Source organism: Salvelinus alpinus, chromosome 3 (assembly GCF_045679555.1).
Source record: "Salvelinus alpinus chromosome 3, SLU_Salpinus.1, whole genome shotgun sequence".
Taxonomy (NCBI): Eukaryota; Metazoa; Chordata; class Actinopteri; order Salmoniformes; family Salmonidae; genus Salvelinus; species Salvelinus alpinus.
In genome coordinates, this window is record NC_092088.1 from 37,136,508 (window position 1) to 37,197,455 (window position 60,948).

Genomic DNA, 60,948 nt, shown 5'->3' on the forward strand with positions numbered 1-60,948 from the left:
TGTCGGCTCGGCCCTCCCCTCCTGCTCCGTGGCTGAGTGACTCATTGCACGATTACAGGACAGGGCTGCGGGCAGCTGAGCAAAAACGGGGAAAACTAAACTTCCAGAGGACCTACTGTCCTTGCACTCCCTCCTCTCTACCTTCTTTTCCACTGTATCTGCTGCTAAAGCCACTTTCTCTTACTGTAAATTTCAAGCTTCTGCCTCAAACCGTAGGAGACTTTTTTCCGCCTTCTCCTCCCCCTCCCTCTCTGCTGACGACTTTGTCAACCACTTTGAAAAGAAGGTTGACAACATCCGCTCCTCATTCACTCAGCCTGTTGAATCCACTGGACCGACTCACACAGAAATACCCTACGCCTTGACCTCTTTCTCCTGCAACTAGTGAGGTCTGGCCTACCGAAAACCTGCCCGCTCGACCCCATCCCATCCAACCTTCTACATACCATCTCTGGAGACCTTCTTCCATTCCTCATGTAACAGTACTCTTCTTGCGTTGTGTACAATCAATCAATCCTCGACACGAACTCCAACTTGTAGCACCAGTCATGGAGCTTTATGCTGATAGAAACAGCACAAAATTGCAGGTCATGCAATGCACGGCTCACCATCCAACTCTGCACTCACGCACGCTGGTTTGGTGCTTGTTCACTGGGAAATGTAGTTACCAAAATAATACAACAATTACAATATACAATATAATATTTTGAACAATGTACCTGATAGAAACAGCACAAAATTGCACGTCATGCAATGCACGGCTCACCATCCAACTCTGCACTCACGCACTGTACAAAATATACGAACCCTCCCACCAGACACAGTAAGTTGCTAGCTAGTATTGGCGGGAATTCTCAACAACAAAATGCACAATAAATATTCACCAAAAAACGCTGCATCTTATGTGTGAGGTTCGAATAACATTTACAAACACATTGATATAAATTGTACATTTAAATCATCACTTAGGAGTATAAAAATCACTTTTGACGTACAGTGCTTTGCAACCAACAACTTACCGCTGGTTTGGTGCTTGTTCACTGGGATGATTCTGACTGAAACATCCTCCCTCGTAAGCAAGCTACGCAAACCAGCCAATAAGATGCCATGTTGAGTAGGTGAAGTCAAGACAAAACTAAAACCAAAAACCCATTGGCTTAACAATAAAGTGGCAAGGGGAATCACCAATATAACCCTGTTACACTCACTTCCCTCATCAACTCATCCCTGACCTCTGGCTGAATCCCCTCTGACTTCAAAATAGCCAGAGTCACTCCCCTCCTCAAGAAACCAACACTTGACTCATCTGATGTAAAAAACTATAGACCTGTATCAAATCAAATCAAATTTATTTATATAGCCCTTCTTACATCAGCTGATATATCAAAGTTCTGTACAGAAACCCAGCCTAAAATCCCAAACAGCAAGCAATGCAGGTGTAGAAGCACGGTGGCTAGGAAAAACTCCCTAGAAAGGCCAAAACCTAGGAAGAAACCCTTTCTTTTCTTTCCAAAACACTTGTGCATGCTGTCTCTGATAAACTCTTACACTATCTCTCTCAGAACGATCTTCTTGACCCTAACCAGTCAGGCTTCAAGTCAGGTCACTCAACCAAGACTGCTCTTCTCTGTGTCATGGAGGCTTTCCGCACTGCCAAACCTGACTCTCTCTCGCTCTCTTCTGTTCTCATCCTCCAAGATCTATCTGCTGCCTTTGACACCGCAAACCATCAGATCCTCCTCTCTACCCTCTCATGGCTGGGCGTCTCAGGCTCTGCATACTCTTGGATTGCGTCCTACCTGGCAGGCCGCCGCTCCATACCAGGTGACGTGGAGAGGATCTGTGTCTGTACCACTTACTCGCACTACTGGTGCCACCCAGGGCTCGGTTCTAGGCCCTCTCCTCTTCTCTCTATACACCAAGTCACTCGGCTCCATCATATCCTCACACGGTCTCTCCCAATGTTCCCTCAAATATGTTTCATTAGTGAGCAAATCTCAGGTCTGCTGAGAGCGCAAACTTGAATGTTTTGAAAATTCTGTGCAACTTCAGGCACGCATTTACTGTGAACACTGAGGCTGTACCCGCTTTAAGTTAGTTTTAACAGTGGTCAAGTAGACTACTGTGGTTATGTGATCATAATGTAGGCCTACCAGAGTGGACTACCATGAAAAACAATGGAGAAAAGGCATCCCATAACATTTTAACAAGGATATAGGCAGTCTAATCGTTCAGCATACAGTAGCAGCCAATGAATGTGCCTACATTCCATGAGACTTTGGAGAAAAAAAACATGCAGGGCTTGACATTAACCTATTTATACACTTGTCCTTCAGACAAGGAGATGACTGAAAATGTTGTTGTATTGTTTGATGCAAGAAACCACTTTACAAAATAAAATGCATCATTATTCCCATACCATTATTACAGAAAATCTGACAAATTATGCTACCTTCTGTCTATTGGCTACTTAGATTATTCAAGCCTGTCCCAAAATACAACACTGCCCCTTTAAGACAAAAAAAACTCTTTATCTGACTAGCTTTTCAAGATGTCAAGAAATGCACCGTTTGTGCTCTTGTAAGAAGCAAGCACTCCCCACCCATTTCTGACTACAAATGATATATATATATGGGCTAATAACTCACTAACTGGCAAAGGATATTTTATGATCCTTGGTTGCGGTCTGAGCAGATTATTTGTTGCGATTGCAAACATAATAAAATGGTGGTCCGATGGTCCAGGATTATGAGGAAAAACATTAAGATCCACAACATTTATTCCACGGGACAAAACTAGGTCCAGAGTATGACTGTGGCAGTGAGTAGGTCCGGAGACATGTTGGACAAAACCCACTGAGTCGATGATAGCTCCGAAAGCCTTTTGGAGTGGGTCTGTGGACTTTTCCATGTGAATATTAAAGTCACCAAAATTAGAATATTATCTGCCATGGCTACAAGGTCAGATAGGAATTCAGGGAAACTGTATATGGCCCAGGAGGCCTGTAAACAGTAGCTATAAAAAGTGATTGAATAGAAGCTCAAAAGACGAAAACAACGTTTTTTTTGTCAATTGAAATTTGCTATCATAAATCATAAATGAAGTGAAGCCAGACACATCGGGGATGCAGCTACGCACGTCCTGCTTATCGAATTCCGAGGCGCATATTGAAGATGTTGGAAGAACTGTCCACGTTTACTTTTCGTCAGCCAACAAGATGAGTAAGCCTAACGAACAGCAAAAGAACTAGCCTAGGTCAATCTACTATCCCCCATAGTACAACAGTTGACATTCTACTTGTCAACTTGTCCTTCTGTGCAAGAAATAAATATTCCAAACATAGTCTGGGACAGTTGAGTAATGCTATAAATCCCAAATTAATACAACAACTAGCATCAAAAAAACTTTTAAAAGCAATGTGGCCGATGCAACAGATTAGAACATTTAGCTTAAAATGTTGATAAACTGTTTGTTTATTTCTTCACATTATAAGCGCAGCAATGCGCACACGACAGTAGGCAATAAGCGTGAATGTTCCAAAATGCAATCAATTAGCGGGAAAACATTTTCATGCCAGTCAGGTAGGCTATGTTGTAAAATAAAATTGTGAAAGTTGAGAAATATAGTAGGCCTAGCCTACAGAAATAGCAGGCCAGCAGCATACCACCCTCCATCCCACTGCTGGCTTGCTTCTGAAGCGAAGCAGGGTTGGTCCTGGTTGGTCCCTGCATGGGGGAAAAAATCCCCTAGGCCAATGATTGGGGACATTTCCCTGTGTAGGGTGCCATCTTTCAGATGGGATTTTAAACAGGTGACTCTCTGTGGTCACTAAAGATCCCATGGCACTTATTGTAGGGCTGTTAACCCTGGCTACATTCCCAATATGACCCTCATATAATCATGGTCACCTAATTGTTTCCAATTGGCTCGTTTATCCCCTGTAACTATTCCTGTAAGTGAGAATGTGTTCTCAGTCAACTTACCTGGTAAAATAAGGGTTAAATAAAAAAAAGAAAACAAGTGGTGTCCTCTTTTTAAGAGGCCATTAAAACTCTGTTTTGTCACGCAATTGCCTATAGAAATGTTGTGCAACATCAGCTCACGAGCTCTCATGAAGTTTGATTTTTGAATAACATTTGCATTGATGTCAGAGTAATTAGAGTGACAATAGGGTGCTGAGAACTAGGCATTTGGCAAGTTTGGTAATGACCATCAGTAGCATCAGAGCTTGGAGAAGTCTAGTTACCGTGACTAAACGGTCACGTGGTATTTGACTGAGGTCATGACTCGTGACTCCCTGTGGCGGTAATATGATCACCGTAACAGCCCTAGCATGACCCTGGACAACACCCTGTCATTCTCTGCAAACATCAAAGCAGTGACTCGTTCCTGCAAGTTCTTGCTCTACAACATCCGTAGAGTATGACCCTACCTCACACAGAAAGCGGTGCAGGTCCTAATCCAGGCACTTGTCATCTCCCGTCTGGACTACTGCAACTCACTGTTGTCTGGGCTCCCCGCTTGTGCCATCAAACCTCTGCAACTTATCCAGAACGCTGCAGCCCGCTTGGTTTTCAACCTTCCCAAGTTCTCCCATCTCACCCTGCTCCGCACACTCCACTAGCTTTCAGTCTAAGCTCGCATCCACTACAAGACCACTGAACAGAAAGCGGAATTGCCCCTCCCTACCTTCAGGCTATGCTCAAACCCTACACCCCAACCTGAGCACACCGTTCTGCCACCTCTGGTCTCTTGGCCCTCCCACCCCTCCGGGAGGGCAGCTCCTGCTCAGCCCAGTCCAAGCGCTTCTCTGTCTTGGCACGAAAGCACTTGAAACCCTACTTCTTCAAATAGTATGTTAAATAATCCCCCTCCTTACCTCGACACCCCCAAAAATAAAAATAATAATCATAATCATAACTAATTCCTGAACCAACACTTGCACTTGACTCCCCCTCATTTCTAACTCTGACTTTTCTGATAGCTACTTTATTGAGGAAAAGTGTACTTAATATGCCTGTGATATGAGGTTAGCCCCCCTAGCTATCTTAATTAAACCAAGGCCTCATACCTTTCAAAGAGTTAATAAATTGTGTTATGATAAACTGTAAGGTCTCCTCTTCAGGAGACCTCTGTGTGTGTGTTAACACCTGTGTTGAGTGTTGTGCCCTTCAGACACTATCAGAAGGCGAAAACCGCCTACGTTCATACTCCTCCTGTCTGGGCCCCACCTGGCTATCTGAGGTTCTGAGAATACGACTGGTTTTCTGAGAACACAAGGCTGCCGCAGGCAAAGTTTGATGTCAAAATTTGCCCATAAAGGACCGCTGCGCCACCTTCCTGTTCAAGTGAGCACAGCACACAAATGTATTGCGTGGCACCGGAGGGGATAGCTGCCATTTTATTGGCTCTTGTACGTACATACCCAAACTAGAAGCCATTAATTACAGGCAACATTCTCACTGAGCTAAAGGGTAGAGCTGCCGCTTTCAAGGAGCGGGACTTTAACACGGAAGCTTATAATAAATCCCGCTATGCCCTCCGATGAACCATCAAACAGGCAACGCGTCAATACAGGACTAAGATCGAATCGTACTATACTGGCTCCGACGCTCGTCGGTTGTGGCAGGGCTTGCAAACTAATACAGACTACAAAGGGAAGCACAGCCAAGAGCTGCCAAGTGACACAAGCTAAATAACTTCTATGCTCGCTTCGAGGCTAATAACACTGAAACATGCATGAGAGCATCAGCTGTTCCGAACGACTGTGTGATCACGTTCTCTGCAGCCAATGTGAGTAAGACCTTTAAACAGGTCAACATTCACTAGGCCAGACGGATTACCAGGACGTGTACTCTGAGCATGCGCTGACCAACTGGCAACTGACATTTTCAACCTCTCCCTGTCGGAGTCTATCATACCAACATGTTTCAAGCAGACCACCATAGTGCCCAAGAACACTAACGTAACCTGCCTAAATAATTACTGACAAGTAGAACTCACGTCTGTAGTCATGAAATTCTTTGAAAGGCTGGTCATGGCTCACACCAACACCATTATCCCAGAAACCCACTCAATTTGCATACCGCACCAACAGATCCACAGATGATGCAATCTCTATTGCACTCCACACTGCCCTTTCACATCTAGACAAAAGGAACACCCATGTGAGAATGCTATTCATTGATTACAGCTCAGCGTTCAACACCATAGTACCCTCAAAGCTCATCACTAAGCTAAGGACCCTGGGACTAAGCACCTCCCTCTGCAACTGGATCCTGGACTTCTTAACGGGCCGTCCCCAGGTGGTAAGGGTAGGCAACAACACATCTGCCACGCTGATCCTCAACACGGGTTCCCCTCAGGGGTGCGTGCTCAATCCCCTCCTGTACTCCCTGTTCACCCACGACTGCATGGCCAGGCACGACTCCAACACCATCATTAAGTTTGGAGATGACACAACAGTTGTAGGCCGATCAATGACGACGATGAGACAGCCCATAGGGAGGAGGTCAGAGACCTGACCGTGTGGTGCAAAGACAACCTCTCCTTCAAAGTGATCAAGACAAAGGGGATGATTGTGGACTACAGGAAAAGGAGGACAGAGCACGCCCCCATTCTCATTGACGTGGTGGAGCAGGTTGAGAGCTTCAAGTTCCTTGGCGTCCACATCATCCACAAACTAACATGGTCCAAGCACACCAAGACCGTTGTGAAGAGGGCACGACAAAACCTATTCCCCCTCAGGAGACTGAAAAGATTTGGCATGGGTTCTCAGATCCTCAAATGGTTTTACAGCTGCACCATCAAGAGCATCCTGACGGGTTGCATCACTGCCTGGTACGGCAATTGGTCGGCCTCTGACCACAAGGCACTACAGAGAGTAGTGCGTTCGGCCCAGTCCATCACCGGGGCCAAGCTTCCTGCCATCCAGGACCTCTATACCAGGCAGTGTCAGAAGAAGGCCCTAAAAATTGTCAAAGTCTTCAGCCAACCTAGTCATAGACTATTCTCTCTGCTACCGCACGGCCAGCGGTACCGGAGCACAAGTCTAGGTCCAAGAAGCTTCTAAACAGCTTCTACCCCCAAGCCATAAGACTCCTGAACAGCTAATCAAATGGCTACCCAGACTATTTGCATGCCCCCTTCCCCCCTATTATATGCTGCTGCTACTCTCTGTTATTATGTATGCATAGTCACTTTATAACTCTACCTACATGTACATGTTACCTCAATTACCTCGACATCGGTGCCCCCGCACATTGACCCTGTACTGGTACCCCCTGTATTTTGCCCCGCTATTGTTATTTACTACTGCTCTTTTTAATGATTTGTTATTGTTATTTCTTACTTTTTTAGGCATTTTCTTAAAACTGCATTGTTGGTTAAGAGCTTGTAAGTAAGCATTTCACTGTAACGTCTACTCCTGTTGTATTCGGCGCATGTGACAAATAAAATCTGATTTGCAAAAATTATGTAATATGCCAGAGAGGTATGCATACTGTAGCTAAGAAAGTAATGTGTATGTTGTGTAGTAAGCTGTTAGTAGCCCATGTGCCTCACCCTAATAATTTGGTCTAATTTCACCTCTTAATTTCTCCCACTGTTCTGACTTGGTGGTGCACATGTAGTCTATAACCTGTTTTTGAGAAGGGTAATCATCAAATATTGTTAGAGCTTTGTTATATTGTTATATTGACTACGTACGTCCTAGCTCGCTCATTAATGTCTTAATCGAAATGACGGATTTCCTCTTATTCGCTTGTCGTCCCCTTATGCCATAGTGTGTACATCTCAATTGTCAGTAGAACCCACATTTGTTAAAGCAAGTCAGCCATATCAGCTATGCTTTTTTTAAAGGCAGTAAATGAGGCTGACTTGTTTTGCTGCCAGACAAGGCTCCGCTGATAGCCAGGTGTAGCAGCGGTAAGGTGTTGGGACTGCTGTTGGGACAGCTTTATGTAGTCCCTAACAGTTTGTGGGCACCATTTGTCACCATTATAGTGCAACTAATGTATTGTTTAGTGTTGTGTAGTGGATGTGCTTGCATGCATCCCACAAATTATATATATTTTTTGCCCCACCAAGATTTACGTGCTAAAATCATCACTGCCAAGGACACATCATTATCGTATAGATCAGTCTGTTACATAGTTACAATATTTCCCTGTCAGAGAAGATGTATTTTTGTAATATCGATCTTGTTAGAATACTTTGATTTTAAGTGGCTGCTTGATACGTTTACTGGAGTGGAGATATACTGCATAACTGGAGAGATAGAAATCATGTTTATATGCAAAATAGCATTGTTTTGTATGGTGAGTTACATGTTGAAGGGATGTCAGACAAACACACTAAGGCATTGGATCTATTCTGTAGAGTTAGAACCAACAGCTGTCTGTGCAGAGGATTTCTGTTTAGTGGTTTTCACACAGGCAGTTATCTGTTAGGCCCCCTAGTGTTCATATTTCTCATCTATTAGTAGATATGTATTGGTTGTTTTAATTTTATGAAGTCAATCATGTCTGATCTACCCTCCTACAGTTCTCAGCCATGTCCTGCTATTAGCCATAGTACTTCTGCAAGCCTTTAAAGTGAGGGAAAACAAATGTCTTCTATGTGTGAAACTATTCCTAAAGCTCTCAAAGTTCTCTTCCATAAATTACATTCAGCCAGATTCCCCTCAAAACCAATAAATATCTGGAAAGAGAAACACATCTATTAGCCTTTGAAACTGGGCTGCGTTTATCAAGTGCCTGCATTTAAGCCAAATGGAATGCCTTATACCAGGGTTTCCCAAACTCGGTCCTGGGGCCCCCACTAGGTGCACATTTAGTTTTTTGCCCTAGCACTAACCAGCTGATTCAAATAACCAACCCACCATCAAGCTTTGATTATTTGAATCCGCTGAGTAGCACTAGGGCAAAAACCAACACGTGCACCCAGGGGGGCCCAGGACCGAGTTTGTGAAACCCTGTCTTACACCTAGAGCAATGTGTAAGGGTACGTCTGCCTATTGTTTGTGTGTGAAGGGGCAGGGCATATCTTAAGAATAACACAATTCAATGAAATACCATAGCCTCTGATGGCCAATCAACACTGGGCATAACATGAGATGTCAGACTCAGAAATGTACAATTGATTTGATAAAAAGCCAATAAATGAGACTTAATAATACCAAAAGTGTTTTTATTTATAGAATCTGAAAATGTACAACAAAAATGTTCAAAGGTAATATCTCAAATGATCAATTAATTAGCCAGCTTTCATTTCCCTAAATAGTACAAAACTGACCATATTTTTTTTGTGCGGCTACTTTCAATAACCTATGTTCAATGTTAGCTTGAGAGTTTCTCAAAGCTACCTGGCTAACTTATTTATCCTGATTTGTTCAAATCCAACCCAGCCAGAAGAGCAAGAAAACCAATACATTAACACCCACCTTTCCAACCCCCTTCCCCACCAACCTGGAAACCCCATTTACAATTAGGTTTAATATGTTATCCAAATAAACGATAGCATGCAAACGTGAATGTATATCCACTTCACCAACAAAGAGTACATTTCAACTCTGAAAGTCAATAGTAAAAAAATTCAGTCAACTGATGGTGCTGTAACCATGTGAAGAAAGTATGTAGGAAACTATGGCAGGGATTCATTCAGATCAGCTTTAGATCATTGACAATTAAAAGGTATTTTCTGACTGAACCGACATATGTACCATTTACAGTGAATGCGGTTTCCGATCGGATTGGGCCCCAGCCTAAAAGCTTAGTTATCCATTTCCACTCAACCAAACACTTGTTACAATAATAAAACCATCTTAGGATCTTGATTGTATTTAATACATTGCAATTGATTCTTTATAATGAAACCAAACACTTCCGCAGCCGAAAACAAGAGCTCGCTCCAACAGGCCAAAGAGAGTAGACTAATCCCTAGGACATGGTTCAGTAACCACAACCCAAACATGGCCACAGTCAAAGATCAAAAATGAGGTCCATATTCGTGCACCTTTCATCCATAATTTCCCCCCGGTATTTTTCTTCCCACATTCCTAAACAACTTTGCAGTGGGATAGAGAATCTGAATTTCATGTTTCCTATTGGTACAAGAAAATCTTTATTCCCTAACAAAACATTTATTAATCAGATATCCAGTCCCGTTACAACTTCTGTTTCTTTTTGGCTGGTTTGATGGGGATTATCTCTTCGTCCAAGTCTTCTTCTTCACTAGACAAGTCAGAGTCAGCGTTGTCAGAGGCTGGTAGAGGGGGACACAAGTTATCAATCACTAGGAAAAAAGCAGTTCCTCGGTTAGGACTGTTAACTCTGTCTCACTGCCAACAGGTCAGAGAACTTAGACTATCCCTTTAAAAGAAAAGATTCATCTATTTTGAATGTTATATAGTTTTTTGTGCATCTCTAAGCACTGTACCCATTCCCAGGGTCATGTTTTCATGTGTATTTGAGCCATTGCCGCTCAAATAGGCAGAAATACAGCCGGTATGACGAGTTTTGCATCATATGATGGGTGAATCTTCTCCTTTAATGTATATGTGGTCATGATCATGTCCTTACAGGCCAATTATTAAAGCAATAATTTTACCAATGAGGTGCAGACCGCTAACGGTCACTGGTCCGGTACCCGACTTCAGTCTAATGGTGACAGGGGCCTTCAGCTCAAACTCCCCAAGACTCACCTGAGGAAGACAATTGAGATTCCCAACCACACACACACACCACAAGGCAGACCGGCAAGGCAGACATTTAATCCAAAATCAACCCCTAGCCCTTTCAGATCCACACAAATGCCTAACAACTAGACAAACATCTGAAACCTCAGTGTTACGGGTGGCCAGTGCATTATGAGATTGTTTCATTTCCCACATGTGGAAAGTCAGAAACTTTACAAATAAGCAGTGTGTAGGAGAATGTAGAAGTGTCTTCTTTTGAATCTCATGTTTCCTTCCCCTCCCAGTCTGAAGTAGGTGGTGGTGTATGTGTGCCACTCACCATTGGCAGGCAGTTGATATGGAGGTTGGCGACAGGTACAGAAATAGTTTTCCCCTGGTGGTTCATAGCAGTCACCTCCACCACATTACTCTCCTCCTTCGCTCCCTCTCCCAAGCAAACCTAGAGATGTATACAATATTTGTAAAGCAGGGACTTCACTCCCTCAAAATAGAATCATACAGTGGATTTGAAGAGGCATTACATAATTGATTCACTAACGTTTCTGTATCAGAGGCATGTAAGCTATGCTAGAGCAACATAACTCTGGATCCTGGCACACCTGATACCACTGGTTCCAATGTCATGAGTATCATGTCTTAGAAAAAAGTTAGTCTAATTGTAAAGAGAGTTAAGTGATATAGTTAGCTAGCTTAAAGTAAAACCCACCGTCCGTAGCTCGAGAAAGTGTTCCAAATCCTCCTCTTCGTCCCCTTGGAATGTGTAGAACGGTACTTTGGAGGATAATTCACAACCTACGAAGATACAATGTTGCAATTTTAGCTAACGTTACACGTGTGGTTCAGAGACGGATGTAACATTAGCGCGTACAGTTGTGGTGTATAATAATTATGACAAAATCTAAATATATTTTAGCAGTCTTTCTTACAATATATTTCTCTCTAAATCGGTTACTCTCATTGTAAAATAAAAAATGCAATCAAACAAGATCCAAAATACAACGTGATGGCATCCCCACGTGTGCTGCTACCAATAATTTTATACGACAGATTGTTTTGGAAAAGGTGATCCTTACTGAATACATAGCTCTCCAATCTCGATTGGCCAACACTCCCGTGGTCTTCCGAGCAGCAATCGTCTTCTCCGTGACTGTGCGACATTTTTGATTGTGTGAAAATAAAGTAAATGTATTAGCTAGCTCGATGGAAGATCAGACTCGCATTCAAGAGATGCAACATATGACGTCAAAACAAATCGCGTCGCAGCCGTAAATACGTTTCATCGTGTGTTTGGAGGGGAGGGGCCAACGGGCTTTGGTTTGGGTCTGGAGTTTACTTGTTACAGCATCAGTTATTGTTGGTCTATCAATATAAGAAGTTAGAACAACTAATTCCTTATCATAAACTAGGTTTCCATCCAATTGGCGACAGATTTTCATGCGAATATTCTAGAATCCACATAACGTAAGTATTTAAATACGTAAGTATTTACTCGCATTTTCCCATCAGTGGTGTTTCCACCAAATGGACTTGTGGCTAAAAATCAGGGTGTGATTGCATAGTGCACACAACATACATTTTTCACTTAAGTTTTCATGCACCAAATAAAAAGTTAATATGTTTCCATCGCATGTTCAACTCTACTGATAGTTTTGTCACAAACACTTTTGCGTTAAATAGCAAATATGCCTACTTTGGTCTTGGCAAGTGTGCCCTAGCCAACAACTGGCAGATACAGTGCGGGTAGACTGTGCGGAACTCTACATGATGCTATTATATACAGTACCAGTCAAAAGTTTGGACACACATACTCATTCAAGGGTTTTTCTTTATTTTTACTATTTTCTACATTGTAGAATAATAGTGAAGACATCAAAACTATGGAATAACACATGATATCATGTAGTAACCAAACAAGTGTTAAACAAATCAAAATATATTTGAGATTTGAGATTCTTCAAAGTAGCCACCCTTTGCCTTCATGACAGCCTTTGTACACTCTTGGCATTCTCTCAACCAGTTTCACCTGAAATGCTTTTCAAACAGTCTTGAAGAAGTTCCCATATATGCTGAGCACGTGTTGGCTGCTTTTTATTCACTCTGCGGTCCAACTCATCCCAACTAATGGGGATCCTAATAAATACTAAATACAGTAGTCTACATAATACCTGTTACATAGTTACAGCTATTTACTTGCTTGTTCTGCCCACTATGATTCACTTGCTCCCATTGGAAACGACAGGTACTGGTCTATTATGGGTTAGTTATAAACACCTTTGGTATGACTTTACGCGAATAAAAACTATGGATGGAAATGTGATCGAATCCTATGTATAGTCGTGGCCAAAAGCTTTGAGAATGACACAAATATTAATTTTCACAAAGTCTGCTGCCTCAGTTTGTATGATGGCAATTTGCATATACTCCAGAATGTTATGAAGAGTGATCAGATTAATTGCAAAGTCCCTCTTTGCCATGCAAATGAACTGAATCCCCCAAAAACATTTCCACTGCATTTCAGCCCTGCCACAAAAGTACCAGCTGACATGTCAGTGATTCTCTCGTTAACACAAGTGTGAGTGTTGACGACGACAAGGCTGGAGATCACTCTGTCATGCTGATTGAGTTCGAATAACAGACTGGAAGCTTCAAAAGGAGGGTGGTGCTTGGAATCATTGTTCTTCCTCTGTCAACCATGGTTACCTGCAAGGAAACACGTGCCGTCATCATTGCTTTGCACAAAAAGGGCTTCACAGGCAAGGATATTGCTGCCAGTAAGATTGCACCTAAATCAAACATTTATCGGATCATCAAGAACTTCAAGGAGAGCGGTTCAATTGTTGTGAAGAAGGCTTCAGGGTGCCCAAGAAAGTTCAGCAAGCGCCAGGACCGTCTCCTAAAGTTGATTCAGCTGCGGGATCGGGGCACCACCAGTACAGAGCTTGCTCATGAATGGCAGCAGGCAGGTGTGAGTGCATCTGCACACACAGTGAGGCAAAGACTTTTGGAGGATGGCCTGGTAGCAAGAAGGGCAGCAAAGAAGCCACTTCTCTCCAGGAAAAACATCAGGGACAGACTGATATTCTGCAAAAGGTACAGGGATTGTACTGCTGAGGACTGGGGTAAAGTCATTTTCTCTGATGAATCCCCTTTTCGATTGTTTGGGGCATCCGGAAAAAAGCTTGTACGGAGAAGACAAGGTGAGCGCTACCATCAGTCCTGTGTCATGCCAACAGTAAAGTATCCTGAGACCATTCATGTGTGGAGTTGCTTCTCAGCCAAGGGAGTGGGCTCACTCACAATTTTGCCTAAGAACACAGCCATGAATAAAGAATGGTACCAACACATTCTCCGAGAGCAACTGCTCCCAACCATCCAGGAACAGTTTGGTGACGAACAATGCCTTTTCCAGCATGATGGAGCACCTTGGTATAAGACAAAAGTGATAACTAAGTGGCTTGGGGAACAAAACATCGATATTCTGGGTCCATGGCCAGGAAACTCCCCAGACCTTAATCCCATTGAGAACTTGTGGTCAATCCTCAAGAGGCGGGTGGACAAACAAAAACCCACAAATTCTGACAAACTCCAAGCATTGATTATGTAAGAATGGGCTGCCATCAGTCAGGATGTGGCCCAGAAGTTAATTGACAGCATGCCAGGGCAGATTGCAGAGGTCTTGAAAAAGAAGGGTCAACACTGCAAATATTGACTCTTTGCATCAACTTCATGTAATTGTCAATAAAAGCCTTTGACACTTATGAAATGCTTGTAATTATACTTCAGGATTCCATAGTAACATCTGACAAAAATATCTAAAGACACTGAAGCAGCAAACTTTGTGGAAATTTATATTTGTATCATTCAAAACTTTTGGCCACGACTGTACACTTCAGGGCACAACGCGGGACTGTGAAGACATACACGCATACACATATTGTATTATTGTAGTACTGTACATTTTAGATTGTAATTTTGTAGTAAGAGTAATGTAACTATGTCATGTATGACGTATCATTTTATTTATGAAGTAGGCTGTTGTTTTGTGATGTAGCCTAATTGTTTAGTTCCTGTTTGGACCCCAGGAACAGTTGCTCAAGGCAGCAGCTAATGTAGCATTGACAGCAGATGCAAATCTAGCGCCCATGCATGGTCGTCTAGGCTTGATGTGAATTCCCGGTAATACCTACACTCGTGTCCCCCGTGGACCGGCTCATATATAAAGCATCCTTCATTCAGGCTGGAGAAGTCATAATCTTCCTCTTTTGACTAGATTTATTGGCGTCAGGGAGGAAAAAAACGAGGAAAATATGCGTACTTTCTTTATGAAACACCATTTTTGTATTTTTTAACAATTTAGGATGTAGCACACCGCATTCAGCCAAATGTGTGCAACATTCTGCATTGTCAGAACATTCAAAAATGGTGGTGCATAAAGAAAGTAGGCCTACCCATGTTTCCACCTTCTCGAAATTAAAACTAGTTGAGGGAAATTTGCAGCCTGAATGGAGGATGCTTTCTGTTTGAGCCGGTCCATGGGGTACACGAGTATATTACTGGGCACATCCAGCCTAGTGCAGATATAGTGCACATGCACTGTCGGCTGCTTAGGCTATAACGAATGGGGATAATAATAAATACTAAATACAGTAGTCTACACAATACCTGTTAAATAGTTACAGCTGTTTACATAACTCAACACCCAGTCATATCAGTAATCATAACACATTTTTCACGAGTTCATACAATAATACACTACTCAAAACACTTTTTACATTGTTTATTAATATTATAAACCATCATTTTCCTTTTACATACACATTTTACAGAAATGAGTTACATTATCAGTAAACGTCCCCCTCAAAAAAACCTATGTCCCTATGTATGTATCATCAAATGCAGGCCTACAATAATCCCTTTCAACTGCAGCTATACTTTCAAAATCAGGAGGCAGAAAAAAAAGCAGTCGTCACAATAGCACAAGCAATGACAAAATGTCTGACGTTATGGAAAAGTGAATCCTTCAATATCAGTGGAGAACTGGAAGGATACATGTTTTATTCTCTCTGGGAAATTTACTTGACCACCACAGAATAACATAGTACGGAGGGTGACGTGTTGAATAGAGAAGACAAATACTTCAATCTAACTACTGTTTAAAATGTTTCAACTGATTCAGGCTTGTGCTCATTGAGAAATGACAAAAATCAGAAAACAAAAATGAGCTAACCAAATACTTGTCTTATTTCCCCCCTATTCCTTTACAGGTTTTAATTGACTTGTCTATTGTCTGCGGTGACGTCATAGGTTGAGGAAGGGCATCAAGCTATCAACTCCCCCCGGTGAACTAGACTGTAATATGGATGTGATTTTTTTCTTCTGATGTTTGCTAAACCAAACAAATCTAATAAGCATCATGCACAGCACAGATGTACTGTATGTAGCAGTATCAAAACATCACATTGGCAGGCAGCTAGGACAAAGCAACATGAGCTACGGCTGATCCTCCTGTTACAAAGAGAAGGCTTCATGTTAGGATCAAAGTGCTTTTTACTCGCTTTACATAAACAAAAACAGCAAAATGAGAAACACTTTGAGTATAAAACATTTAACACATATGTAGATACAAAAGGCCTAGGTATAGTATATCACTCCCTCCATTTCTCTTGACACAGCCAGGGCCAGTGAAGGTAGTCAGTCAATGTCACTCTAGCTTAACAACCCTAAGAAGGGCAGCAATGGTATTCAAGTGAGTGCAATGTTGTAGGACGTTGCAGATAGAAATGTGGCGTACAGAGCCGACATGGTTCCTCATTCTGCTTTGCATGGAATCGCGTCTGTTCTACACAGTATATTTCTAACTGAACATGATGTCCTGGATAAGATTCTGGTTAGTGGTTAGCATTCCTCAGCACATCATGGGAAGTTGAGAAATAGAGCAGCTGTATTATAGTGGGAGTGCTAAAGCATCTGCAAACTGTTTCGTCCTATTTTCACATTTTCTAACATTAAGATTTGGCTCATCTCTCTTGGCTTAAGAGCCAGAGCACTGGATTTGTGACTGAATCTAGAGACCTTTCAGAGCAGATGACCCACCCTTGAGGCAAGGTGCGTTCATTTTTAGCTCGCCTGGGGTACCGGAAGGTAGATTATTCCATGGTAATTAAATGTCAAAACTCAGCCCACCCTGGGCACCAAGATAGCTAAAATGAACCCACCCATTCTCAAGTCCCCTTATGTATATGTCAGGTGGATTGACAGTAGATAAGAGTGCGTGATAATCACCTGTGAGCTACAGTACAGGGCAATAGGCCCCTTGGAGATATCCACAGGTAGAAAAATCATATAGAAAGGCAATGAACCAAAAGGCAATACAAAAGCAATATATAAACATACTGTAAAAAATAGGGATGTGCATCTTTCCTTTTTAAGACGATTCTATACGTATCTAGATACGATACAGGAACGATACGTTTTAGTTTGAAACAATTCTGTGCCATTAGGTTTGATTAGAGAACGAATCGATGCGATTCGGTCGAGGAGATGCACTAACATTTGTTGCATAAACACATTCATTTTCCATTCTAAATTAAAATCTGCTGTTGATGGAGCTAATGAGCTGGGCCTCTGTGTGTGTGTGTTTGTGTAAATTATGTATTTCTATGCGGTGTATGTACTATGCAGGCACCTGAGATGAGCCATAAAGGAGACTAGGCATCTACCACCCCACTACCATGTTTTTTGTCCCCCCACTGTTTCTGAAATCAAAATTGAGAAATTTAGCAGATTAAGTGTTAGAGCTAGCAATGTATCAATATTTATTGTTCACAAATTAGCTATGACATAGGCAATGAATATATAGCACAACTTTCTTTCAAAATCAAATGGTTTTGACCATTTGGAGTGATATCCTCTTGCATCGACCATGCCTCGCAAAAGTGATTGGTGTCCTTGTCATGAAATTATCAAATTTACCCTGTATATCTAAAAATGACCATCTACACTGATCGTTTAAAGTAAAACTATCAAAACTATTGCTGATGGTGAACCTGAATAATCAAAACAAAATCTAGTGTAAGCCCTGTTCAGCAGGTATAGCCAGATGAGTTGTCTCTGGTAGCTTACTTTTATTCCGGTAAAACACAATTTTCAACAGCACATAGATAGCAATAACGTAGCAAATTACATAGGTTGTCACTCAACTAATAAAGCCTAATATCATGCAAGCCATTTTAGCATTTGCATGCTGAAGGTGCCGCACAGATGTGCAAGAGCAGGAACAGGTCGCCTACCTTGTGCAAAACTGGGCACTGTGCGCAGTTTGACCAACAGTGTGTAAATCCATCTGCAATTTGGGGCATTCCTGAATGTGGGCATTCTTATCCTGAATATGCAGATGCAGGAATACCAACATACAGGAACGCCACGAATTGCGGGCCGCAATTGCACCCTTCTCATACACCTTCCAAACCAAGATGTTTTTCCTGCTTTTTCATTTAGCATCCCGATAACTTTTTGCCGACTTCTCTTTATATATGAAAGCTATTGCTGGCGACTTGGTTGCGGTACAGTTCTGCCTACGGCTTAGTATGAAATGTAGCCGTAATGCTGAGGCGGCATTGGCACGCTCTTAAGTTCTTGATGGTTGCTAGGCACCACCAGTTACTACTATCATCCTGGCAGTTCTAAACTTTGCGAGACATGTCACTTCACCCACCTTCGCATAGCCCACCATATACACAGTTTCCTTAACTATAACTGGATGGATCCATAAAGAATTATCGTTGGAATAGACATCACCGAATGACAAAAATATTGGAATAAAGTAGGCTAATCCAATTGAAGGCATCAAATTGTTGCTTACTGAAACTCCGTCATCCAACTGTTATAATACATTTCATTGACGCAGCAGCCTACATGCGTGTGGTCAACTATTTCAACACCGTTTCGCACTGCTTTGAGACAAGCATGGGGTCTTGATAAATCAATGTCAGATTTTTATTTTCACCGAACCTCTGGATATTGGTTAACTACAATTAGGCTGTGGTAATGTTAGCTAAGTTGAGGTGAGTGCTGCTCATGATCATCTTGTCTGGTTGGGTCATTTATTAGCACCGATCAGAAAATTTTGCCAGCATGTTATGTAGCTTAACAAGTGAATTATTTTGCTAGTAGCCTAGGCCTACTCCCGACCAAAAGCCTGTGACTTGTCTTAATCAATCAATGTGATTTTGTTTCACTGAATCTCGTCTGTATATTTGGTTAATTCTCTGGCTGGGAAAATAAGTGGAGGTGGTATAGCTCATCGATCGGTTTGCTCATCCATCACTGATCAGAAACATTTAGCATGCAATAATGTAGGCCAAGTATATTTCGTCTGTTTAATTAACAAAATAAATATTGATTTCACGTGCATGCCACAGCCATATAGGCCGCACAGACCAGTAACATAATTAAACTCAAAACATGGCATTCTATTATTTTTGGGGAAAAAATGGGTTTTGTTTCTTAGGTCCAGCCTAAAACTAATTAATAATGGATTTATTTGTGATGGCGTATATTCAATGGATTTATTAAAATAGGATGTCCACCCACATTGGCCCCACGTCTACTCCCACACTTGCCGGCATGTGCACGGGAGATATAAAAAAGGCTTATCCTGGCAAGAATGTGGTAAAAATGTGACTATGAATTGGGCCCTAAAAACATTGCCTGTTTTTTTTTATTTTAATTTTTTACAGGCAACATACCGTAAAGTCTGTCTGTAAAGGGTATCAGTTTGACTAGGCTACTGATATTGCCTGGGGTTGTTCGGCATGCAAAATGACTTGTAGATCAATGACTGTCAACACAGTTACATGCAGTTCGACACTGAAGGAAAGACGACGCATCAGTTGTCACAAAAGTTGAGAAGTATTTTCAGAAGGTAGAAAGAATGTAATATGAGCAAAACATTTTGGTGAACCGGCAATTTGTAACGTTTAAATCGTTTTCTGACCGATGCATGCTACATTTGGATCGGTTTGGGGTCCGTGGACCGGTACACTTATATCTTAAAACATTTTAAAATCGGGGACCGATGCGTATTGGTAAATCGTTACATCCCTAGTAAAAAACATGGCCAAAAGCAAAGGGTTAAGGGAATAAACAAAACATAACATAAGTGACAACTTCCACATATTCCTTTCTCTCTCTTCAAGGTTATCCATTTCTACTCAGGTGGGTTTCAAGAAAACAACTCGTTACTTAAGTTTTCAGAAGTTTCCTCGAACACTCAAACATATGATTTCATCTGCATGTCTTGGTTAGGTAAACTATTGAGGAATCTGTAACACACCAGAAAGATACAATTTTTCAAACTCAAGAGTGAAATGGATGCACTAGAAAACAGTATAGGTGGAATCATAAACCACTCTCCACTCTGTTAGCTAGGAGGACCACCTGTTTGAAGAGGTGGTGCAGGAGAAAACTGTAATATACTTTAAAGGCCCCTTTTCCCCAACCAGCACCCAGTCAGCTAGGCCTATACTAGGGTGTAGTGTCATGATCTACTACCAAGTCTCAAATAACTCCCTATTCTCTATACACTGCACTACCTTTAACCAGACAAAAGTAATGTGTTACACGGGGAGCAATTTCAGATGGAGTAATATCTCAATAGACCCCCTGACTGTGTCTGTGTGAGACACAGACAGACCCCCACTCGCGGCTACTGACAGTCAAGTCGAATGGTCTGAAAGGCTAATGGGAGTGGATGGCACCTGACCAGCTCCTACTTCCTGCAGCCGCACGGGGAACAGTCATCACCTCCATTCTGGAGACCAAAGACAGAGGGAAACCGTCCGCCATCTTGGCTCAAATCAACACACACAGGGCTTTACAGATAACCTCTGTGGCTCTTAACAGTTTTGGATTCTGTTTCAATCCGGCAGAGCTCTTGGCCTTTAGCGGCAGCACAGTGAATCTGTACAAGATGCGATATTTCTGAACACTGTCTAAAAACAGGCTGTCTCTAGCCTTGTCTAGTCCAGGTGGTTGAAGTATAAAATCATCAAGTATTGGTTGTTTTGTAAAGGTAACAGACAGTGATCCTTAGCCTGGCTGACTTAAGCTTTCTATACAGCTCCATGGTTGCTTGGTTAGCAAGGCTAAACTGTCTCAGAAGCTGCGTCCCGTGTTGATGATGTTGTAGTTGTTCTCAAAGGCTGCGGCCCATGATGATTATGTCTTTGGGGAAGCCCTCCATCTTGGCAACCTCGAAGCAGCCAAGCTTACTGTAGAAGTCCATCATCCTCTTGTCTGCCTGACGCACCTCACAGAACGCACCAATGGAACCTGGGGGGAAAGAGTAAACAGCTTAGCAACATAACAGTTATGGTAACACTACTTAAAACCTGCAGATATGTGTTAGAATTTGTTATAAGCATGTATGAGCCTTTATATACTATTATAAGGCTAATAATGTTACGTCTCTCTACGTAGGACATTTTCAACAGACTCAAAATGGCTGGTATTTAGCTAGGACCATTATGAGATGACGATACAACATAAGGGGGTCATACATGCTCATGACAAGCATCCTTATACATTATAATTGCGATGTGGACGACTGAAGTTTTCGATAATGGATCATAGACGTTTGCTAATGTGCTTGATTGATTAAGACAGGTTCTGTCAACTCCGCCTACCATTGGCCTTTAGGGAAGAGAGCAGGCATCCCATCATGCTCTTGGCCACGCTGGGGTCGGTGACCTTGGCATGGATGTCCACTTTGATGAGGGACGGGAAGTTGGAGAGGAACGATTCTGGGAGGCCCTCCTCCTCCTCATGGAAACTCAACATCATCTTCTACGGGAGATGGAGAGAGATTGTTTGCCATTTTAGTAATTTAACAGACACTCTCATCTAGAGCAATGTACAATAATACCCGTCACACTACCATGCCCACCTGAACTGTACTGAGCGGTCTCGGTTATTTTCCTTTGACATCGTCCTTACCAGAAACTATGGTGGATGCGTAACCAGGCCAGCCCAGTTCAGTAGTGTGAAAGGGGTATTTGTGCATTCGACCAAAGTAGGTAAGACAACCAGATATCATGTTCATGGCACAACTAAAATATATATATAAAAAAGTATCACAGAACTAGAATAAAAACAGTCAAGCGAAAGAGACTCCGTCAACCCAGTCTCCTACCTCAGCCTCAGAGAGGTCCTTCTGGCAGTCGGGCTTGTTGTATTTCTCCTGCATGGAGGGGATCCAGCTCATTTTACACTTCTTGACAAAGGGCTTGACGTCCACAGTGCCCAGAGCGTAACCACAGATCCCCTCCTCGTCCTCCAGGACAAACCCATAGTCTGGACTCAGGTTCAGGAACCCTCCTACTAACCTGGAGAAACAATTCACATTAGGGTGAATTGTCTCCACTTTCATCGTTTTCAAAATAAATGTTAGATGACAACGAAAAAAAAAAGTTCTTACCTGTCGCCTATGAGGTCTGGCTCCTCTCCAGAGAAGGGCACTTCCTCCACTCCTTCAGAGTACATCTCTCTGCAGATCTTATAAACCGCATGCTGGAACACACGAGCAGTTAGAAAGGACTCGCATGACGCGCACACACACAGGAATGGAGGAGACCCGCTGACAGTGCAGAATGGGTAAACAGGCCTACCGATGAACCTCAAAGCAGTGTTTAAGTGAGGACAGCTCAGATACCAATAGCATGTAGTTACACCCAGTCTGTTCAGCTAATCACTGACTGCATACAGGGAAATAACACCCACACACAGACACACAGATTTCACGTGCATGCCACAGCCATATAGGCCGCACAGACCAGTAACATAATTAAACTCAAAACATGGCATTCTATTATTTTTGGGGAAAAAATGGGTTTTGTTTCTTAGGTCCAGCCTAAAACTAATTACTACTGATGTAGGGCAAAGGTGCCATAAAAACTCTCCTTACCTCATCTTTAGCATAGTAGGGCCTGATGGAATAGATTTTGGATGTTGGCAGTGCGGGAGGAGGCTGGAAGAAAAGATCGTTTGCCCCGTCGATTGGCAACAATCTCTGTCGAGGGATCAAAACAGAAAGGTTCAGTATAACTGACATCAGGCACGGTCTCTGCATTCAATGTCTCAGAGCTCGTTTGCTACTGCTAAGACACTGTGGCACCAACAACAGCTGGGTGTCAAAGTAAGGTTAAACCAGCCAATGGTCCAAGACATGGAAGTAACATTACTAAAAATGACAGTGAACAGTGAACAGCAGTAGCAAAAGTAGCAAATCATCACATCTGTTTTTATGAGAGTATAGCACAAAGAATGTTTTCTTTTAAAAGACAGAGGAATATGAGTTACAGGTGTATATTGGAGGAGTAAAGGCTTGGTCTGAGAAAGGTGCTGCTGGCTAAAGGAGATACTGCTGCTCCATTCCCCGTGTCTGGTCTAAGGCATCACTTCGAGTCGCTGCGCTGGGCAGGGCCCTCCTGTAGAGAGAAGTCATGATGCTGGCGCTGACACAGTCACAAAACTCCAGGAGCAAAACTACACAAGTCTAACATACAGGACCAGTCAAAAGTTCATTCAAGGGTTTATCTTTATTTGTACTTTTTTCTACATTGTAGAATAATAGTGAAGACATCAAAACTATGAAATAACACACATGGAATCATGTAGTAACCCAAAAAAGTGTTCGGTGGCTACTTTGAAGAATCATGTAGTAACCTTTGCCTTGATGACAGCGTTGCACTCTTGGCATTCTCTCAACCAGCGTCACCTGGAATGCTTTTCCAACAGTCTTGAAGGAGTTCCCACATACAGTATTTGATACACTGCCGATTTGGCAGGTTTTCCTACTTACAAAGCATGTAGAGGTCTGTCATTTTTATCATAGGTACACTTCAACTGTGGGAGACGGAATCTAAAACAAAAATCCAGAAAATCACATTGTATGATTTTTAAGTAATTAATTTGCATTTTATTGCATGACATAAGTATTTGATACATCAGAAAAGCAGAACTTAATATTTGGTACAGAAACCTTTGTTTGCAATTACAGAGATCATACATTTCCTGTAGTTCTTGACCAGGTTTGCACACACTGCAGCAGGGATTTTGGCCCACTCCGCCATACAGACCTTCTCCAGATCCTTCAGGTTTCGGGGCTGTCGCTGGGCAATACGGACTTTCAGCTCCCTCCAAAGATTTTCTATTGGGTTCAGGTCTGGAGACTGGCTAGGCCACTCCAGGACCTTGAGATGCTTCTTACGGAGCCACTCCTTAGTTGCCATGGCTGTGTGCTTCAGTGTCGTTGTCATGCTGGAAGACCCAGCCACGACCCATCTTCAATGCTCTTACTGAGGGAAGGAGGTTGTTGGCCAAGATCTCGCGATACATGGCCCCATCCATCCTCCCCTCAATACGGTGCAGTCGTCCTGTCCCCTTTGCAGAAAAGCATCCCCAAAGAATGATGTTTCCACCTCCATGCTTCACGGTTGGTATGGTGTTCTTGGGGTTGTACTCATACTTCTTCTTCCTCCAAACACGGCGAGTGGAGTTTAGACCAAAAAGCTCTATTTTTGTCTCATCAGACCACATGACCTTCTCCCATTCCTCCTCTGGATCATCCAGATGGTCATTGGCAAACTTCAGACAGGCCTGGACATGCACTGGCTTAAGCAGGGGGACCTTGCGTGCGCTGCAGGATTTTAATCCATGACGGCGTAGTGTGTTACTAATGGTTTTCTTTGAGACTGTGGTCCCAGCTCTCTTCAGGTCATTGACCAGGTCCTGCCGTGTAGTTCTGGGCTGATCCCTCACCTTCCTCATGATCATTGATGCCCCACGAGGTGAAATCTTGCATGGAGCCCCAGACCGAGGGTGATTGACCGTCATCTTGAACTTCTTCCATTTTCTAATAATTGCGCCAACAGTTGTTTCCTTCTCACCAAGCTGCTTGCCTATTGTCCTGTAGCCCATCCCAGCCTTGTGCAGGTCTACAATTTTATCCCTGATGTCCTTACACAGCTCTCTGGTCTTGGCCATTGTGGAGAGGTTGGAATCTGTTTGATTGAGTGTGTGGACAGGTGTCTTTTATACAGGTAACGAGTTCAAACAGGTGCAGTTAATACAGGTAATGAGTGGAGAACAGGAGGGCTTCTTAAAGAAAAACTAACAGGTCTGTGAGAGCCGGAATTCTTACTGGTTGGTAGGTGATCAAATACTTATGTCATGCAATAAAATGCAAATTAATTATTTAAAAATCATACAATGTGATTTTCTGGATTTTTGTTTTAGATTCCGTCTCTCACAGTTGAAGTGTACCTATGATAAAAATTACAGACCTCTACATGCTTTGTAAGTAGGAAAACCTGCAAAATCGGCAGTGTATCAAATACTTGTTCTCCCCACTGTAAGTTAAAAATTACAGACCTCTACATGCTTTGTAAGTATGAAAACCTGCAAAATTGGCAGTGTATCAAATACTTGTTCTCCCCACTGTATGTTGAGCATTTTTTGGCTGCTTTTCCTTCACTCCAACTCATCCCAAACCATCTCAATTGGGTTGAGGTCAGGTGATTGTGGAGGCCAGGTCATCTGATGCAGCACTCCATCACTCTCTTTCTTGGTCAAATAGCCCTTACACAGCCTGGAGGTGTGTTGGGTCATTGTCCTGTTGAAAAATGATAGTCCCACTAAGCGCAAACCAGATGGGATGGCGTATCGCTGCAGAATGCTGTGGTTGCCATGCTGGTTAAGCGTGACTTCAATTCTAAATAAAATCACCAACAGCGTCACCAGCAAATCACTCCAACACCACCGCCTCCATGCTTCATGGTGGAAACCACACATGCGGAGATCATCTGTTCACTTACTCAGCGTCTCACAAAGACACGGTGGTTGGAACAAAAATAATTCTAATTTGGACTCATCAGACCAAAGGACAGATTTCCACCGCTCTAATGTCCATTGCTTGTGTATCTTGCCCCAAGCAAGTCTCTTCTTATTGGTGTCCTTTAGCAGTGGTTTCTTTGCAGCAATTCGACTATGAAGGCCTGATTCACGCAGTCCCCTCTGAATAGTTGATGTTGAGATGTGTCTCTTACTTGAACTCTGTGAAGCATTTACAGTTGAAGTCGAATTTAACATACACTTAGGTTGGAGTCATTAAAATTCATTTTTCAACCACTCTACAAATTTCTTGTTAACAAACTATAGCTTTGGCAAGTCGGTTAGGACATCTACTTTGTGCATGACACAATTCATTTTTAAAACAATTGTTTACAGACAGATTATTTCACTTATAGTTCACTGTATCGCAATTCCAGTGGGTAACACATTTACATACACTAAGTTGACTGTGCCTTTAAACAGCTTGGAAAATTCCATAAAATTATGTCAAGGCTTTAGAAGCTTCTGACAGGCTAATTGACATCATTTGAGTCAATTGGAGGTGTACCTGTGGATGCATTTCAAGGCCTACCTTCAAACTCAGTGCCTCAAAGACTTGACATCACGAGAAAATAAAAAGAAATCAGCCAAGAGCTCAGAAAAAAAATTGTAGACCTCCACAAGTCTGGTTCATCCTTGGGAGCAATTTCCAAATGCCTGAAGGTACCACGTTCATCTGTACAATCAGTAGTACGCAAGTATAAACACCATGGGACCACTCAGCCGTCATACCGCTCAGGAAGGAGACGTGTTCTGTCTCCTAGAGATGAACGTACTTTGGTGCGAAAAGTGCAAATCAATCCCAGAACAACAGCAAAGGACCTTGTGAAGATGCTGGAGGAAACAGGTACAAAAGTATCTATATTCACAGTAAAACAAGTCCTATATCGACATAACCTGAAAGGCCGCTCAGCAAGGAAGAAGCCACTGCTCCAAAACCGCCATAAAAAAGCCAGCCTACAGTTTGCAACTGCACATGGGGACAAAGATCATACTTTTTGGAGAAATGTCCTCTGGTCTGATGAAACAAAAATATAACCGTTTTGCCATATGACCATCGTTATGTTTGGAGGAAAAAGGGGGAGGCTTGCAAGCCGAAGAACACCATCCCAACCGTGAAGCATGGGGGAGGCAGCATCATGTTGTGGGGGTGCTTTGCTGCAGGAGGGACTGGTGCACTTCACAAAATTGATGGCAACATGAGGTAGGAAAATGATGTGGATATATTGAAGCAACATCTCAAGACATCAGTCAGGAAATTAAAGCTTGGCCGCAAATGGGTCTTCCAAATGGACAATGACCCCAAGCATACTTCCAAAGTTGTGGCAAAATGGCTTAAGGACAACGTCAAGGTAAAGTCAAGGTATTAGAGTGGCCATCACAAAGCCCTTACCTCAATCCTATAGAAAATTTGTGGGCAGAACTGAAAAAGCGTGTGCGAGCAAGGAGGCCTACAAACCTGACTCAGTTACACCATCTCTTTCAGGAGGAATGGGCCAAAATTCACCCAACTTATTGTGGGAAGCTTGTGGAAGGCTATCCGAAACGTTTGACCCAAGTTAAACAATTTAAAGGCAATGCTACCAAAATTGAATTGAGTGTATGTAAACTTCTGATCCACTAGGAATGTGATGAAATAAATAAAAGCTGAAATAAATCACTCTACTATTATTCTGAAATTTCACATTCTTAAAACAAAGTTGTGATCCTAACCGAGCTAAGACAGGGGATTTTACTAGGATTAGATGTCAGGAATTGTGAAAATTGAGTTTAAATGTATTTGGCTAAGGTGTATGTAAACTTCCAACTTCAACTGTATTTGAGCTGCAATCTGAGGTGCAGTTATTCTAATGAATTTATCCTCTGCAGCAGAGGTAACTCTGGGTCTTCCTTTCCTGTGGCGGTCCTCACGAGAGTCAGTTTCATCATAGTGCTTGATGTTTTTTGCGACTGTACTTGAAGAAACTTTAAAAGTTCTTGACATTTTCCAGATTGACTGACCTTCATGTCTTAAAGTAACGAGGGACTGTGGTTTCTTTTTGCTTATTAGATTTTTTCTTGCCATAATATGGACTTGGTCTCTTACCAAACAGGGCTATCTTCTGTATACCACTCCTACCTTGTCACAACACAACTTATTGGTTCAAACGCATTAAGAAAGAAATTCCACAAATTAACTTTTAACAAGCCACACCTGTTAATTGAAATGCATTCCAGGTGACTACCTCATGAAGCTGGTTGAGAGAATGCCAAGAGTGTGCAAAGCTGTCATCAAGGCAAAGGGTGGCTACTTTGAAGAATCTCAAATATATTTAGATTTCTATAACACTTTTTTTGGTTACTACATGATTCCATGTGTTATTTCATTGTGCTGATGTCTTCACTATTACTCTACAATGTCGAAAATAGAAAAGAAAAAAAATGGAATGAGTAGGTGTGTCCAAACTTTTGACTGGTATTGTATATTAAACATTAGATACAGCTAAAGACTAACCACCAAGTCTTTTAAAGATCATCTACTTCAGAGTTGGAAAAAAAACTGTTTCCAACAGTCTAGGCGTATCATCCAACAGTATATTCTAGTCTAGGAGTATCGTGTTTGCTCATGGAGTTCTTTGTGCGTGCGGACTCGCTTGCGTTCTCGCTGGCGCTGCGATGCATACGCTTCCGTGTGCAAAGGGGGGATTTTTGCACTGAGCTTTTCCTGCAAAGAAATGAGATGTCATGGAAATCCAACTCTAGCCATGCCACACGTTCAGGGGAGAGGTGGCAGAACGCGTACCCCAAGGAAAAGCAGCATCTCCTTTGGGCAGTCAGCTGAAAGAAATTCGAATTTGAGACACTTTGGAGATTAGAAAACCAGTGTGACTGCTTTAGATGTTTAAGATGTAAGTTCACCCTTTCCCTTTTTAGACTGATCAGACCATACCAGATGCTGGTTGGACCAATACCTTTAGAAATTCACAGGCACTCTCTGTCCAAGACATGGACTTATTTATATAATGATTCTGAGGTATACACCTTTTAAAGAGATTTAAACCTTGTAATAAGCCCACCTTAGACAGACCAAACCCTTTCGCGTCTGCTGTGCGCAACAACCACTTTCTCTTCAAAACAAAACAATTATTTTCTTTACTAGCATTACATCACATTTATGATCTGTGAAGTCAGTGCATTGGTATATACCTGAAACTCTCCTGCTAGACCGCCCCTAAAGGCCCAAGGCTCTTGGTCTCCACTAAGGAACTGTGCAGTGGCCTGACTACGGCACCCTGTTAGGAGCACACAGCGGCGGATGGACACAGCATTACCATGGGACCCAGAGATAGAACGGAACTTGCAGATAGGTGGTGGGCGGGGGTTCAAGGAGGGTCAGGTTATCATTATTTTCCAATAACTCTAAAGAAAATAAAAAGCTTTTTTAAATAATAAAATGTGTAAGAAATGGGTTTGGTTGGACTTGGGGCTCGAGCAACTAAAGCTTACTTTTGTGTGTCTCACTGGGAAGAATCATTGAGGTTATAAAGCCTGAATCAATTAGACTCAAACAGTCTGGTTCACTTGCAGTGAGAACTTCCAAGTCATCCATACTCTAACTAGCTTAACTGACCTTAGATCAGTGTTTAGGGGGAACTCGTCCTACTGTGTAAGCTTCAGCTGCCGTCGCCCCACTGATCCCAGCACCTCATCTGAAGTCACATTCTCATCTAACCTGCCTCAGCACATGACCAGGGAGCAGTACTCAAACCAGGAAGAGCGAGAGGCTTTGAATTTTTTGTTTGTTTTTAAACTCAACATAGAGAGGACAGTTCCGTGCAGACACATAACTAAAAGGGGTGCAGTTTCAGTGCACCTCAAGTGCTCGCTTAACTGGGGAGTACCTACTATGGTGTTGGCACTCTGCTCCATTCTTACGAGAGCAGCCTTGAAATTGTATTGTCAGTCACACCTTTCAAATATATGAGTGATTGCCATCATTGGTTGTTGTGCCTGTGAAGCACTTTGTTACAAAAAAAGTGCTATATAGAGTAAGATCAGATTGATAGACGATGCCACATCTGGTGATGAGGTCTCCTGTCATGTGTAGACACAGATGCAGCACGAGAACATTACAGTAGAGTTAACGCTTCTGCTATAGCATACAGTAACAACCTCACCCTGACTAGAACACTTCCTCTGACGAGGCTGGCTCCGTTCATCACACAGATGCACCCACAGAGAGGAACTCACAGCTAGCTTTTAGCTGCTTGGGAGTGAAGCACCACCACACGCCATTTGTTGACATCAAATAATCACTGGAGACACAGATCTCTATCTTAATAAAACTGTTATTTCACAGTTTTGTTCTGCTTGTCTCAGCGTGTCATGTTGCAATGTAAGTTGCTAGTCGCTTCGTGAAGGAACGACTAGTCACTTTCAAAGCATATTAAAGACTGAAAAATGTGGTGTATACTGTAGTTAGTACCCCCAAACTAGAGGATGGTAGAGAGACTAACAATCTGAAAGCCTGGTGTGAACCCCAGTGTGTAGGTGCACCCAGTGCCTGTCCAAGCCACATCTATGAAAAGGCCTACTGGTAAAAACATACATGTTAGAGAGAAACAAACACTGTCAGAGAAAAAAAGATTGAAATACGTTAACGCTTATCGCTCACTACTACAGCTCGCTGCGCAAAATGTGACTGTGACTTCATCCGGAGGGCAGCTTTCCTTCCATCACCCAAATCAAATCTGATATGAAAATCAATCAAAACAAAAACCAATTACAAAGGTGACAAGGCCTGCAGTGAGCATACGTCGGCCACTGCGATCCAATAGCAGTAGAAACTGGTACTGAGGATTTGTCCATCTGCACACGATGAAAGGAGAGAACAGTAGAAGATGGTCGTTAGTAAATGTGTCCAAGTAACAACACCAGGGAGGAGAAGGTAAGACTGACTGCCGGTTGCACAACTACAAACCAGTAAGGGGATGGATACATAGAATAGAGCTCTGATAGGGCCTTGAGGGTGGTTTAGTAATAAAAGAGAAGCTGTTGTCTACACAACAATAGATTGGCCTGATGAGGGAAAGCCTATATGTTGCTTAATGTTCTGTTTAGCTAGCCCACAGCCAGTGCTGTTTAGAAAGACAGACCTCCACTAAATTATTCACAAAGACCTACAAAATGGTTCTCTACAGTCTAAAATGTTATACTGGTTTATAATGCCATTATAGCTATGATATAGCAGTGGTTCTGCCAGTGTGGGTTTGCTGCCTGCTGTTTATTGTATAGGTTAGAGTCTTCTGCTCTGGACAGAAACCTGTGAATGAAACATGGTTACTGTGTAACCTACAGGCCATGCTAGTGCTTCAGGATTGATCAAAACAGCTTTCTATGGCTGCAGACGACCTCTCACAGAAAAGTTGTTATAACTGTATAATGGTGCATTTGGGATCCCTGACTGGTTGACTCATTATCAAGACATGTTGCATGTAGTTGAGGTGTGTGTAAGATGGAGTGTTGGCTCCGATACAGCTAGAAGAAACTATTCAGGAGAGGCCACGCACTCAGAGCCAGCAATAACACTGGTACACAGAGCATGTGTTGAGAATAGGCTCTGCACTGACCTTGCAGACCTCTGCAGTTACTGCATTAGTGAGGGCATTTAATGAAATTAATAGTTTCAATACGGTAACATTTTGTACCGGTAATACATTGGCTCAGAGCATTCATTGTTATCTTTGTCTTGCACCAGAATGGCCTTCCACAGTCAGTCACCTTGCTCTCCAAGCTCGTTGGCACGCTAAGTGGTGGGAGTGAAAGCAGAAGCCTGTTACTTGACACACAGCAAGCAGCAGTACCCCATATCTGGACCTATCACCACTGATACTGGCAATTCACTTAGTTGTGGTGGACCAATTTATTTCGGGGGGGCTAGCAGTGCAAGCGGCATTCAGTCAGTCGAAAAGTAAAATGAACATATCAAGAAGTTCAATAAAAACAGAATCAAAACCACGATTGAAAAGCAATGTAGCAGATGTCTGCCTGGCACTGGTGGATATATAAACTAAGCCTATATTATCCTAATACTAGCCGTAAGAGCTGACAACAAGAGTGCTCTAGACTCACCTTGAACACAGGTGAAAGCCAAGAGAGGTGAAATATTGCGTTGCCAAGTCAAATATGCTTTATCCATCTGTTAAGCAGACTGGGCAGTGGGCACTAGTTACAGTACCTGTGTAGATTATTAATATGTGCATGACTAAACTACCTAAGACTGGATGGCAGATGAAAAATCATACAGCCGCACTATCAATTTTTATCATGGAGAAACTGTAATATGGTCATAAACATATCGGTAATGCTCATAAAGATGCTTACCTCAATGATATTCACCTTTGTGTCAATTTTCAGCTCATCTAAAACTAGCCATGAGAATAGCTGCATTTTCACTGGATTAATAACTTCACCATGAAGCTTAAAGACGTGACATTTATTTTTTGATGCCTACAGTATATGCGTTTCATGTCCTACACTTACTAACTGTTCTGCTGCTCTGAGGAGTCGGAGTCATGCTGAATTGTTCCAGGTGTTCATACCATACGTACCTAGTTGGTCTGTGTGTATGAGTAGGGACGTCAAACATTCAGGCTGCTGCACGGACACTATGGAGACTCTAGTCTAGAGCATTTTTAAACTCTCTAAATGGTTAAATAAGTGAGAAACAGATGCCATTGTTGTAATAGTTCGTGAGTGGGCAACATATACTATCATCTTAAATTGAAATGTTGAATGACTTAGTATTTTACATAAAATTATTGTATATTGCGCTAATTTCCCTAACGTGGACAATTTGTGTTACTAACTTACACAAGCTTGCATTGTCACCCTATAAAATTAAGTGGAATTACACATCCTTTTTTTTTACCTCAGATTGGTGATGTTAGTATAAAAGTTTATAGTCATCACAATGACATAAGATTGATTGCTTAAAGCATATCAATATCTTAGGTTTTGTACCGTTGATTTTGTAACATGCTGGGATGCGCAGGACTTGGAATGCAGAGTTAATGAAACGGCACGGAACATTCAGGGCGGTCTCTATCAAAGTCGCTGGCCACACACCAATACATGGATTTGACATTCAAACTAATCACTTAAATAACAGCCAACCATTGTCACTGTTGATGTCCTATGCCACGTCGTGATTATTTTACATTAACAGAAAATTAAGTCTATCCCCTTTTCCATGATGGTAGCCTCCCGAAATCAACATCCAATATATAGATATAAGCAAGTTCTCATCTAACCAACCATGTATAGGTTATTCCAAGTTTCAGTGTGGCCGTTGAATAGTGTTAGTTTGAACAGCGCTACAGCTCAAACATTTGCCCCCTGCTTTATTGATTTCAGTGTGATATCGATGGAAGTGATTAACAAAAAAGTGTTACGTACACTGACCGCGTTGGCGACCCACTTGAATCAAAATGCAACACTTCAAAATGCTGTCTTCCACAAATTGTCCTATAACCAGTGATGTTCACATTATTCCCAGATTCAGTGTTTTTTTTTTTTAGCTGTGTTAGTTCTCCCCCCTCTCACGCAATTGATTTCAACATGACATCAATATGAATGGTTGACAAATAAGAGTTGTGTTTCTCTTTCTGTTTCGGTGACCCACAAATCAAAATGCATCACTCCAAAATGTAACGGACTGTCTTTTGCAGGTTGTTGTCTAACCAGTGATGTAAAAAATCTCAGTTTCCATGTGTTTTTTTGTTGTTGTGTTAGTTTCAAAAGCATGTACAACATGATTTCCTCGCTATATCAGTGATTTATTGACACTTGTCAAGACAACTGTATTTTTGGTGCATGTGCAGTTTATAAGGGGCTTATATGATTACTATTGTTGTACATGTATGTGTAGATTGAAAACAGAAACATAAAATGTTCTAAGTGTCACAAACTGTTTCTGCATATTAGTCATTGATTTGGACACATTAAAATAGTTTTGACATTGGGCTATTTATGAAAATGTATTGTCAACAGGAGGCAGCATCAGCATTAATTTCCAATGGCATTGTACTTAAATCAGGTAAAAACTGGTGAATGATTCCAAAAAAGTGCCGCGTTTGATTTAATTTGATGATATATCAGAAATCACCAAAACGGGTTTGCCCTGCCTAATATGAGTGTGGTTGTGTGAGCGTGTGTGTGTGTCTGTGCGTACCTAGCCACTGGACAAAGGACTTGACCATGGAGGTGATGCTCTTGATGTCCCAGATGTAGGGGTAGAGGTCGTAGAGGATGGTGCGGTTGGCTGAATTAGACAGCCTGGTGAACATCTGGATGACCGAGCAACACATCTCCTCAAACTTCTCCGCCCGGGACTTCCACTCCACAACCTGGGGGCAGACAACAGGGTGGTGTTCTTTAGGGCACCCTATGTCTTTAAACAGAATCTTAAATAACCCCCCCCTTTCTATGCCTGTGATATGTGGTTGTCCCACCTAGCTATCTTAAGATGAATGCACTAAGTTGCTCTGGATAAGAGCATCTGCTAAATGACTAAAATCCTGGTAGTCTCTCCCTGTTTCTGTCAATTTTCTTCTGTTTGGTGCTTAATGAACATGACCCAGTTGAGACTTGTTTAAAGAAAACATCTCCAATGGTACCATGGTCACTGATAGAACTCATCCACAGTCTTTAAAAAAATATATGTTTTATTAACAAACAAACAAGGAATAGTCACATGCAAACAAACGTTTTACATTGCCAGGAATCCTAAACAAACAAATCATATTCATTAATAATACAACAAGTTTTAATTGCCTTCTTGTTTTTCATTTTAGTTAGAGTAAAATAATTGCCATATTGTTTAATTCATTTATAAAGTGAAAACAGTTAGGTTTTGAATTAGACCATTTGCATTTGTGAATATGAAATGTGCCTAATATTAATTCAATATACAACATCTTTATTAATGTCAGAATTTCTCAAATAAACCATTATATCAAAACAATTAAATATTACAACTGGTCCTGTTTTCTTTGTAACAAAGTTCTATATGTCAATCCATAACATTTTACTATAAATACAGGTTAAAAAAAACTAATTTAAAAGGGTTTATTCCATTCCACAGAAATCACAATTAGTCAATATTCAGCTTGAATCTTTCCAAAACATGTTGTTTCACAGGATAAATTCTATGTATAATTTTAAATGAAACTTCCTTTACCGTGTTACTGATACAATATTTTCCATGCTTTCCCCCTTTGTATATACCATAGATATTCGACCAAAACAATCTTGCTGAGGTAAATGTAGTATCACAAACAATATCCCTAATCTGTTTATTACTATTATTTATCTTTTAGGATGTTAATATGGCCAATGAATATATTTTCATGTAAATCGATGTTACTTACATCAAACAGAGGAATACAAAAAATAAATAATAATATTGGAATCGCATCAAAAACAATTGCATATTCTTTCATGGTTATGGGAATTCTACAATTATCAAGAAATTCCCCATATAAGAGTAGATATCCATCCTCATTCAGTAACTGCCCAAAGAAAATATTTTTGTTCTTAAACCAGTTAAGAAAAAAAGAGAGACTTATTTTTAAATAGTATATCTTTGTTGTTCCATAGAAAGTATCTGTGAGGGGGAAAATTGTGTTTATATGCTAACATCCAAGCTAAAAGTGCCTGCTCGTGGAATTTGGCCAATTCTAGAAGGATTTCTATCAACATCAAATTTACACCGGAGCAGAAATTCTAAACCACCAAGAGTCAAATAAATACACACGGAAGACATTCCAAATACTATTTTGGTTCTTAATATACTTCAGAATCCAATTTATTTTCAAAGTATTATTTAGAGTATTGAAATCTAAAACCTCAAGGTATCCGTGTTCTTTGGATTACTGAGAATATCTTTCCATAGATAGTGAGGCTTGTTCCTCCAAATAAAATTATAAATGGGGATAAGTCAAGTGATAACAAGACATGGATAACCCGACCTGGATAACCATCAGCTTCAGACAATAAAACCTGACCATTTGAAATAATCTCTCAGTAACTAGAGGTTCAATTTCTTATTTATTTTCAAGAAAAACTCCACCATACAGGAAACTGCTTTAGAAACCCTATTCTTGTCTCTTAAAAATATGGTGGTATCATAGTTTAAATTTATTGCTGAAATACCTTGAAAATTCCCTTTCTTGATATGAAAAGCCATAATTTGAGTAACCAATACAAATATAAATGCTAATTGGTTACCTCTGCCTAATGCCATGTCCAACATCAAATCTTTGAGATGTCCCGTGCGCTAATTTCACAGAGCTAATACAACCACTGTATAAAGTTGACTGCTTAAAAAAGTCACCAAACCCCCAAAAACATACCGCTATGAACAAACTCATGTTTTACAGTGTCAAAAGCTTTATTAAATCTACAAACTTGAGAAAATGATCAAGGATGAGGTTATTATAGTCAATAATATCTAAGATCAACCTGATGTTATTACTAATGTGTTGACCATACATAAAACCAGACTGTTCTTCATCAATTATATGACATAAATCTTGTTTCCACCTCTTAGCAAATACAAGGGCAAATAACTTTTGTTCATTATTCAACAGGCTAATGGGCCTCTAGTTGTCTATATAAAAGACTAGCCTTATTAGGTTTGGAAATCAAAGTAATTACACCTTGCTTTAAGGAAGCCGGTAACTCCCCCTTTTCTATTGATTCTTGGAACATAGTAAGAATGAAAGGAATCAATCGATCATTGAATGTTTTATATAACTTGCTTGTTAAACCATCACTTCCAGGGAATCTATAGTCCTTAAGGCTTTTAATACAATCTGTTACCTCAATTTCAGACAACTCGTCACAAAAATCTCTGAAATCATTATAAATCTTCATAGCAGTGTTTGCTACATTGTCCCCCCCAAAAAAATCCATATTGGAAGTTGACTGGGCTGATGTATACAGATGCTGATAAAATTGGGAAACATGCTGAGAGATTTCTTTTGGATTTTTATTTGGAGTAATTGATCATTAATTTACATCAGAAGTCATTATATTATTTCTCTCTCTTGACACAAGCAATTTCTTTCCCCATCGTTTCTATTTGCTTATTTGAGCTGTTCTTGCCATAATATGGACCTGGTCTTTTACCAAATAGGTCCATCTTCTGTATAACACCCCTACCTTGTCACAACACAACTGATTGGCTCAAACGCATTAAGAAGGAAAGAAATTCCACAAATGAACTTTTAACAAGGCACACCTGTTAATTTAAATGTATTCCAGATGACTACCTCATGAAGCTGGTTGAGAGAATGCCAAGTGTGCAACGCTGTCATCAAGGCAAAGGGTGGCTACTTTGAAGAATCCCAAATATAAAATATATTTTGATTTGTTTAACACTTTTTTGGTTACTACATGATTCCATGTGTTATTTCATAGTTTTGTTGTAAAGAAAAAGCCTTGAATGTGTAGGTGTGTCCAAACTTCGTTTTTGTTGCAACTGCAGCCTAAAATGAACAACTTTGAGAGACACCTCTAAAATTGTTCCTCAGCTAGAGATTTTACAACCTCTCATGCCGCCATCTTGAGCGACCCCTCATCCACAGCCTTAGTTAGAACTAAATGTATCGACACAACAAAACGGTCATCTCTGTGAGGAGATTTTACATTGTGTGTGCCACTGCATAGATACAGTTTCAGTGTTTTAGACCCACCCCCAATGGCTGCATAAAGGTACTACACAACTACCATTTTGTATCGCAGTGGTGATCACCACCACACCTGAATATTTCATAGCTCTGAATATCAGAAAAACTTCTAATGACTAACAAGGCTAATTTAGGGATAATCTCCCTCCTCCCTACCCATCCCTCCATCCCCTACCTTCTCTGGTTCCTTGCCCTCGCAGTTGACGCTGACGGTGCTGCTATTGGCCCGTAGCCAGTTGAACTCCTTGAGCATGTGCAGGGCTTTGGGTCCGTATTCATAGGGCAGGTAGAAGAGCTCAGCTAGCAGGGTCAGGTCCTCCAGAGAGAGAGGCTCTGCCGTGTACAATGCCTTCTCATTGGGACCAGGCACAAAGACATCCTGAAAGACAAATAAAAGTAATTGTTTAAACATAAGTCACTTAATTGCAAATCACTTTGGAAAATCTGAGTCACGGACACACACACGTACGTCACACACACCAGAACTGGGTTCAAACACTCTTGAAGATATATTCCCGACACAAAGACATTTGAAAGTAAGTATTTGTATATTTCTTGTTTGAAAATAAAAGTAGTTGAATATTGGAATGCATTTGGAAATACACTTGGAGAGTATTGGCATGTATTTTAAAATACACTTGTCTGTGTATTTGAGTATTTTAAAATACAAATATTTAAATACTCCCATGCATTTGAACCCAGGTCTGGTATTTGAAATAATGTATTTGAAAATAGTTTCAAATACTAAGCTATTTGTAGGAATTGTTTTGAAAATACTTTCAAATACTTTCAATAGAAGTAGTTGATTAGGGCCGTATTATTTGAAAATACACAGAACATAAGTATTTAAATAACAAATAATAAAACATGTATTTGAACCCAGTTCCGACACACACACAAACGACTTACCTGTTTGAGCTGTTCGTCTGTCTGCATGGGGGCCATGTCAATGTCCTCCTCTGGAGACTTGGACTCAGGAACCAGGACTTCCCTGTCTGTGTCCATGGGCTTCAGATCCTCTGCCATCTGGTCTATAAGGACCAGGCTGCTCTTGGTCTCAGTTGCAGCCTCTGCTACAGGGTCTGACTCTGGGTCCGTCTCATCTGGTTTCTCCACAACCATCTCCATGGGCTCTTCGTCAGACTCCTTCTTCTCAACATCCACCTGAACAACATTAGAAACGCTTAGAAAACGTTTAGGAAACAAGTTATTGCCTCACCATCTTGGTGAGCCCATGTAGAATTGTGTGTTTATTCTTGATCAGTTGTAATGAAATATTTTGTTTTGTTGTACTGTATGTAGACTGTGAGACTTGACACAACAGAGACAAACCAGGGAAACCAACTTGAAACCATTGGATGTGCACTGCATACTGTATGTTCTACCCTATCTAATATAAAAATGATCTAAGTTAAATCAGTAACTACCTCCTCCACCTCTTGTTGTTGTTGCAGTCTCTTGGCCATGGGGTGGTTGTTGGGGTCGGGGGCGCCTGTGGGGGTCATGATGGGCTGTTGGAACACTGTAGTGACTGTAGTAGCAGAGCAGAGGGAGGAGGCACCTAGTGATGACACGTCAATAGCTGAACTCTTAGCTCCGCTGTGGGGTACCTGGCGACCTGGAGAGGAGACAACAGAGACATTGTCAACATGCTATACAAGAGGCTTTTATAACAAATATCAACATACTCAACAAAAATAGAATGGCTAGCTTTAATGCATGAGTGAAATAAGTGTTTGAAATCCAGTGCTGAATTTTTAGAGACATTTACCATTGTTCCAAATGATACAGTATGAAGTAAGGAAACACACACACATTATTTAAGTTATTTAAGTGACAATGCCCGAGAAGCAGGTGTTCGGAGGATATATTGGCACGGGTGTTTAGGCCCAAGACGAAGTCGAGGGCTGGCAAACCGTTCCAATATATAATCCAAACACTGGCTTCGAGGGCATTATCACTTTTATACAACGGGTTACCAAAATATTCTAAATAATGATTGACATTTTTTCATTAAAAACATTATTTTGATGCATTTATTCATACTATTTCATCCTTCCACAAGATATAGTCCCGACACAAATCTAGGGTTGCTACCCAATCCAGCTGGTCGTTTGTTCTATTGGCTCTGTTGACAGAGATGCGACCCAGTCTTTCAGTCTTTTTGTTCTGTATCTATGGACGCGACCCAATCGTTCGTTCTAAAATGTTCCATTGCCATACTGGCTGGCAATGTTCTTATCCCTTCCTTGCTAGCTAGCCAACTACAAAGCAACAATCTATCCGCAATATTAAAGCTGGTCCATCCCCTAAAAAAAAATATATATATATATATATATATATATATATATATACAGTGGGGAGAACAAGTATTTGATACACTGCCGATTTTGAAGGTTTTCCTACTTACAAAGCATGTAGAGGTCTGTAATTTTTATCATAGGTACACTTCAACTGTGAGAGACGGAATCTAAAACAAAAATCCAGAAAATCACATTGTATGATTTTTAAGTAATTAATTTGCATTTTATTGCGTGACATAAGTATTTGATCACCTACCAACCAGTAAGAATTCCGGCTCTCACAGACCTGTTAGTTTTTCTTTTAGAAGCCCTCCTGTTCTCCACTCATTACCTGTATTAACTGCACCTGTTTGAACTTGTTACCTGTATAAAAGACACCTGTACACACACTCAATCAAACAGACTCCAATCTCTCCACAATGGCCAAGACCAGAGAGCTGTGTAAGGACATCAGGGATAAAATTGTAGACCTGCACAAGGCTGGGATGGGCTACAGGACAATAGGCAAGCAGCTTGGTGAGAAGGCAACAACTGTTGGCGCAATTATTAGAAAATGGAAGATGTTCAAGATGACGGTCAATCACCCTCGGTCTGGGGCTCCATGCAAGATCTCACCTCGTGGGGCATCAATGATCATAAGGAAGGTGAGGGATCAGCCCAGAACTACACGGCAGGACCTGGTCAATGACATGAAGAGAGCTGGGACCACAGTCTCAAAGAAAACCATTAGTAACACACTACGCTGTCATGGATTGAAATCCTGCAGCGCACGCAAGGTCCCCCTGCTCAAGCCAGCGCATGTCCAGGCCCGTCTGAAGTTTGCCAATGACCATCTGGATGATCCAGAGGAGGAATGGGAGAAGGTCATGTGGTCTGATGAGACAAAAATAGAGCTTTTTGGTCTAAACTCCACTCGCCGTGTTTGGAGGAAGAAGAAGGTTGAGTACAACCCCAAGAACACCCTCCCAACCGTGAAGCATGGAGGTGGAAACATAATTCTTTGGGGATGCTTTTCTGCAAAGGGGACAGGACGACTGCACCGTATTGAGGGGAGGATGGATGGGGCCATGTATCGCGAGATCTTGGCCAAAAACCTCCTCCCCTCAGTAAGAGCATTGAAGATGGGTCGTGGCTGGGTCTTCCAGCATGACAACGACCCGAAACACCCAGCCAGGGCAACTAAGGAGTGGCTCCGTAAGAAGCATCTCAAGGTCCTGGAGTGGCCTAGCCAGTCTCCAGACCTGAACCCAATAGAAAATCTTTGGAGGGAGCCGAAAGTCCGTATTGCCCAGCGACAGCCCCGAAACCTGAAGGATCTGGAGAAGGTATGTATGGAGGAGTGGGCCAAAATCCCTGCTGCAGTGTGTGCAAACCTGGTCAATAACTACAGGAAACGTATGATCTTTGTAATTGCAAACAAAGGTTTCTGTACCAAATATTAAGTTCTGCTTTTCTGATGTATCAAATACTTATGTCACGCAATAAAATGCAAATTAATTACTTAAAAATCATACAATGTGATTTTCTGGATTTTTGTTTTAGATTCCGTCTCTCACAGTTGAAGTGTACCTATGATACAAATTACAGACCTCTACATGCTTTGTAAGTAGGAAAACCTTCAAAATCGGCAGTGTATCAAATACTTGTTCTCCCCACTGTATATATATATATAGAGAAAAAAGCTAGCCAACTACAGCTAACTTACAGTCATGTCAAACAGTGCAGACAGAATAACAAAAGTAGCTGCATTTGCATAAGCTGTTTTCTAGTGACATTTATTTGGATACATCCTGAACAATAAGATACTGAACAATAAGATAATGAGGCACGATTTCACCTGGCATAGAAAATGGACTCTCACGTCAGGACACTGTTACTCAGAGGAGCTAGTAAACAACACAGCTAACACAATATCTTTAAACTGAAGCAGGAAAGACTGCAAACTAGCAGTCTAAATTATGCCAGCTGATTCATGATTTCGACTGGCTGAGAAACGCTGCCTTCCTCTGTCTAGACACGTTCATTACTATGGGACAGTTGGAGATCGAATTTGAATATTGAAATAATGTTGCAAATGTCAGAGATAGACAGCAAGGTTTATACAAATCTCTGCTGTTAAAAATAAAATGTTAGTCTGAAAGAAATGTGAGATAATGTCTAGATGCTTTTTATAGGAGATACAGTTTATAAAGTGCCTGACTGGGCTGATGAGACAGTGGATCGCGCAGTCGGAGGGAACTGGGTAAATACGCATTTTAACGTCATAGATTTAGCCGGTGGTAACTTGTGGCCGGCTGGAATGTGCTTTTAACCAATCAGCATTCAGGATTAGACCCACCCGTTGTATAAATGAGAGATGATAGGTAGGTGACGGTTCTTACTGTTGTACTGGTGAGGCACTACAAACTCCCCCAGCCACTCTGTGAGGGCCAGTTTCAGGGCCAGTTGAGGGCTGTACAACATGTCTGTCTCTAACTCCTCATCACTGCCCTCATTCTCCAGCTTGATCTGGATAGACACAGTACTGTCCTCTCCATCCGCTGAGAGGAGGGAGGAGGATGGAGGAAGGAGAGAGAGGGGGGGAAGGGAGGGAGGGAGGGAGAGAAGGAGGAAGGGAGATAAATAAGATTAAGATTACTTTATTGGTAAATTTCACACAAAATCCAACTGAAATTTGAGTTCTGCTTTTAACCCAACCCCCCGAAAGACACATACAGGTTTTGGAGAGGTGCGGGGGCTGCCACACTGATAACCAAACAGATCACCATTACCAGGTGTAATGTACAAGGCTGTTTGAATACTGTGAAAGTACCTCCTTCCCTTCCTCTATTGGAGTAATCAATAACGTGATTGGATTTAATTGAAAGCCATGTAATCTGAATAGACACAATGCTGTCCTCTTTCGAGGATAGATCTAATATTTTGTGTCATTAAAAACCAAACAGACACGAGACTTTGGCAGCCATTTCGTGTACCTTGTGTGACGGTGAGTGACCCTACTCTACAAATACCAAAACATTCACTGGTTCTCCAAATAGACACGTGTCTCCAACACGATACCCTGAGGAATTCACACATGAATTAACAAGCAGAACCACTGCTAAAGACCCTAAGCCTTTAAGACAGGGATGACTACAAGGGTTACAGTCCTGTCCTACTGCTCTTGGTTTCTATGTTGAACTTCATTAATCAATTATTGTCATTAATTGGCAATAACACTCTCAGATTCAGGACAACAATGAAAACCAACACACACAGCAGTCGTGAGGACCAAAGCTGTACATCCCTGCTTTAAGAAATTTGTATTTTTAGCTCAATCTGGCACATTGCAGAACATAATGTCCCTGACGAATAAACCTAATAAAGTAAGTGAATAAATAAATAATTAAATAAATGAAGTCCATCCCGGTCAGACGTACCCATGACGATGATATTATGTGTAATTTCATAGTACCCGAAACCGAATGTGCCAGAAATCAAGTCAGACTTACTCATGGCGACATCCTTGCGCACTCCGTTCATGTTGGACTTGTACCAAGTGGCCAGGGTGTGGATGGCCACGAAGTTGGACTCGAACTCACAGTTGGGGTTGGTGAGAACCCCCTTGAGGCGGGGGATGAGCTCTGTGGAGCGCCCCTTGTACGGCCCCAGGAACAGACGCTTCTGGTCGTAGTCGTTGGCATGGATATTGTCCCAGATTACCGGAGCTCTCTTCAGGATCTTAGAGACCTCCTCTATGGACTCCACTGTAATGTCTTTGGATACCACCTTAGGACCTAGAAATATAATGTCACATAGATGTAGGAGTCATGCAAGTTCTAAAGTATATTAAAAAATGTGTTACAAGGTCCGTTACTGTGTTTTTATCTTATAATGGTATGGTTAATTCCATCTAATGAGTGCCAAAACATGTGGGATATGAACTAGTTTGGATCTACTGTACCTGTCCACAGCACTTCAATACCAGGCAGCAGCTTCTCTCCCACTGTGTGCAGGTAGGGAGACTGGGCCACATTGGGGTAGCAGAACGTTCCACAGTACTCTGGTTTAGGGAGACAATGAAAAACATACATGAAATCTATATCTTCCTTCAACTTTGAATCCAGACCAAATTTCAGTAACAACATACATGTGGGATATGAACTAGTTTGGATCTACTGTACCTGTCCACAGCACTTCAATGTGTGTGTGTTACCTGTGGGGCAGAAGAGGAAGGTCTCAGGCTCTCCCAGGTACTGAAAGATCTCGTTGGTGATGGACACCTGGGCATGGGCGAAGGAGCTGAACACTTCCTTGTCGGCGGGGCACATGTTGTGGTCGATGTCGTCAAACAGTAAGGCAAATGACTTGCAGCCAAAGTGAGTCACCTAAGGGAGAGAATGAATAATGATATGTTATGTTAAGACTCCGGCAAACGAGTGAGTGCAGACCGTCAAGGATGTAGAGGCTATGTATTCCATCAAGGATGTAGATAAGACTATAGGCCTACATTCTTAACTGTGGTGAAAGATTATCGTTATTAGCAAGATAGTACTCCTCTAACCCAATCCTAAAATCTCTATAAGCTCATAATCTCTATAAGCTCATAAGGAGTTATTTTAGTGCGTCGTCTGAAAGGAGGAGATGCATTTAAAAAAAACATTTTTAACAGTTGGTCCAGTTGGTTACCTGGTCCAGTTTCCTCTTGAGTGTGGACACTTCTTTCTGGTTAGAGAAGGTGATGTCTAGGCCTGGGGAGATGGCATAGATGAACTCGGTCCCATACTCCTTTGCAGCACTGATCAGGGTCATCAGTTGTTCTATAAGAGAGAGATGCATTAGTTACAGATACTATTTCACATCAGCGTGACACCCACTCACACACACTCAGTATTGATGTGAAATATGTGAGGCATGGTTTGTTTATGACATCGCTGTATTGTAACGAATATTTCAAATATGTCCTGAAATGCTGAAGGGGTGCTCAGACATAGGAATGTAAAACAAATGCTATGAGTAGGTTCAAGGCGGCAACTTAATTCCCTTCGAAAATGTTTCATGCTGACGCGTTTCAGAGCAAGCTTCTTTATCAAAGCAGAGCACTATCGCAAGAAGCACAAGCAGCAACACCTGTGCACTTTCGTTTGTTTATTACATATTTGTCTGTATATGTGACAGGAATCAGTTCAACCCATGGCCATGATGAGACAACCTTACCTGCTTCTTCTACTGAGTACATCTCTCTCCAGAACATCCTGTGTTTGTAGTCATCTTTAGGCGCGTAGAGGTATGTGTTCAAGCCCCATTTCTGCTGTCTGGGGAACAACACATATTGTGATTAACACAGGCTTTGTGTGACATGGTTTGTTTATCACAGAACATATTGACTAAATTGATTTAAGCCATTTCTAATTTGATGATATTGAAAACTTCAGTACATTCACTGATCCCATTATGATAGAGCACTATTCAACACCATATGCCAGCCTGCTGTACATAACTATTAAATTACCTCCTGAACAGCTCTTTCCTTTGTTCCATTGTCCATGGCCGGCCGTAGAAGCCTGTTGCAAACAAAAGAAGAAAGATTGTCATTTAAGCCCTTGTTCTACTTACCCAGAGGCTTATGGATGCTATTTGAATGTCTCAGCGTGCAGTATGAAGGAAGTTAGCTGACGTTTTGCAAGCCAATGCTAACTAGTGAGCGCAATGACTGGATAAAAACGGTATCCACGAGTTCATCCGACTCTGGGTAAGTAGAAAATTGAAAGAATCTTAAAATGACAGAATCTCACAGTATCCCTTTAACACACACATCAAACATTCCAGGCCTGCAGACATCCATCCCTATCTATTCCCCTGGCTGTGTACATTCAGCTGCCATGTGTGTGCCCTGAAGACTGTATGGGTGTTGCATCAGGCTCCTCCTTGATCAGTGTTTTCCACACATACTGTAGCAAGAGGCTGTTGTTTAACAGTGTTTTTTGTAGCACATGTGATGGTAGAGTTTGTGAAACAAATACCCACTGGATTGACGAAAATAATAATATAATTCTGCCAGGTCATATCAATGGGCTACTTTGTACAGTTGTGGCCAAAAGTTTTGAGAATGCCACAAATATAAATTTTCACAAAGTCTGCTGCCTCAGTTTGTATGATGGCAATTTGCATATATGAAGAGTGATCAGATGAATTACAATTAATTGCAAAGTCAAGAGGGACTTTGCCATGCAAATGAACTGAATCCCCAAAAAACATTTCCACTGCATTTCAGCCCTGCCACAAAAGGACCAGCTGACATCATGTCAGTGATTCTCTCGTTAACACAGGTGTGAGTGTTGACGAGGACAAGGCTGGAGATCACTCTGTCATGCTGATTGAGTTCGAATAACAGACTGGAAGCTTCAAAAGGAGGGTGGTGCTTGGAATCATTGTACTTCCTCTGTAAACCATGGTTACCTGCAAGGAAACACGTGCCGTCATCATTGCTTTGCACAAAAAGGGCTTCACAGGCAAGGATATTGCTGCCAGTAAGATTGCACCTAAATCAAACATTTATCGGATCATCAAGAACTTCAAGGAGAGCGGTTCAATTGTTGTGAAGAAGGCTTCAGGGCGCCCAAGAAAGTCCAGCAAGCGCCAGGACTGTCTCCTAAAGTTGATTCAGCTGCGGGATCGGGGCACCACCAGTACAGAGCTTGCTCAGGAATGGCAGCAGGCAGGTGTGAGTGCATCTGCACACACAGTGAGGCAAAGACTTTTGGAGGATGGCCTGGTAGCAAGAAGGGCAGCAAAGAAGCCACTTCTCTCCAGGAAAAACATCAGGGACAGACTGATATTCTGCAAAAGGTACAGGGATTGGACTGCTGAGGACTGGGGTAAAGTCATTTTCTCTGATGAATCCCCTTTTCGATTGTTTGGGGCATCCGGAAAAAAGCTTGTCCGGAGAAGACAAGGTGAGCGGTGCCATCAGTCCTGTGTCATGCCAAAAGTAAAGCATCCTGAGACCGTTCATGTGTGGGGTTGCTTCTCAGCCAAGGGAGTGGGCTCACTCACAATTTTGCCTAAGAACACAGTCATGAATAAAGAATGGTAGCAACACATCCTCCGAGAGGAACTTCTCCCAACCATCCAGGAACAGTTTGGTGACGAACAATGCCTTTTTCCAGCACGATGGAGCACCTTGCCATCAGGCAAAAGTGATAACTAAGTGGCTCTGGGAACAGAACATTGATATTTTGGGTCCATGGCCAGGAAACTCCCGAGACCTTAATCCCATTGAGAACTTGTGGTCAATCCTCAAGAGGCAGGTGGACAAACAAAAACCCACAAATTCTGACAAACTCAAAGCATTGATTATGCAAGAATGGACTGCCATCCGTCAGGATGTGGCCCAGAAGTTAATTGACAGCATGCCAGGGCGGATTGCAGAGGTCTTGAATAGAGGTCGACCGATTATGATTTTTCAACGCCGATACCGATTATTGGAGGACCAAAAAGCAGATACCAATTAAATCGGACGATTTTTTAAAATTTATTTGTAATAATGACAATTACAACAATACTGAATGAACACTTATTTTAACTTAATATAATACATCAATAAAATCAATTTAGCCTCAAATAAATAATGAAACATGTTCAATTTGGTTTAAATAATGCAAAAACAAAGTGTTGGAGAAGAAAGTAAAAGTGCAATATGTGCCATGTAAGAAAGCTAACGTTTAAGTTCCTTGCTCAGAACATGAGAACATATGGAAGCTGGTGGTTCCTTTTAACATGAGTATCCAATATTCCCAGGTAAGAAGTTTTAGGTTGTAGTTATTATAGGACTATTTCTCTCTATACCATTTGTATTTCATTAACCTTTGACTATTGGATGTTCTTATAGGCACTTTAGTATTGCCAGTGTAACCGTATAGCTTCCGTCCTTCTCCTCGCTCCTCCCTGGGCTCGAACCAAGAACACAATGACAACAGCCACCCTCGAAGCATCGTTACCCATGCAGAGCAAGGGGAGTAACTACTCCAAGTCTCAGAGCGAGTGACGTTTGAAACACTATTAACGCGCACCCCGCTAACTAGCTAGCCATTTCACATCGGTTACACGAGCCTAATCTCGGGAGTTGATAGGCTTGAAGTCATAAACAGCGCAATGCTTGACGCACAACGAAGAACACGAAAGTGCTGTTTGAATGAATGCTTACGAGCCTGCTGGTGCCTACCATCGCTCAGTCAGACTGCTCTATCAAATCATAGACTTAATTATAACATAATAACACACAGAAATACGAGCCTTAGGTCATTAATATGGTCGAATCTGGAAACTTTCATCTCGAAAACAAGACGTTTATTCTTTCAGTGAAATACGGAACCGTTCCGTATTTTATCTAAGGGGTGGCATCCATAAGTCTAAATATTTCTGTTACATTGCACAACCTTCAATGTTGTGTCATAATTACGTACAATTCTGGCAACTTAGGCGGCCCAAACTGTTGCATATACACTGACTCTGCGTGCAATGAACGCAAGAGAAGTGACACAATTTCACCTGGTTAATATTGCCTGCTAACCTGGATTTCTTTTAGCTAAATATGCAGGTTTAAAAATATATACTTCTGTGTATTGATTTTAAGAAAGGCATTGATGTTCATGATTAGGTACACATTGGAGCAACGATACGCACCGCATCGATTATATGCAACTCAGGACACGCTAGATAAACTAGTAATATCATCAACCATGTGTAGTTATAACTAGTGATTATGATTGATTGTTTTTTATAAGATAAGTTTAATGCTAGCTAGCAACTTACCTTGGCTTACTGCATTCGCGTAACAGGCAGTCTCCTCTCGGAGTGCAATGAGAGGCAGGTGGTTAGAGTGTTGGACTAGTTAACTGTAAGGTTGCAAGATTGAATCCCCCGAGCTGACAAGGTGAAAATCTGTCGTTCTGCCCCTGAACGAGGCAGTTAACCCACCGTTCCTAGGCTGTCATTGAAAATAAGAATGTGTTCTTAACTGACTTGCCTAGTTAAATAAAGATTAAATAAATAAGATTAATAAAACAAATCGGCCAAATCGGTGTCCAAAAATACCGATTTCCGATTGTTATGAAAACTTGAAATCGGCCCTAATTAATCGGCCATTCCGATTAATCGGTCGACCTCTAGTCTTGAAAAAGAAGGGTCAACACTGCAAATATTGACTCTGCATCAACTTCTTGTAATTGTCAATAAAAGCCTTTGACACGTATGAAATGCTTGTAATTATACTTCAGTATTCCATAGTAACATCTATGTATCATAGTAACACATCATAGTAACAACATGACAAAAATATCTAAAGATACTGAAGCAGCAAACTGTGAAAATGTATATTTGCGTCATTCTCAAAACTTTTGGCCACGACTGTAGCCTCCAACAGTGGCCCAGGTTTTTGGCATAGATGGCATAGATGGTAAAGCTCTCATTTCTGGACTGCAACATTGTAAGATTGTGCCCTCCACGGCACTTGATATACATGGATTGGTAGGTTACACTATACTTAGATACTTCAAATACTACCTAAGACACTTTGGCTATTTACCTCCATACTCAATAAATGGTGAAACAGTACGTGTGATGGTGTTCTTTGTCTGTATGTATATGCATGAAACGTACATTATGGAAAACATGTCTCACACTCAGTCGTAGTTAGTAGAATAATGAATTTATTGACAAGATCTTAGCACTCAACTTTTAGAAGATTAGTAGGAAATGTAATCATTTAAACCACCTAAATATACTCCCATTCAATGAACATTTAGTATTTGAAAGTCAAACATTCATTTCCCAACTGCTTTTTTTATAATCCTACAGGCTCTTCCTCATTTTCCATACCTTAAATTACAATGCATCCAACATTATGCATGCTCACCATGGTATAGGGCAGCTGCTGTTTGAGAACTCATCTGTTTTAGAAATCAAACTCTGGTAACTTAACAGAGCACATTGTACAAATGTTTTTAGAGAATATTGTATTTTAAGGTATGCTATATGTACTGGCTAATATGCAACGGTCATTTTTAAATCTCCATTCTAGCATACATGACACACCTTTATATCTACAGGCTTTTATTTGGGCTTCCATTCAAAGTATATGATTGAATTTCTTTAAGCCTGCAGTTAGTTACTTGAAATTAGATAATCATGCCAAAACATGATTCAACAATTGAATTCACTGACAAAGAGATAACTCATGAAACACAAATTGACATTTACAGTAGAAGGCTAGTCTAACATTGGCTAGCTTTCAATAAATTGGCTAAATGGTCAACGTAGTTACCTCTTCATATGAACAAGACAATTCATATTGTACGCTGCATATTTCAAATGCACTCAAACATATATTTCTTATTTCAGTCTGGAAGCTAGCTACCTATATCTTTTCCTCTTCATCAGACAGTAGCTAGCGTATTCACAAGAGGCTGTGTTTACATCGTAGATAGAAGCAGGCCATTGGCTACCTTCATCACAAGGGGTATGTACAGGAGATCTGGTTGGTTTAGTTTAGTAGGCAGTGTTGAAATATACTATTTATGAAAAAAATTGCAATAATTGAAGGTGCCAACAATATTTTTTACTGTCATTACAAAGAAAAACAGAGGCGGATAAACCAAAAAAAAACATCTAATGATGCACTTAGCTGTTCACTCCAATTTGCATACCGCCCCAACAGATCCACAGACGATGGCATCTCTATTGCACTACACACTGCCCTTTCCCACCTGGACAAAAGGAACACCTATGTGAGAATGCTATTCATTGACTACAGCTCAGCATTCAACACCATAGTGCCCTTAAAGCTCATCAATAAGCTACGGATCTTGGGACTAAACACCTACTTCTGCAAATGGATCCTGGACTTCCCGCCCCCAGGTGGTAAGGGTAAGTAACAACACATCCGCCACACTGATCCTCAACACGGGGTTCCCTCAGGGGTGCGTGCTCAGCCGCCTCCTGTACTCCCTGTTCACCCACGACTGCACGGCCAGGCACGACTCCAACACCATCATTACATTTGCCGATGACACAACAGTGGTAGGCCTGATCACCGACAACAACGAGACAGCCTATAGGGAGGTCAGAGACCTGGCCGTGTGGTGCCAGGACAACAACCTCTCCCTCAACGTGATCAGACAAAGGAGATGATTGTGGACTACAGGAAAAAGAGGACCAAGCACGCCCCCATTCTCATTGACGGGGCTACAGTGGAGAAGGTTGAGAGCTGTCCACATCACCAACAAACTAATATGGTCCAAGCACATCAAGACAGTCGTGAAGCAGGCACGACAAAACCTATTCCCCCTCAGGAGACTGAAAAGACTTGGCATGGGTCATCAGATCCTCAAAAGGTTCTACAGCTGCACCATCGAGAGCATCCTCCTGACTGGTTGCATCACTGCCTGGTATGGCAACTGCTCAACCTCCAGCCGCAAGACTCTACAGAGGGTAGTGCGAACGGCCCAGTACATCACTGGGGCCAAGCTTCCTGCCATTCAGGACCTCTAAACCAGGCGGTGTAACAGCTTCTGCCCCCAAGCCATAAGACTCCTGAACATCTAGTTCACCCAGACTATTTGCCTTGCCCCCCCACCACCTCCACTCTGTTGTCATCTATGCATGGTCACTTTGATAACTCTACCTACATGTACATACTACCTCAACTGGCCGGTGCCCCCGCACATTGACTCTGAACCGGCAACCCCCGTATATATTGTTATTTTTTGCTGCTGCTCTTTAATTACTTGTTACTTATCTCTTAACCATATATTTTTTAAACTGCACTGTTGGTTAGGGGCTCGTAAGTAAGCATTTCACAGTAAGGTCTACACCTGTTGTATTCGGCGCATGTGACTAATACAATTTGATTTGATTCAACGAGTGGTCTGAGGCAGGCGTTAGATTACGAACTTTTCAAATACAAAGTTAATGGCTTTGGGAAACAGCTCGAAGATTTAAAGATGCACTATGCAGGAAACGCTGAGCAATTTCCAGGTTTCTAAAATTCTAATAGTTCACCTAATTTCAGTTTATGTGACAAAACAAGCAGTGTAGAGAATCATTGTACATTCTATAGAGCTGTAAAATGTATTTTTAGCCAGCAGCATACCACCCTGCATACCACTGCTGGCTTGCTTCTGAAGCTAAGCAGGGTTGGTCCTGGTCAGGCCCTGGATGGGAGACCAGATGCTGCTGGAAGTGGTGTTGGAGGGCCAGTAGGAGGCACTCTTTCCTCTGGTCTAAACAAAGATCCCAATGCCCCAGGGCAGTGATTGGGGACACTGCTCTGTGTAGGGTGCTGTCTTTCGGATGGGACGTTAAACGGGTGTCCTGACTCTCTGAGGTCATTAAAGATCCCATGGCACTTATCGTAAGAGTAGGGGTGTTAACCCCGGTGTCCTGGCTAAATTCCCAATCTGGCCCTCAACCATCACGGTCACCTAATAATCCCCAGTTTACAATTGGCTCATTCATCCCCCTCCTCTCCCCTGTAACTATTCCCCAGGTCGTTGCTGCAAATGAGAATGTGTTCTCAGTCAACTTACCTGGTAAAATAACGGATAAATAAAAATAAATAATTTTCCATAACCAAAATTATTGTATTTTCAGCTGTTTGAAGCTGGTGTACAAAACTTAAGATCGAAACTTAGTAAAGGGAAGCTAAGAAATAGCTCACATAGAACAGAGAGAACAATTAGAACAGATCAAATCAAATTTTATTTGTCACATGCGCCGAATACAACAGGTGTAGACCTTACAGTAAAATGCATACTTAAAAGCCCTTGACCAACAATAACGTTGGAGAGATAAAACAAATAATTAAAGAGCAGCAGGCTAGAGTTAAATCTAGACTTGGTTTCCTCTATTGTAATCGCTTCTCTTTCACCCTAGCTGCCAAACTAACCCCGATTCAGATGACCATCCTACCCATGCTAAATTACGGAGACATAATTTATAGATTGGCAGGTAAGGGTGCTCTCGAGCGGCTAGATGTTCTTTACCATTCGGCCATCAGATTTGCCACTAATGCTCCTTATAGGACACATCACTGCACTCTATACTCCTCTGTAAACTGGTCATCTCTGTATAACCGTCGCAAGACCCACTGGTTTATGCTTATATATATAAAACCTTCTAAGGCCTCACTCCCCCCTATCTGAGATAACTACTGCAGCGCTCATCCTCCACATACAACACCCGTTCTGCCAGTCACATTCTGTTAAATGTCCCCAAAGCATACACATCCATGGGTCGCTACTCTTTTCAGATCGCTGCAGCTAGCGACTGGAACGAGCTGCAACAAACACTCAAACTGGACAGTTTTATCTCAATCTCTTCATTCAAAGACTCAATCATGGACACTCTTACTGACAGTTGTGGCTGCTTTGTGTGATGTATTGTCATCTCTACCTTCTTGACCTTTGTGCTGTTGACTGTGCCCAATAATGTTTGTACCATGTTTTGTGCTGCTACCATGTTGTGTTGCTACCATGCTGTGTTGTCATGTGTTGCAGCCTTGCTATGTTGTGGTCTTAGGTCTCTCTTTATGTAGTGTTGTGATGTGTGTTTTATATTGTATTTCTTATTTAAAAAACATATCCAGGGCCCCCGTCCCCGCAGGAGGCCTTTTGGTAGGCCGTCATTGTAAATAAGAATTTCTTCTTAACTGACTTGCCTAGTTAAATAAAATAAAAAAATAAAAATCAGTAAATAACAACAGCGGGGCTATATACAGGGGGTACCGGTACAGAGTCAATGTGCGGGGGCACCGGTGTCGAGGCAATTGAGGTAATATGTACATGTAGGTAGAATTATTAAAGTGACTCAGATCTACAGCTTCTTAGGAGAAGAGTGCAATTGCGGCTTGCAATTAGTGGCGTTCCTGCATGTGGGTATTCCTGCATCTGCAGGACACCCTCTATGCTTCTCTATCGGTACATTTTGAAGCTAGGACAGGCGGGAGGTGGGAGCGCTCCAGTACAGTAGGTGGCGTTAATGCACAATCACGTTGTATGCCAGCCGCTGATAAACCACCCAGAAGAAGGGGTGGGAGGGACAACGGTAACTAGGTAGCCATACACCGGTAGACCGTGTCCTTCATCCTGGTGTCACCCCAGCCTCCCACCTGCTGTGCTAGCAGGAGGGAGGAGACCGGTAGACAGTGTCCTTTCGCCCCCGCCTGTCAGGCAGTGTTTTCCCACTGTTCTGTTAACGACAGTGAGTGCAGGTGTTCGGCAGGCGGGGGCGAAGAACACTCTCTACCGGTTTCGCTCCCACTAGCTAGCAAGGAGGACTCCGGGAGGCGAAAGAAAATCAGATAATACATTCAATGGGATGCTCGAGGGGGGGTGTTCATGAATCCCATTGCATGTGGAATACCCACATGCAGGAACGCCCCGAATTGCAGGCTGCAGTTGCACACAAGATCTCTGCTTATAGACTTGCTTTCAATGAGAATGACAGATCTATAACTCACATTTCTATGTGAATTTGGTCAGATGGCCCAAGCAGTTACATATTGCAGCTTTAAGATGCTCATACGAAGTTTCTAATGATAGCCGTATGATGCTTTTGGGAAAGCAGACCGTGATCGATTTTAAAATAATGACATCCCATAATTCCTCCGAATGGGTCATCGACCTTGAGCAGTTGTTAATAGTACAATGGAGTGTTAATAAGTGTCCTGCATTATAACAATTGTTCTCTAATTATTCTGGCATTCTTTCTGCATTTGACTAGTATGCTAATCTTGTATGCATCAAAATCATAACACGAAAATCACTAGCTATACCAAATCAATTAGATTTTTGTTCAATATATGTTCTACTCACCCTCCACGACTCCACTGATGAATTTCCTGCGGCCCGATAGTTCCACCCCGATGCTTCTCGGTTCTTCCACTGAGCCAGGGGCTTCTGAACCAGCCTCAGACGGCCCCGAGCTTGGGCTCGCCTCAACCTCCACTTGAGACGTCCCCACCACCGCCTTACCTTTCTGAACCATTTCTATAGACTGTCTGTTCTCGTAGCTAGCAACAGACAGGGTTTGGGGGGAAAAAACGTGCTTGGACGAGGGGAGTCTGACCCGAAACTCCGACAATAGGAGGTTAGCAGGCCATCCGGACGGCTTGAAAGGAGAGGGGAAATGAACCGTGTAACGTTAGTTTACTGACAATCCCCGGCGTTGTTCACAGGCCGCAGTGTGAAAAAATATTGCTCGACTTGTCTGTCCAAATTAGATTCTTGCAAACTATTTTCTAGTTAAACGAAACGACAGCTACTAGCTTCAGTTAGTTGCCAATCTGTAAAAAATTAAGAAAAAGTCTAGCTAATGTAACGTTGCTGACTATCGTCGTGTACCGCTGTGCTAAAATACTTAATTCAGAATAATATTCGTTGACATATTCGTGCGCTAAAATAATACAATTACGAGTAATCAATGAACGTTATGATTTTCCCCCCGTTGAATATATATTCGTCTTCTAGATTTTCCCTGGTTTTCGCAGCTTCTTCCTGTTTACACCGATTGCGCATGCTCAGAAGACTGGATCAAACCAGTCACAACCGGACTTTTGTGACAAAACACAATTCCATAACCAAGATAGTAGAGTTCCATAACCAAGATAGTGGACATCTTCTTCTTTGGGTTGACGGTTCGCATCCAACTTTTGGGTACGTACACCGCCACCTACTGTACTGGAGTGTGAGGCCAGTCACGGCCTACCTACATTAACGTCCAGTAATACAAAATTGTGGAAAAGGAAAATTACCCTGCCATCTATTAGCCAACACACAAAAGTGAAAAACACCACCCCATTCTACTATTTACCCCTATCTAATCCTACTCCAAGCCAACGGTCTGGGAGGACAAAACACTACCACTCAACACCTCCTGCAAATATTCTGCAGTAAAATCTCTCCATCCCGACTACTTCAATGCAGCTGCCGCCAACCTCACCCTGTACCCATCTTTCTCTACCACTCTCTTCACTGCTTCAGGATACAACACTTTCTGTTCTACTCTAACCCTGGAAACCGCAACCTGCTTTTCTCTCACCCGACACCTCCGCACTCCAGTCCCATAGGCATTGGAGTCACCAGACCCGTGCTTTCAGGGCTTTAGCCCTGACTGATTTTTGTCTCAGCCCCGACTCTTTTGGTCTGCTGGCATGGTGTAAAACAAACTAGGCTACACTGCAATGAACACTACAATCGTGCCCTGGCCTGCCCTACCCTTTTAGTGCTGCCTAAAACTATAATGTCTGTGTACGATGGCACTTTAGGAGGAGGAGTCAAAGTGGTTTTCCAAAGTCATTTTTGATTTGTCCTAAGAAATTATATGTTGGCGCGCGCAAAGTTGAGAACCATTTTTTTAAATTATCATGCTATTACTATAGCACATGTTGTTAGCGCATGAAGATGTTATTCAGAGTTATTGAACTCACAAGTAAGCCATATTCGAGTAACTTACATTTCAACATGTTGACTCAAAAGCTGCACTGACAGATAACGTTAAGCTAACTAACTATAGGATTTAGGTCAGGGCTTTGTGATGGTCACTCCAATACCTTGACTTTGTTGTCCTTAAGCCATTTTGCCACAACTTTGGAACTATGCTTGGGGTCATTGTCCATTTGGAAGATCCATTTGCAACCAAGCTTTAACTTCCTGACTGATGTCTTGAGGTGTTGCTTCAATATGTCCACATCATTTTCCTACCTCATGAAGCCATCTATTTTGTGAAGTGCACCAGTCCCTCCTGCAGAAAAGCACCTCCACAACATGATGCTGCCACCCCCGTGCTTCACGGTTGGGATGGTGTTCTTCGGCTTGCAAGCGTCCCCCTTTTTCCTCCAAACATAACGATGGTCATTATGGCCAAACAGTTATATTTATGTTTCATCAGACCAGAGGACATTTCTCCAAAAAGTACAATCTCTGTCCCCATGTGCAGTTGCAAACCACAGTGTTTTTTTTTTATGGCCGTTTTGGAGCAGTGGCTTCTTCCTTGCTGAGTGGCCTTTCAGGTTATGTCGATATAGTACTTGTTTTACTGTGGATAGAGATACTTTTGTACCTGTTTCCTCCAGCATCTTCACAAGGTCCTTTGCTGTTGTTCTGGGATTGATTTGCACTTTTCACACCAAAGTACGTTCATCTCTAGGAGACAGAACGCATCTCCTTCCTGAGCGGTATGACGGCTGCATGGTCCCATGGTGTTTATACTTGCGTACTATTGTTTGTACAGATGAACGTGATACCTTCAGGCGTTTTGAAATTGCTCCCAAGGATGAACCAGACTTGTGGAGGTCTACAATTTTTTTCTGAGGTCTTGGCTGATTTCTTTTGATTTTCCCATGATGTCAAGCAAAGAGACACTGAGTTTGAAGGTAGGCCTTGAAATACATCCACAAGTACACCTCCAATTGACTCAAATTATGTCAATTAGCCTAGCAGAAGCTTCTAAAGCCATGACATAATTTTCTGGAATTTTCCAAGCTGTTTAAAGGCACAGTCAACTTAGTGTATGTAAACTTCTGACCCACTGGAATTGTGATACAATGCATTATACATGAAATAATCTGTCTGTAAACAATTGTTGGAAAAATTACTTGTGTGATGCACAAAGTAGATGTCCTAACCGACTTGCCGAAACTATAGTTTATTAACAAGACATTTGTGGAGTGGTTGAAAAACAAGTTTTAATGACTCCAACCTAAATGTATGTAAACGTCCGACTTCAACTGTATATTGCTTGTATGTGTGTTTGTCTGATCAGAATACTCACTGTGAAGGCTCTGAGACTATGCCGTCTCTGTAATAATATAGGAGCTCCAGGAAAGCAATACTTCAGACAGCAAATTAGAGATGGGAGCGAGAGAGAGTAGCAGGAGGTACAGAGAGAGCATAGAGGTCCACACACGACAAACATGTCATATTTCTCTCAAGCCAGAAGAAGTAATTATTGCTAAACATTACCTCTCAAAAAAGAAAAATGCCACTTCTGACATGTCCTGTGTGTATAAACTGTTAGAACCTATAGAACCTATGTTCCTATCACTGAAAGCAATCATACAGGCCGCGCTGACCATCCCAGTAAGCAGCTGTGAGAGATCTTTCAGTGCATTAAGATGCCTACATACCTGGTTTAGGAGCCCAATGATCCAAGATAGAATGTATCATGACAATTGAAAAAGATATACATACTAACACACCTGGGAAAGAGTGAAGTCATAGACAGGTTTGCTCCTCCTGTTTCATTTAATTTCTAATCTTTATGGATGGACTAACATTCAAGTACTGCGTAATATAACTCGCAAACATTGTGAATATTTAGTTGGTGAAAGGATTGTATAATGGTATGATTGTATGCTGGTATGTACATGTGTGTAAAATTGTGAAGTGTTGTTACTACAGGGGTGTTGAAGGGGATGTATTTGTTTTTGTGTAATTAAATAGGTCAAAATATTGTCCTGTAGCTAATTGACCCCCCCCCCCCCCCCCCACTCTACAGTTATAATACAAGCCTACTGCTAATGTGAGTTTACACAGTTTCAACATAATCCAAAGGATGGCAGCCTAAAATCCCAATCTTGCTATATTGCACGTAAATAGAACATTATTTGATGCTAAACATTAATTTGTGTTCTATGCTGCCACCCTTTGGATTGTTTTGGAACTGCACTTTGCACTGCATGAATAGCTCACATTAGTTAACAGTAACATTAAGCTTTTTTATTATTATTGCTTAACAAATATTGGACATGGTTAATAAAAAAATAGCTACAAAATAATGATACAAATACTTTTCCCAACAACTTTTTTTAATGGAAAATTACAATATAGTTATGCAACTCACTAAAAGTGGCAGTAATAAAGCCTCTCTGGAAAAGCCAAACCTTGACCCAGAAAATATAAAAAACGATCAGCCTATATCGAATCTTCCATTCCTCTCAAAAATTTAGAAAAAGCTGTTGCGCAGCAACTCACTGCCTTCCTGAAGACAAACAATGTATACGAAATGCTTCAGTCTGGTTTTAGACCCCATCATAGCACTGAGACTGCACTTGTGAAGGTGGTAAATGACCTTTTAATGGCGTCAGACCGAGGCTCTGCATCTGTCCTCGTGCTCCTAGACCTTAGTGCTGCTTTTGATACCATCGATCACCACATTTTTTTGGAGAGATTGGAAACCCAAATTGGTCTACACAGACAAGTTCTGGCCTGGTTTAGATCTTATCTGTCGGAAAGATATCAATTTGTCTCTGGGATGGTTTGTCCTCTGACAAATCAACTGTACATTTCGGTGTTCCTCAAGGTTCCGTTTTAGGACTACTATTGTTTTCACTATATTTTACCTCTTGGGGATGTCATTCGAAAACATAATGTTAACTTTCACTGCTATGCGGATGACACACAGCTGTACATTTCAATGAAACATGGTGAAGCCCCAAAATTGCCCTCGCTAGAAGCCTGTGTTTCAGACATAAGGAAGTGGATGGCTGAAAACGTTCTACTTTTAAACTCGGACAAAACAGAGATGCTTGTTCTAGGTCCCAAGAAACAAAGAGATCTTCTGTTGAATCTGACAATTAATCTTGATGGTTGTAAAGTCGTCTCAAATAAAACTGTGAAGGACCTCGGTGTTACTCTGGACCCTGATCTCTCTTTTGACGAACATATCAAGACTGTTTCAAGGACAGCTTTTTTCCCTCTACGTAACATTGCAAAAATCAGAAATTTTCTGTCCAAAAATGATGCAGAAAAATTAATCCATGCTTTTGTTACTTCTAGGTTAGACTACTGCAATGCTCTACTTTCCGGCTACCCGGATAAAGCACTAAATAAACTTCAGTTAGTGCTAAATACGGCTGCTAGAATCCTGACTAAAACCAAAAAATTTGATCATATTACTCCAGTGCTAGCTTCCCTACACTGGCTTCCTGTTAAGGCAAGGACTGATTTCAAGGTTTTACTGTTAACCTACAAAGCGTTACATGGGCTTGCTCCTACCTATCTTTCCGAGTTGGTCCTGCCGTACATACCTACACGTACGCTACGGTCACAAGACGCAGGCCTCCTAATTGTCCCTAGAATTTCTAAGCAAACAGCTGGAGGCAGGGCTTTCTCCTATAGATCTCAATTTTTATGGAATAGTCTGCCTACCCATGTGAGAGACACAGACTCGGTCTCAACCTTTAAGTCTTTACTGAAGACTCATCTCTTCAGTAGGTCATATGATTGAGTGTAGTCTGGCCCAGGAGTGTGAAGGTGAACGGAAAGGCTCTGGAGCAACGAACCGCCCTTGCTGTCTCTGCCTGGCCGGTTCCCCTCTCTCCACTGGGATTCTCTGCCTCTAACCCTATTACAGGGGCTGAGTCACTGGCTTACTGGTGCTCTTTCATGCCGTCCCTAGGAGGGGTGCGTCACTTGAGTGGGTTGAGTCACTGACGTGATCTTCCTGTCTGGGTTGGCGCCCCCCCTTGGTTTGTGCCGTGGCAGAGATCTTTGTGGGCTATACTCGGCCTTGTCTCAGGATGGTAAGTTGGTGTTTGAAGATTTCCCTCTAGTGGTGTGGGGGCTGTGCTTTGGCAAAGTGGGTGGGGTTATATCCTTCCTGTTTGGCCCTGTCCGGGGGTATCATCGGATGAGGCCACAGTGTCTCCTGACCCCTCCTGTCTCCTCCAGTATTTATGCTGCAGTAGTTAATGTGTCGGGGGGCTAGGGTCAGTTTGTTATATCTGGAGGACTTCTCCTGTCTTATCCGGTGTCCTGTGTGAATTTAAGTATGCTCTCTCTAATTCTCTCCTTCTCTCTCTCTTTCTTTCTCTCTCTTGGAGGACCTGAGCCCTAGGACTATGCGTCAGGACTACCTGGCATGATGACTCCTTGCTGTCCCCAGTCCACCTGGCCTTGCTGCTGCTCCAGTTTCAACTGTTCTGCCTGCGGCTATGGAACCCTGACCTGTTCACCGGACGTGCTAAAAAAGCCAACTGACATTTACTCCTGAGTTGCTGACTTGCAGCACCCTCGATAACTACTGCGATTATTATTATTTGACCATGCTGGTCATTTATGAACATTTGAACATCTTGGCCATGTTCTGTTATAATCTCCACCCGGCACAGCCAGAAGAGGACTGGCCCAGGACATAGCCTGGTTCCTCTCTAGGTTTTTTCCTAGGTTTTGGCCTTTCTAGGGAGTTTTTCCTAGCCACCGTGCTTCTACACCTGCATTGCTTGCTGTTT

At 41.9% G+C, this 60,948-nt stretch overlaps 2 protein-coding genes across 2 annotated transcripts; both read right to left on the reverse strand.

The window, feature by feature from the left end:
- Positions 1 to 9,172: 9,172 nt before the first annotated feature.
- Positions 9,173 to 11,950, reverse strand: npm3 (nucleophosmin/nucleoplasmin, 3). Its single transcript, XM_071392652.1, has 5 exons — positions 11,770 to 11,950; positions 11,403 to 11,488; positions 11,016 to 11,135; positions 10,609 to 10,702; positions 9,173 to 10,263 (listed from the first exon to the last, which is right to left on the reverse strand). The coding sequence occupies exons 1-5, from the start codon at positions 11,852 to 11,854 to the stop codon at positions 10,166 to 10,168; spliced, it is 483 nt and encodes a 160-aa protein (XP_071248753.1). The 5' UTR covers positions 11,855 to 11,950; the 3' UTR covers positions 9,173 to 10,165.
- A 3,508-nt stretch (positions 11,951 to 15,458) lies between these two features.
- oga (O-GlcNAcase) lies at positions 15,459 to 55,262 on the reverse strand. The gene is made up of 18 exons (XM_071392651.1): positions 54,533 to 55,262; positions 45,172 to 45,223; positions 44,877 to 44,974; positions 44,349 to 44,479; positions 43,876 to 44,047; positions 43,624 to 43,722; positions 43,172 to 43,456; positions 42,062 to 42,220; positions 38,805 to 38,995; positions 38,287 to 38,541; positions 37,553 to 37,756; positions 33,858 to 34,032; positions 28,832 to 28,917; positions 22,659 to 22,763; positions 22,173 to 22,264; positions 21,888 to 22,080; positions 21,382 to 21,541; positions 15,459 to 21,028 (listed from the first exon to the last, which is right to left on the reverse strand). Exons 1-18 carry the CDS (start codon positions 54,702 to 54,704, stop codon positions 20,892 to 20,894), a joined length of 2,766 nt encoding a protein of 921 aa, XP_071248752.1. The 5' UTR covers positions 54,705 to 55,262; the 3' UTR covers positions 15,459 to 20,891.
- Between the last annotated feature and the right edge of the window lie 5,686 nt (positions 55,263 to 60,948).

What these genes read in the sequence shown, in the direction of transcription:
- oga (XM_071392651.1), bottom strand. Translation starts at nt 54,704, where the DNA reads ATGGTTCAGAAAGGTAAGGCGGTGGTGGGGACGTCTCAAGTGGAGGTT. An exon ending in AACAACAAGAGGTGGAGGAG is followed by an intron (nt 38,542 to 38,804) that starts GTAGTTACTGAT and finishes AATGTTGTTCAG; the next exon opens with GTGGATGTTGAGAAGAAGGA. An exon ending in CAGACGAACAGCTCAAACAG is followed by an intron (nt 37,757 to 38,286) that starts GTAAGTCGTTTG and finishes TTTGTCTTTCAG; the next exon opens with GATGTCTTTGTGCCTGGTCC.
- npm3 (XM_071392652.1), bottom strand. Translation starts at nt 11,854, where the DNA reads ATGTCGCACAGTCACGGAGAAGACGATTGCTGCTCGGAAGACCACGGG. An exon ending in ACTTTCTCGAGCTACGGACG is followed by an intron (nt 11,136 to 11,402) that starts GTGGGTTTTACT and finishes ATACATCTCTAG; the next exon opens with GTTTGCTTGGGAGAGGGAGC. An exon ending in TAGCGGTCTGCACCTCATTG is followed by an intron (nt 10,264 to 10,608) that starts GTAAAATTATTG and finishes CCCCTCTACCAG; the next exon opens with CCTCTGACAACGCTGACTCT.